Consider the following 72089-nt stretch of genomic DNA (forward strand, 5'->3'; position numbering starts at 1 on the left):
ATTTAAATAGTTGAAACCCTCGTTATCCTTCTGGGTCTTATTTAAATGGTTTAAACCCTCTTTATCCTTCTGGGTCATATTTAAATGGTTTATAGCCTCGTTATCCTTCTGGGTCATATTTAAATGGTTTAAACCCTCGTTATCCTTCTGGGTCATATTTAAATGGTTTAAACCCTCGTTATCCTTCTGGGTCATATTTTAAACCCTCGTTATCCTTCTGGGTCATATTTAAATGGTTTATAGCCTCGTTATCCTTCTGGGTCATATTTAAACGGTTTAAACCCTCGTTATCCTTCTCGGTCATATTTAAATGGTTTATACCCTCGTTATCCTTCTGGGTCATATTTAAATGGTTTATAGCCTCGTTATCCTTCTGGGTTATGTTTATACCCTCATTATCCTTCTGGGTCATATTTAAATGGTTTATTCCCCCGTTATCCTTCTGGGTCATATTTAAATGGTTTATAGCCTCGTTATCCTTCTGGGTCATATTTAAATGGTTTAAACCCTCGTTATCCTTCTGGGTCATATTTAAATGGTTTATTCCCCCGTTATCCTTCTGGGTCATATTTAAATGGTTTATAGCCTCGTTATCCTTCTGGGTCATATTTAAATGGTTTATAGCCTCGTTATCCTTCTGGGTCATATTTAAACGGTTTATAGCCTCGTTATCCTTCTGGGTCATATTTAAATGGTTTATAGCCTCGTTATCCTTCTGGGTCATATTTAAATGGTTTAAACCCTCGTTATCCTCCTGGGTCATATTTAAATGGTTTATAGCCTCGTTATCCTCCTGGGTCATATTTAAATGGTTCTGTCAGAGAGGATGTCGGAGAGACTGTAAAACCCATCTATCTATATCCCATCTAATTGGTTGTGTTGATTCTGAAACGGTGTTTCTTTACGGTGTGTCAATGCTTTGTTGTCCAATACTTCATGTTCTAGTACATTTCATTATGGGATGGGCTCCCTGAGGTCAGACGTCTGTTTGATCACAATACAGGAGACTCACCTGCTCTGAGGAGGGGAGAGAGATACAGGTAACTAACACAATACAGGAGACTCACCTGCTCTGAGGAGGGGAGAGAGATACAGGTAACTAACACAATACAGGAGACTCACCTGCTCTGAGGAGGGGAGAGAGATACAGGTAACTGACACAATACAGGAGACTCACCTGCTCTGAGGAGTGGAGAGAGATACAGGTAACTGACACACAATACAGGAGACTCACCTGCTCTGAGGAGGGGAGAGAGATACAGGTAACTAACACAATACAGGAGACTCACCTGCTCTGAGGAGGGGAGAGAGATACAGGTAACTAACACAATACAGGAGACTCACCTGCTCTGAGGAGGGGAGAGAGATACAGGTAACTAACACAATACAGGAGACTCACCTGCTCTGAGGAGGGGAGAGAGATACAGGTAACTAACACAATACAGGAGACTCACCTGCTCTGAGGGGAGAGAGATACCAGTAACTGACACAATACAGGAGACTCACCTGCTCTGAGGAGGGGAGAGAGATACAGGTAACTGACACAATACAGGAGACTCACCTGCTCTGAGGAGGGGAGAGAGATACAGGTAACTGACACACAATACAGGAGACTCACCTGCTCTGAGGAGGGGAGAGAGATACAGGTAACTGACACACAATACAGGAGACTCACCTGCTCTGAGGAGGGGAGAGAGATACAGGTAACTAACACAATACAGGAGACTCACCTGCTCTGAGGAGGGGAGAGAGATACAGGTAACTAACACAATACAGGAGACTCACCTGCTCTGAGGAGGGGAGAGAGATACAGGTAACTGACACAATACAGGAGACTCACCTGCTCTGAGGGGAGAGAGATACAGGTAACTAACACAATACAGGAGACTCACCTGCTCTGAGGGGAGAGAGATACCAGTAACTGACACAATACAGGAGACTCACCTGCTCTGAGGAGGGGAGAGAGATACAGGTAACTGACACAATACAGGAGACTCACCTGCTCTGAGGAGGGGAGAGAGATACAGGTAACTGACACAATACAGGAGACTCACCTGCTCTGAGGAGGGGAGAGAGATACAGGTAACTAACACAATACAGGAGACTCACCTGCTCTGAGTAGAGAGCGATACAGGTAACTGACACAATACAGGAGACTCACCTGCTCTGAGGAGGGGAGAGAGATACAGGTAACTAACACAATACAGGAGACTCACCTGCTCTGAGGAGGGAAGAGAGATACAGGTAACTAACACAATACAGGAGACTCACCTGCTCTGAGGAGGGGAGAGAGATACCAGTAACTGACACACAATACTGGAGACTCACCTGCTCTGAGGAGGGGAGAGAGAGATACAGGTAACTGACACAATACAGGAGACTCACCTGCTCTGAGGAGGGGAGAGAGATACAGGTAACTGACACACAATACAGGAGACTCACCTGCTCTGAGGAGGGGAGAGAGATACAGGTAACTGACACACAATACAGGAGACTCACCTGCTCTGAGGAGGGGAGAGAGATACAGGTAACTGACACAATACAGGAGACTCACCTGCTCTGAGGAGGGGAGAGAGATACAGGTAACTGACACAATACAGGAGACTCACCTGCTCTGAGGAGGGGAGAGAGATACAGGTAACTGACACAATACAGGAGACTCACCTGCTCTGAGGGGAGAGAGATACAGGTAACTAACACAATACAGGAGACTCACCTGCTCTGAGGAGTGGAGAGAGACACAGGTAACTGACACAATACAGGAGACTCACCTGCTCTGAGGAGTGAGGAGATACCAGTAACTAAAACACAATACAGGAGACTCACCTGCTCTGAGGAGGGGAGAGAGATACAGGTAACTGACACAATACAGGAGACTCACCTGCTCTGAGGAGGGGAGAGACATACAGGTAACTGACACAATACAGGAGACTCACCTGCTCTGAGGAGGGGAGAGAGATACCGGTAACTAACACAATACAGGAGACTCACCTGCTCTGAGGAGGGGAGAGAGATACAGGTAACTGACACAATACAGGAGACTCACCTGCTCTGAGTAGAGAGCGATACAAGTAACTAAAACACAATATAGGAGACGCCGCTCCAGAATTTACCATAAAAGTTCATATGGCTTAAGATCTGGTGGCTGAGATACCAACCCCCTTTAAACCCCTGTGGGTTGAGATCTGGTGGCTGAGATACCAACCCCTTTAAACCCCTCTGGGTTGAGATCTGGTGACTGAGACACAAACCCCTTTAAACCCCCTCTGGGTTGAGATCTGGTGACTGAGACACAAACCCCCTTTAAACCCCCTCTGGGTTGAGATCTGGTGACTGAGACACAAACCCCCTTTAAACCCCCTCTGGGTTGAGATCTGGTGACTGAGACACAAACCCCTTTAAACCCCCTCTGGGTTGAGATCTGGTGGCTGAGACACAAACCCCTTTAAACCCCCTCTGGGTTGAGATCTGGTGACTGAGACACCAACCCCTTTAAACCCCCTCTGGGTTGAGATCTGGTGGCTGAGACACAAACCCCTTTAAACCCCTCTGGGTTGAGATCTGGTGACTGAGACACCAACCCCTTTAAACCCCCTCTGGGTTGAGATCTGGTGGCTGAGACACAAACCCCCTTTAAACCCCTCTGGGTTGAGATCTGGTGACTGAGACACAAACCCCCTTTAAACCCCCTCTGGGTTGAGATCTGGTGGCTGAGACACAAACCCCTTTAAACCCCCTCTGGGTTGAGATCTGGTGGCTGAGACACAAACCCCTTTAAACCCCCTCTGGGTTGAGATCTGGTGACTGAGACACAAACCCCCTTTAAACCCCCTCTGGGATGAGATCTGGTGGCTGAGACAAACCCCCTTTAAGCCCCCTCTGGGTTGAGATCTGGTGGCTGAGACACAAACCCCCTCTGGGTTGAGATCTGGTGGCTGAGACACCAACCCCCTTTAAACCCCCTCTGGGTTGAGATCTGGTGACTGAGACACAAACCCCCTTTAAACCCCCTCTGGGTTGAGATCTGGTGACTGAGACACAAACCCCCTCTGGGTTGAGATCTGGTGACTGAGACACAAACCCCTTTGGGTTGAGATCTGGTGACTGAGACACAAACCCCCTTTAAACCCCCTCTAGGTTGAGATCTGGTGGCTGAGACACAAACCCCCTCTGGGTTGAGATCTGGTTACTGAGACACAAACCCCCTTTAAACCCCCTCTGGGTTGAGATCTGGTGACTGAGACACAAACCCCCTTTAAGCCCCCTCTGGGTTGAGATCTGGTGGCTGAGACAAACCCCTTTAAGCCCCCTCTGGGTTGTAATCTGGCGGCTGAGACACAAACCCCTTTAAACCCCTCTGGGTTGAGACCTGGTGGCTGAGACACAAACAGGTGGCTGAGTCAATCACCACCTTCCGGAGACACCTGAAACCCCACCTCTTTAAGGAATACCTAGGATAGGATAAAGTAATCCTCTCACCCCCCCCCCTTAAAAGATTTAGATGCACTACTGTTCCACCGGATGTCATAAGGTGAATGCACCAATTTGTAAGTCGCTCTGGATAAGAGCGTCTGCTAAATGACTTAAATGTAATGTAAATGAGACACATGCAGATCTCCTCTAGAGCAGTGATGTTTTGGGGCTGTTGCTGGGCAACACAGACTTTCAACTCCCTCCAAAGATTTTCTATGGGTTTGAGATCTGGAGACTGGCTAGGCCACTCCAGGACCTTGAAATGATTCTTACAAAGCCACTCCTTCATTGCCCGGGCGGTATGTTTGGGATCATTGTCATGCTGAAAGACCCAGCCATGTTTCATCTTCAATGCCCTTGCTGATTGAAGGAGGTTTTCACTCAAAATCTCACGATACATGGCCCCATTCATTCTTTCCTTTACATGCATCAGTCATCCTGGTCCCTTTGCAGAAAAACAGCCCCAAAGCATGATGTTTCCACCCCCATGCTTCACAGTAGGTATGGTGTTCTTTGGATGCAACTCAGCATTCTTTGTCCTCCAAACACGACGAGTTGAGTTTTTACCAAAAAGTTATATTTTGGTTTCATCTGACCATATGACATTCTCCCAGTCTTCTTCTGGATCATCCAAATGCTCTCTAGCAAATTTCAGACGGGCCTGGACATGTACTGGCTTAAGCAGGGGGACACGTCTGGCACTGCAGGATTTGAGGCCCTGGCGGCGTAGTGTGTTACTGATGGTAGGCTTTGTTACTTTGGTCCCAGCTCTCTGCAGGTCATTCACTAGGTCCCCCCGTGTGGTTCTGGGATTTTTGCTCACCGTTCTTTGTGATCATTTTGACCCCACTGGGTGAGATCTTGCGTGGAGCCCCAGATCGAGGGAGATTATCAGTAGTCTTGTATGTCTTCCATTTCCTAATAATTGCTCCCACAGTTGATTTCTTCAAACCAAGCTGCTTACCTATTGCAGATTCAGTCTTACCAGCCTGGTGCAGGTCTACAATTTTGTTTCTGGTGTCCTTTGACAGCTCTTTGGTCTTGGCCATAGTGGAGTTTGGAGTGTGACTGTTGGAGGTTGTGGAGAGGTGTCTTTTATACTGATAACAAGTTCAAACAGGTGCCATTAATACAGGTAACGAGTGGAGGACAGAGGAGCCTCTTGAAGAAGTTACAGGTCTGTGAGAGCCAGAAATCTTGCCTGTTTGTAGGTGACCACATACTTATTTTCCATCATAATTTGCAAATAAATTCATTAAAAATCCTACAATGTGATTTTCTGGATTTTTCTTCTCATTTTGTCTGTCATAGTTGAAGTGTACCTATGATGAAAATTACAGGCCTCATCTTTTTAAGTGGGAGAACTTGCACAATTGGTGGCTGACTAAATACTTTTTTGCCCCACTGTATTACGGTAACATTTCACCTGTCGAGTCCCAACACCTTACCACTGTTACACCTGGTTAACAGCAGAGTCCCAACACCTCAACACCTTAACACCACTGTTACACCTGGTTATCAGCAGAGTCCCAACACCTTACCACTGTTACACCTGGCTATCAGCAGAGTCCCAACACCTTACCACTGTTACACCTGGCTATCAGCAGAGTCCCAACACCTTACCACTGTTACACCTGGTTATCAGCAGAGTCCCAACACCTTACCACTGTTACACCTGGTTAACAGCAGAGTCCCAACACCTCAACACCTTAACACCACTGTTACACCTGGTTATCAGCAGAGTCCCAACACCTTACCACTGTTACACCTGGCTATCAGCAGAGTCCCAACACCTTACCACTGTTACACCTGGCTATCAGCAGAGTCCCAACACCTTACCACTGTTACACCTGGTTATCAGCAGAGTCCCAACACCTTACCACTGTTACACCTGGTTAACAGCAGAGTCCCAACACCTCAACACCTTAACACCACTGTTACACCTGGTTATCAGCAGAGTCCCAACACCTTACCACTGTTACACCTGGCTATCAGCAGAGTCCCAACACCTTACCACTGTTACACCTGGCTATCAGCAGAGTCCCAACACCTTACCACTGTTACACCTGGTTATCAGCAGAGTCCCAACAGCAGAGTCCCAACACCTTACCACTGTTACACCTGGTTATCAGCAGAGTCCCAACACCTTACCACTGTTACACCTGGTTATCAGCAGAGTCCCAAGACCTTACCACTGTTACACCTGGCTATCAGCAGAGTCCCAACACCTTACCACTGTTACACCTGGTTATCAGCAGAGTCCCAACACCTTACCACTGTTACACCTGGTTATCAGCAGAGTCCCAACACCTTACCACTGTTACACCTGGTTATCAGCAGAGTCCCAACACCTTACCACTGTTACACCTGGCTATCAGCAGAGTCCCAACACCTTACCACTGTTACACCTGGCTATCAGCAGAGTCCCAACACCTTACCACTGTTACACCTGGTTATCAGCAGAGTCCCAACACCTTACCACTGTTACACCTGGTTATCAGCAGAGTCCCAACACCTACCACTGCCAAACTATGGCATTGTGTTGAGGGCTCCGGCTCGATGTGGACAGCAGCCATCAACCATTATTACGGGAAGCTCCGTGGTTAGATTGGTGGAAGTCATAAATACCCGTACCTTTGTTTTCCTGGAGGTATTACACCCTAACCCGAAGTTATCAGAATTCATGCCCACCATCAAGAAACAGATTCCTGCTCTGAAAACAGTTGTGTTGCATATTGGGTCTAATGATATTATGTGTGTGAACTCTGTAAAGCTAAGAGACTCTTGGAGAATGCACAGAAGTTAGCAGGACGTTTCATTGTCTCTGGCCCCAATTCCATCTCCTCGTCGTTGTGGGGACTGAGTGTTTTAGCCGTCTTTTGGTCTCTTCCCCAGTGGTTAATGCGTCTGTCCTTCGTCGACAAGTCTGACTCCTTCTGGAATAGGCTACGTTCTGGAAGACGGAATTCACCTGGGTGAAAATGGCTCCCGGCTGTTGTCATCAAACACTGGAAAGGTTCTTGGTCAACTGAACTGATGCGAGGACAATATTATCAGGACATGGATGTCATGTTTACCATCTCCTCATTGGTCACTGTGAGAGTTCTACATGTTGTATCTGAAGGTGGTGATATAATGGTGCTAACCAGAGAAACGTTCTTTAGTCTCTATGAGAGTTCTACATGTTGTATCTGAAGGTGGTGCTAACCAGAGAAACGTTCTTTAGTCTCTATGAGAGTTCTACATGTTGTATCTGAAGGTGGTGTTAACCAGAGAAACGTTCTTTAGTCTCTATGAGAGTTCTACATGTTGTATCTGAAGGTGGTGCTAACCAGAGAAACGTTCTTTAGTCTCTATGAGAGTTCTACATGTATCTGAAGGTGGTGATATAATGGTGCTAACCAGAGAAACGTTCTTTAGTCTCTATGAGAGTTCTACATGTTGTATCTGAAGGTGGTGCTAACCAGAGAAACGTTCTTTAGTCTCTATGAGAGTTGTACATGTTGTATCTGAAGGTGGTGATATAATGGTGCTAACCAGAGAAACGTTCTTTAGTCTCTATGAGAGTTCTACATGTTGTATCTGAAGGTGGTGATATAATGGTGCTAACCAGAGAAACGTTCTTTAGTCTCTATGAGAGTTCTACATGTTGTATCTGAAGGTGGTGATATAATGGTGCTAACCAGAGAAATGTTCTTTAGTCTCTATGAGAGTTCTACATGTTGTATCTGAAGGTGGTGCTAACCAGAGAAACGTTCTTTAGTCTCTATGAGAGTTGTACATGTTGTATCTGAAGGTGGTGATATAATGGTGCTAACCAGAGAAACGTTCTTTAGTCTCTATGAGAGTTGTACATGTTGTATCTGAAGGTGGTGCTAACCAGAGAAACGTTCTTTAGTCTCTATGAGAGTTCTACATGTTGTATCTGAAGGTGGTGCTAACCAGAGAAATGTTCTTTAGTCTCTATGAGAGTTCTACATGTATCTGAAGGTGGTGACATAATGGTGCTAACCAGAGAAACGTTCTTTAGTCTCTATGAGAGTTCTACATGTATCTGAAGGTGGTGATATAATGGTGCTAACCAGAGAAACGTTCTTTAGTCTCTATGAGAGTTGTACATGTTGTATCTGAAGGTGGTGACATAATGGTGCTAACCAGAGAAACGTTCTTTAGTCTCTATGAGAGTTGTACATGTTGTATCTGAAGGTGGTGACATAATGGTGCTAACCAGAGAAACGTTCTTTAGTCTCTATGAGAGTTCTACATGTTGTATCTGAAGGTGGTGCTAACCAGAGAAACGTTGTTTAGTCTCTATGAGAGTTCTACATGTATCTGAAGGTGGTGACATAATGGTGCTAACCAGAGAAACGTTCTTTAGTCTCTATGAGAGTTGTACATGTTGTATCTGAAGGTGGTGCTAACCAGAGAAACGTTCTTTAGTCTCTATGAGAGTTCTACATGTTGTATCTGAAGGTGGTGCTAACCAGAGAAACGTTCTTTAGTCTCTATGAGAGTTCTACATGTATCTGAAGGTGGTGATATAATGGTGCTAACCAGAGAAACGTTCTTTAGTCTCTATGAGAGTTCTACATGTTGTATCTGAAGGTGGTGATATAATGGTGCTAACCAGAGAAACGTTCTTTAGTCTCTATGAGAGTTGTACATGTTGTATCTGAAGGTGGTGACATAATGGTGCTAACAGGAGAAACGTTCTTTAGTCTCTATGAGAGTTCTACATGTTGTATCTGAAGGTGGTGATATAATGGTGCTAACAGGAGAAACGTTCTTTAGTCTCTATGAGAGTTCTACATGTATCTGAAGGTGGTGATATAATGGTGCTAACCAGAGAAACGTTCTTTAGTCTCTATGAGAGTTGTACATGTTGTATCTGAAGGTGGTGATATAATGGTGCTAACCAGAGAAACGTTCTTTAGTCTCTATGAGAGTTGTACATGTATCTGAAGGTGGTGATATAATGGTGCTAACCAGAGAAACGTTCTTTAGTCTCTATGAGAGTTGTACATGTTGTATCTGAAGGTGGTGATATAATGGTGCTAACCAGAGAAACGTTCTTTAGTCTCTATGAGAGTTGTACATGTATCTGAAGGTGGTGATATAATGGTGCTAACCAGAGAAACGTTCTTTAGTCTCTATGAGAGTTGTACATGTATCTGAAGGTGGTGCTAACCAGAGAAACGTTCTTTAGTCTCTATGAGAGTTGTACATGTTGTATCTGAAGGTGGTGATATAATGGTGCTAACCAGAGAAACGTTCTTTAGTCTCTATGAGAGTTCTACATGTTGTATCTGAAGGTGGTGCTAACCAGAGAAATGTTCTTTAGTCTCTATGAGAGTTCTACATGTTGTATCTGAAGGTGGTGACATAATGGTGCTAACCAGAGAAATGTTCTTTAGTCTCTATGAGAGTTGTACATGTTGTATCTGAAGGTGGTGACATAATGGTGCTAACCAGAGAAACGTTCTTTAGTCTCTATGAGAGTTGTACATGTATCTGAAGGTGGTGATATAATGGTGCTAACCAGAGAAACGTTCTTTAGTCTCTATGAGAGTTGTACATGTATCTGAAGGTGGTGATATAATGGTGCTAACCAGAGAAACGTTCTTTAGTCTCTATGAGAGTTGTACATGTTGTATCTGAAGGTGGTGACATAATGGTGCTAACCAGAGAAACGTTCTTTAGTCTCTATGAGAGTTCTACATGTATCTGAAGGTGGTGACATAATGGTGCTAACCAGAGAAACGTTCTTTAGTCTCTATGAGAGTTCTACATGTATCTGAAGGTGGTGACATAATGGTGCTAACCAGAGAAACGTTCTTTAGTCTCTATGAGAGTTGTACATGTATCTGAAGGTGGTGACATAATGGTGCTAACCAGAGAAACGTTCTTTAGTCTCTATGAGAGTTGTACATGTATCTGAAGGTGGTGACATAATGGTGCTAACCAGAGAAACGTTCTTTAGTCTCTATGAGAGTTGTACATGTATCTGAAGGTGGTGACATAATGGTGCTAACCAGAGAAACGTTCTTTAGTCTCTATGAGAGTTCTACATGTATCTGAAGGTGGTGACATAATGGTGCTAACCAGAGAAACGTTCTTTAGTCTCTATGAGAGTTGTACATGTATCTGAAGGTGGTGACATAATGGTGCTAACCAGAGAAACGTTCTTTAGTCTCTATGAGAGTTCTACATGTTGTATCTGAAGGTGGTGCTAACCAGAGAAATGTTCTTTAGTCTCTATGAGAGTTCTACATGTTGTATCTGAAGGTGGTGACATAATGGTGCTAACCAGAGAAATGTTCTTTAGTCTCTATGAGAGTTGTACATGTTGTATCTGAAGGTGGTGACATAATGGTGCTAACCAGAGAAACGTTCTTTAGTCTCTATGAGAGTTGTACATGTATCTGAAGGTGGTGATATAATGGTGCTAACCAGAGAAACGTTCTTTAGTCTCTATGAGAGTTGTACATGTATCTGAAGGTGGTGATATAATGGTGCTAACCAGAGAAACGTTCTTTAGTCTCTATGAGAGTTGTACATGTTGTATCTGAAGGTGGTGACATAATGGTGCTAACCAGAGAAACGTTCTTTAGTCTCTATGAGAGTTGTACATGTATCTGAAGGTGGTGATATAATGGTGCTAACCAGAGAAACGTTCTTTAGTCTCTATGAGAGTTGTACATGTATCTGAAGGTGGTGATATAATGGTGCTAACCAGAGAAACGTTCTTTAGTCTCTATGAGAGTTGTACATGTTGTATCTGAAGGTGGTGACATAATGGTGCTAACCAGAGAAACGTTCTTTAGTCTCTATGAGAGTTCTACATGTATCTGAAGGTGGTGACATAATGGTGCTAACCAGAGAAACGTTCTTTAGTCTCTATGAGAGTTCTACATGTATCTGAAGGTGGTGATATAATGGTGCTAACCAGAGAAACGTTCTTTAGTCTCTATGAGAGTTCTACATGTATCTGAAGGTGGTGACATAATGGTGCTAACAGGAGAAACGTTCTTTAGTCTCTATGAGAGTTGTACATGTATCTGAAGGTGGTGACATAATGGTGCTAACAGGAGAAACGTTTTTGCTATTTCTACTTTGTTTTATTTTCCTAACAGATATGATCTGTTGTTCTGAAATCTCAAAGTATTGAAACTCTATGATTTTAAATGCAGAAATGGTTTGACATTTTTACATCTTAATATTTGTAGTTTACCTAAAAAATGTCAAGATCTGGGCCTCTGATATTTTGTATTGTATCTGAGACCGAGTGAACTGATAAAACCCTGGACTCTGATGTTGCTATGGATGGTTAGAATGTGTTTAGGGCTGGTAGGAAAGGCAACAGTGGTGGTGTTTCTATGGATGGTTACAATGTGTTTAGGGCTGGTAGGAAAGGTAACGGTGGTGGTGTTTCTATGGATGGTTACAATGTGTTTAGGGCTGGTAGGAAAGGGAACGGTGGTGGTGTTTCTATGGATGGTTACAATGTGTTTAGGGCTGGTAGGAAAGGCAACATTGGTGGTGTTTCTATGGATGGTTACAATGTGTTTAGGGCTGGTAGGAAAGGCAACGGTGGTGCTGTTTCTATGGATGATTATAATGTGTTTAGGGCTGGTAGGAAAGGTAACGGTGGTGGTGTTACTATGGATGGTTACAATGTGTTTAGGGCTGGTAGGAAAGGCAAAGGTGGTGGTGTTACTAAATCAAATCAAATCAAATTTTATTTGTCACATACACATGGTTAGCAGATGTTAATGCGAGTGTAGCGAAATGCTTGTGCTTCTAGTTCCGACAATGCAGTGATAACCAACAAGTAATCTAACTAACAATTCCAAAACTACTGTCTTATACACAGTGTAAGGGGATAAGGAATATGTACATAAGGATATATGAATGAGTGATGGTACAGAGCAGCATACAGTAGATGGTATCGAGTACAGTATATACATATGAGATGAGTATGTAGACAAAGTAAACAAAGTGGCATAGTTAAAGTGGCTAGTGATACATGTATTACATAAGGATGCAGTCGATGATGTAGAGTACAGTATATACATATGCATATGAGATGAATAATGTAGGGTAAGTAACATTATATAAGGTAGCATTGTTTAAAGTGGCTAGTGATATATTTACATCATTTCCCATCAATTCCCATTATTAAAGTGGCTGGAGTTGGGTCAGTGTCAATGACAGTGTGTTGGCAGCAGCCACTCAATGTTAGTGGTGGCTGTTTAACAGTCTGATGGCCTTGAGATAGAAGCTGTTTTTCAGTCTCTCGGTCCCAGCTTTGATGCACCTGTACTGACCTCGCCTTCTGGATGATAGCGGGGTGAACAGGCAGTGGTTCGGGTGGTTGATGTCCTTGATGATCTTTATGGCCTTCCTGTAACATCGGGTGGTGTAGGTGTCCTGGAGGGCAGGTAGTTTGCCCCCGGTGATGCGTTGTGCAGACCTCACTACCCTCTGGAGAGCCTTACGGTTGAGGGCGGAGCAGTTGCCGTACCAGGCGGTGATACAGCCCGCCAGGATGCTCTCGATTGTGCATCTGTAGAAGTTTGTGAGTGCTTTTGGTGACAAGCCGAATTTCTTCAGCCTCCTGAGGTTGAAGAGGCGCTGCTGCGCCTTCTTCACGACGCTGTCAGAGTGAGTGGACCAATTCAGTTTGTCTGTGATGTGTATGCCGAGGAACTTAAAACACTACTGATCCATCGATGTGGATAGGGGGGTGTTCCCTCTGCTGTTTCCTGAAGTCCACAATCATCTCCTTAGTTTTGTTGACGTTGAGTGTGAGGTTATTTTCCTGACACCACACTCCGAGGGCCCTCACCTCCTCCCTGTAGGCCGTCTCGTCGTTGTTGGTAATCAAGCCTACCACTGTTGTGTCGTCCGCAAACTTGATGATTGAGTTGGAGGCGTGCGTGGCCACGCAGTCGTGGGTGAACAGGGAGTACAGGAGAGGGCTCAGAACGCACCCTTGTGGGGCCCCCGTGTTGAGGATCAGCGGGGAGGAGATGTTGTTGCCTACCCTCACCACCTGGGGGCTATGGATGGTTACAATGTGTTTAGGGCTGGTAGGAAAGGCAATGGTGGTGGTGTTTCTATGGATGGTTACAATGTGTTTAGGGCTGGTAGGAAAGGCAACGGTGGTGGTGTTACTATGGATGGTTACAATGTGTTTAGGGCTGGTAGGAAAGGCAATGGTGGTGGTGTTTCTATGGATGGTTACAATGTGTTTAGAGCTGGTAGCAACGGTGGTGGTGTTTCTATGGATGGTTATAATGTGTTTAGGGCTGATAGGAAAGGCAACGGTGGTGGTGTTGCTATTTACACAAGGAATCTTCTTTCTGTGTCTCTGTTAAAGGCCACCTCCAGTCCTAAACTATTATAATTGTTGGCTTTAAGTCTTCAGTTGTGTTCAAAGTCGAGAATAACAGTTATAGGAATCTTACCGTCCACCTTCCGCCAAGAAGTGTGTACTAAACAAACTCCCTGATTTAATTGCCATTTTTATTACCCCAGAGGTGTTGATCGCTGGAGATTTTAATCTTGCATGGATGCTGGAAGCTGACTGTCTACATGACTGTCGTACTAATCTACATTTGACCCAGCTGTTTACAAAGCCCACTTGTCCAAACTTAAAGGACTCTATGAAATCGACTTTGATTGACCTCATATTTACAAATACTCCAGAGAAATATTCTGGGGTATTTGCTTTGGATATTAGTGACCGCTGTCCCATTGTGTGTGTCAGGGATATCCAGATGCCTCGATCCAAGCCTCATTTTATCAACGAGAGACATTTTAAACATTTAAATGAACTGGCCTTTTATTTGTGACCTTTATTTTGGTGACTTTGATTGTATTGCTTCTGTACCTGACCCACAGTGGGCTCTGAACCACGTCTCATGTTTTACATTGTATTGTAGATAAACATGTTCCCTTAGAATTAATAGAATTAAAAGTAGGTCTTGCCCTTGGTTCAGTCCAGAGCTACCTGAAGTCATGCACAATAGAGATGCTGCCTGGGCCAAAGCTAGATTCCCAGACTGGCAGTCTTTCAGGCAGTTGAGAAATCCGTGTAAAAAACATTATATTATTATGCTAATACACTATCTGAATGGATGTATCTCTTCTCTCCCTCAATAAATTAATTAATTTAGATTCCCTGGCCCTATTACTGACAACATGGATATCATTAATGGGTTTAAATCACCATTATCTCTGCAGCCTTTATCTCAGAATGTATTTCAAAGGCAGCTTGGTGGAAATCTATTGAATGATAGTGAAAATGCTGCTCAGGAGTTTTCCTTTTTCTGAAATTCACTGATAAAGAAGTCCTGGATGCTTTGTTAACGTTAGACATGATAAAATCCCCAGGGGCGACCCAAAAAAACGACTCCGAAAAAGAGGGAAACGAGGCGGTCTTCTGGTCAGACTCCGGAGACGGGCACACCGTGCACCACTCCCTAGCATTCTTCTTGCCAATGTCCAGTCTCTTGACAACAAGGTTGAGGAAATCCGAGCAAGGGTAGCATTCCAGAGGGACATCAGAGACTGTAACGTTCTTTGCTTCACGGAAACATGGCTCACTGGAGAGACGCTATCCGAGGCGGTGCAGCCAACGGGTTTCTCCACGCATCGCGCCGACAGAAACAAACACCTTTCTGGTAAGAAGAGGGGCGGGGGCGTATGCCTTATGGCTAACGAGACATGGTGTGATGAAAGAAACATACAGGAACTCAAATCCTTCTGTTCACCTGATTGAGAATTCCTCACAATCAAATGTAGACCGCATTATCTACCAAGAGAATTCTCTTCGATTATAATCACAGCCGTATATATCCCCCCCCAAGCAGACACATGGATGGCTCTGAACAAACTTTATTTAACTCTTTGCAAACTGGAAACCATTTATCCGGAGGCTGCATTCATTGTAGCTGGGGATTTTAACAAGGCTAATCTGAAAACAAGACTCCCTAAATTTTATCAGCATATCGATTGCGCAACCAGGGGTGGAAAAACCTTGGATCATTGTTACTCTAACTTCTGCGACGCATATAAGGCCCTGCCCCGCCCCCCCTTTCGGAAAAGCTGACCACGACTCCATTTTGTTGATCCCTGCCTACAGACAGAAACTAAAACAAGAGGCTCCCACGCTGAGGTCTGTCCAACGCTGGTCCGACCAAGCTGACTCCACACTCCAAGACTGCTTCCATCACGTGGACTGGGATATGTTTCGTATTGCGTCAGATAACAATATTGACGAATACGCTGATTCGGTGTGCGAGTTCATTAGAACGTGCGTTGAAGATGTCGTTCCCATAGCAACGATTAAAACATTCCCTAACCAGAAACCGTGGATTGATGGCAGCATTCGCGTGAAACTGAAAGCGCGAACCACTGCTTTTAATCAGGGCAAGGTGTCTGGTAACATGACCGAATACAAACAGTGCAGCTATTCCCTCCGCAAGGCTATCAAACAAGCTAAGCGTCAGTACAGAGACAAAGTAGAATCTCAATTCAACGGCTCAGACACAAGAGGCATGTGGCAGGGTCTACAGTCAATCACGGACTACAAGAAGAAATCCAGCCCAGTCACGGACCAGGATGTCTTGCTCCCAGGCAGACTAAATAACTTTTTTGCCCGCTTTGAGGACAATACAGTGCCACTTACACGGCCTGCAACGAAAACATGCGGTCTCTCCTTCACTGCAGCTGAGGTGAGTGAGACATTTAAACGTGTTAACCCTCGCAAGGCTGCAGGCCCAGACGGCATCCCCAGCCGCGCCCTCAGAGCATGCGCAGACCAGCTGGCCGGTGTGTTTACGGACATATTCAATCAATCCCTATACCAGTCTGCTGTTCCCACATGCTTCAAGAGGGCCACCATTGTTCCTGTTCCCAAGAAAGCTAAGGTAACTGAGCTAAACGACTACCGCCCCGTAGCACTCACTTCCGTCATCATGAAGTGCTTTGAGAGACTAGTCAAGGACCATATCACCTCCACCCTACCTGACACCCTAGACCCACTCCAATTTGCTTACCGCCCATATAGGTCCACAGACGATGCAATCTCAACCACACTGCACACTGCCCTAACCCATCTGGACAAGAGGAATACCTATGTGAGAATGCTGTTCATTGACTACAGCTCGGCATTCAACACCATAGTACCCTCCAAACTCATCATCAAGCTCGAGACCCTGGGTCTCGACCCCGCCCTGTGCAACTGGGTACTGGACTTCCTGACGGGCCGCTCCCAGGTGGTGAGGGTAGGCAACAACATCTCCTCCCCGCTGATCCCCAACACTGGGACCCCACAAGGGTGCGTTCTGAGCCCTCTCCTGTACTCCCTGTTCACCCACGACTGCGTGGCCACGCACGCTTTCAACTCAATCATCAAGTTTGCGGACGACACAACAGTGGTAGGCTTGATTACCAACAACGACGAGACGGCCTAATATAATATCAGCCCCCACTATAACCACTATGTTGAATATAATATCAGCCCCCACTATAATCACTATGTTGAATATAATATCAGCCCCCACTATAACCACTATGTTGAATATAATATCAGCCCCCACTATAACCACTATGTTGAATATAATATCAGCCCCCACTATAACCACTATGTTGAATATAATATCAGCCCCCACTATAATCACTATGTTGAATATAATATCAGCCCCCACTATAATCACTATGTTGAATATAATATCAGCCCCCACTATAATCACTATGTTGAATATAATATCAGCCCCCACTATAACCACTATGTTGAATATAATATCAGCCCCCACTATAACCACTATGTTGAATATAATATCAGCCCCCACTATGTTGAATATAATATCAGCCCCCACTATGTTGAATATAATATCAGCCCCCACTATAATCACTATGTTGAATATAATATCAGCCCCCACTATAACCACTATGTTGAATATAATATCAGCCCCCACTATAATCACTATGTTGAATATAATATCAGCCCCCACTATAACCACTATGTTGAATATAATATCAGCCCCCACTATAACCACTATGTTGAATATAATATCAGCCCCCACTATGTTGAATATAATATCAGCCCCCACTATAACCACTATGTTGAATATAATATCAGCCCCCACTATAACCACTATGTTGAATATAATATCAGCCCCCACTATGTTGAATATAATATCAGCCCCCACTATAATCACTATGTTGAATATAATATCAGCCCCACTATAACCACTATGTTGAATATAATATCAGCCCCCACTATGTTGAATATAATATCAGCCCCCACTATGTTGAATATAATATCAGCCCCACTATAATCACTATGTTGAATATAATATCAGCCCCCACTATAACCACTATGTTGAATATAATATCAGCCCCCACTATGTTGAATATAATATCAGCCCCCACTATGTTGAATATAATATCAGCCCCCACTATAATCACTATGTTGAATATAATATCAGCCCCCACTATAACCACTATGTTGAATATAATATCAGCCCCCACTATAACCACTATGTTGAATATAATATCAGCCCCCACTATGTTGAATATAATATCAGCCCCCACTATAACCACTATGTTGAATATAATATCAGCCCCCACTATAATCACTATGTTGAATATAATATCAGCCCCCACTATGTTGAATATAATATCAGCCCCCACTATGTTGAATATAATATCAGCCCCCACTATGTTGAATATAATATCAGCCCCCACTATAACCACTATGTTGAATATAATATCAGCCCCACTATGTTGAATATAATATCAGCCCCCACTATAACCACTATGTTGAATATAATATCAGCCCCCACTATGTTGAATATAATATCAGCCCCCACTATAACCACTATGTTGAATATAATATCAGCCCCCACTATAACCACTATGTTGAATATAATATCAGCCCCCACTATAATCACTATGTTGAATATAATATCAGCCCCCACTATAACCACTATGTTGAATATAATATCAGCCCCCACTATGTTGAATATAATATCAGCCCCCACTATAATCACTATGTTGAATATAATATCAGCCCCCACTATAACCACTATGTTGAATATAATATCAGCCCCACTATAATCACTATGTTGAATATAATATCAGCCCCCACTATAATCACTATGTTGAATATAATATCAGCCCCCACTATGTTGAATATAATATCAGCCCCCACTATGTTGAATATAATATCAGCCCCCACTATGTTGAATATAATATCAGCCCCCACTATAACCACTATGTTGAATATAATATCAGCCCCCACTATGTTGAATATAATATCAGCCCCCACTATAACCACTATGTTGAATATAATATCAGCCCCCACTATAATCACTATGTTGAATATAATATCAGCCCCCACTATAATCACTATGTTGATAGTATAATATAGAGATGTTCTGTTACCTACTGTACAGACACTAGACTACAGTAGCAGAGATGTTCTGTTACCTACTGTACAGACACTAGGCTACAGTAGCAGAGATGTTACCTACTGTACAGACACTAGACTACAGTAGCAGAGATGTTCTGTTACCTACTGTACAGTAGGAGAGATGTTCTGTTTGACTCCTCATAGCAGAACACCTTGATGGAACCAGGAAGTCAGCATGGTCTGTAACGTTTGACCCCTCCTATCAGTACACCTTGATGGAACCAGGAAGTCAGCATGGTCTGTAACCTTGACCCTCCTATCAGTACAACTTGATGGAACCAGGAAGTCAGCATGGTCTGTAACGTTTGACCCCTCCTATCAGTACAACTTGATGGAACCAGGAAGTCAGCATGGTCTGTAACGTTTGACCCCTCCTATCAGTACACCTTGATGGAACCAGGAAGTCAGCATGGTCTGTAATGTTCGACCCCTCCTATCAGTACACCTTGATGGAACCAGGAAGTCAGCATGGTCTGTAACGTTTGACCCCTCCTATCAGTACACCTTGATGGAACCAGGAAGTCAGCATGGTCTGTAACGTTTGACCCCTCCTATCAGTACACCTTGATGGAACCAGGAAGTCAGCATGGTCTGTAACGTTTGACCCCTCCTATCAGTACACCTTGATGGAACCAGGAAGTCAGCATGGACTGTAATGTTTGACCCCTCCTATCAGAACACCTTGATGGAACCAGGAAGTCAGCATGGTCTGTAACGTTTAACCCCTCCTATCGGTACACCTTGATGGAACCAGGTTAGCAACGTTTGACACCTCATCAGTACACCTTGATGGAACCAGGAAGTCAGCATGATCTGTAACGTTTGACCCCTCCTATCAGTACACCTTGATGGAACCAGGAAGTCAGCATGGTCTGTAACGTTTGACCCCTCCTATCAGAACACCTTGATGGAACCAGGAAGTCAGCATGGTCTGTAACGTTTGACCCCTCCTATCAGGACACCTTGATGGAAGTCAGCATGGTCTATAACGTTTGACCCCTCCTATCAGTACACCTTGATGGAACCAGGAAGTCAGCATGGTCTGTAACGTTTGACCCCTCCTATCAGTACACCTTGATGGAACCAGGAAGTCAGCATGGTCTGTAACGTTTCACCCCTCCTATCAGTACACCTTGATGGAACCAGGAAGTCAGCATGGTCTGTAACGTTTGACCCCTCCTATCGGTACACCTTGATGGAACCAGGTTAGCAACGTTTGACCCCTCCTATCAGTACACCTTGATGGAACCAGGAAGTCAGCATGGTCTGTAACGTTTGACCCCTCCTATCAGAACACCTTGATGGAAGTCAGCATGGTCTGTAACGTTTGACCCCTCCTATCAGTACACCTTGATGGAACCAGGTTAGCAACGTTTGACCCCTCCTATCAGTACACCTTGATGGAACCAGGAAGTCAGCATGGTCTGTAACGTTTGACCCCTCCTATCAGTACACCTTGATGGAACCAGGAAGTCAGCATGGTCTGTAACGTTTGACCCCTCCTATCAGTACACCTTGATGGAAGTCAGCATGGTCTGTAACGTTTGACCCCTCCTATCAGTACACCTTGATGGAACCAGGAAGTCAGCATGGTCTGTAACGTTTGACCCCTCCTATCAGGACACCTTGATGGAAGTCAGCATGGTCTATAACGTTTGACCCCTCCTATCAGAACACCTTGATGGAACCAGGAAGTCAGCATGGTCTGTAACGTTTGACCTCTCCTATCAGTACACCTTGATGGAACCAGGAAGTCGGCATGGTCTGTAACGTTTGACCCCTCCTATCAGGACACCTTGATGGAAGTCAGCATGGTCTATAACGTTTGACCCCTCCTATCAGTACACCTTGATGGAACCAGGAAGTCAGCAACGTTTGACCCCTCCTATCAGTACACCTTGATGGAACCAGGAAGTCAGCATGGTCTGTAACGTTTGACCCCTCCTATCAGTACACCTTGATGGAACCAGGAAGTCAGCATGGTCTGTAACGTTTGACCCCTCCTATCAGTACACCTTGATGAAACCAGGAAGTCAGCATGGTCTGTAATGTTCGACCCCTCCTATCAGTACACCTTGATGGAACCAGGAAGTCAGCATGATCTGTAAACGTTTGACCCCTCCTATCAGTACACCTTGATGCAACCAGGAAGTCAGCATGGTCTGTAACGTTTGACCCCTCCTATCAGTACACCTTGATGGAACCAGGAAGTCAGCATGGTCTGTAACGTTTGACCCCTCCTATCAGTACACCTTGATGGAACCAGGAAGTCAGCATGGTCTGTAACGTTTGACCCCTCCTATCAGGACACCTTGATGGAAGTCAGCATGGTCTGTAACGTTTGACCCCTCCTATCAGAACACCTTGATGGAACCAGGAAGTCAGCATGGTCTGTAACGTTTGACCCCTCCTATCAGTACACCTTGATGCAACCAGGAAGTCAGCATGGTCTGTAACGTTTGACCCCTCCTATCAGTACACCTTGATGGAACCAGGAAGTCAGCATGGTCTGTAACGTTTGACCCCTCCTATCAGTACACCTTGATGGAACCAGGAAGTCAGCATGGTCTGTAACGTTTGACCCCTCCTATCAGGACACCTTGATGGAAGTCAGCATGGTCTGTAACGTTTGACCCCTCCTATCAGAACACCTTGATGGAACCAGGAAGTCAGCATGGTCTGTAACGTTTGACCCCTCCTATCAGTACACCTTGATGGAACCAGGAAGTCAGCATGGTCTGTAACGTTTCACCCCGCCTATCAGTACACCTTGATGGAACCAGGAAGTCAGCAACGTTTGACCCCTCCTATCAGTACACCTTGATGGAACCAGGAAGTCAGCATGGTCTGTAACGTTTGACCCCTCCTATCAGTACACCTTGATGGAACCAGGAAGTCAGCAACGTTTGACCCCTCCTATCAGTACACCTTGATGGAACCAGGAAGTCAGCATGGTCTGTAACGTTTGACCCCTCCTATCAGTACACCTTGATGGAACCAGGAAGTCAGCATGGTCTGTAACGTTTGACCCCTCCTATCAGTACACCTTGATGAAACCAGGAAGTCAGCATGGTCTGTAATGTTCGACCCCTCCTATCAGTACACCTTGATGGAACCAGGTTAGCAACGTTTGACCCCTCCTATCAGTACACCTTGATGGAACCAGGAAGTCAGCATGGTCTGTAACGTTTGACCCCTCCTATCAGTACACCTTGATGGAACCAGGAAGTCAGCATGGTCTGTAACGTTTGACCCCTCCTATCAGTACACCTTGATGGAACCAGGAAGTCAGCATGGTCTGTAACGTTTGACCCCTCCTATCAGTACACCTTGATGAAACCAGGAAGTCAGCATGGTCTGTAATGTTCGACCCCTCCTATCAGTACACCTTGATGGAACCAGGAAGTCAGCATGATCTGTAAACGTTTGACCCCTCCTATCAGTACACCTTGATGCAACCAGGAAGTCAGCATGGTCTGTAACGTTTGACCCCTCCTATCAGTACACCTTGATGGAACCAGGAAGTCAGCATGGTCTGTAACGTTTGACCCCTCCTATCAGTACACCTTGATGGAACCAGGAAGTCAGCATGGTCTGTAACGTTTGACCCCTCCTATCAGGACACCTTGATGGAAGTCAGCATGGTCTGTAACGTTTGACCCCTCCTATCAGAACACCTTGATGGAACCAGGAAGTCAGCATGGTCTGTAACGTTTGACCCCTCCTATCAGTACACCTTGATGCAACCAGGAAGTCAGCATGGTCTGTAACGTTTGACCCCTCCTATCAGTACACCTTGATGGAACCAGGAAGTCAGCATGGTCTGTAACGTTTGACCCCTCCTATCAGTACACCTTGATGGAACCAGGAAGTCAGCATGGTCTGTAACGTTTGACCCCTCCTATCAGGACACCTTGATGGAAGTCAGCATGGTCTGTAACGTTTGACCCCTCCTATCAGAACACCTTGATGGAACCAGGAAGTCAGCATGGTCTGTAACGTTTGACCCCTCCTATCAGTACACCTTGATGGAACCAGGAAGTCAGCATGGTCTGTAACGTTTCACCCCTCACCTATCAGTACACCTTGATGGAACCAGGAAGTCAGCAACGTTTGACCCCTCCTATCAGTACACCTTGATGGAACCAGGAAGTCAGCATGGTCTGTAACGTTTGACCCCTCCTATCAGTACACCTTGATGGAACCAGGAAGTCAGCATGGTCTGTCGTTTGACCCCTCCTATCAGTACACCTTGATGGAACCAGGAAGTCAGCATGGTCTGTAACGTTTGACCCCTCCTATCAGTACACCTTGATGGAACCAGGAAGTCAGCATGGTCTGTAACGTTTGACCCCTCCTATCAGTACACCTTGATGAAACCAGGAAGTCAGCATGGTCTGTAACGTTTGACCCCTCCTATCAGTACACCTTGATGGAACCAGGAAGTCAGCATGATCTGTAACGTTTGACCCCTCCTATCAGTACACCTTGATGCAACCAGGAAGTCAGCATGGTCTGTAACGTTTGACCCCTCCTATCAGTACACCTTGATGGAACCAGGAAGTCAGCATGGTCTGTAACGTTTGACCCCTCCTATCAGTACACCTTGATGGAACCAGGAAGTCAGCATGGTCTGTAACGTTTGACCCCTCCTATCAGGACACCTTGATGGAAGTCAGCATGGTCTGTAACGTTTGACCCCTCCTATCAGAACACCTTGATGGAACCAGGAAGTCAGCATGGTCTGTAACGTTTGACCCCTCCTATCAGTACACCTTGATGGAACCAGGAAGTCAGCATGGTCTGTAACGTTTGACCCCTCCTATCAGTACACCTTGATGGAACCAGGAAGTCAGCATGGTCTGTAACGTTTGACCCCTCCTATCAGTACACCTTGATGGAACCAGGAAGTCAGCATGGTCTGTAACGTTTGACCCCCCTATCAGTACACCTTGATGGAACCAGGAAGTCAGCATGGTCTGTAACGTTTGACCCCTCCTATCAGGACACCTTGATGGAAGTCAGCATGGTCTGTAACGTTTGACCCCTCCTATCAGAACACCTTGATGGAACCAGGAAGTCAGCATGGTCTGTAACGTTTGACCCCTCCTATCAGTACACCTTGATGGAACCAGGAAGTCAGCATGGTCTGTAACGTTTCACCCCGCCTATTAGTACACCTTGATGGAACCAGGAAGTCAGCATGGTCTGTAACGTTTGACCCCTCCTATCGGTACACCTTGATGGAACCAGGTTAGCAACGTTTGACCCCTCCTATCAGTACACCTTGATGGAACCAGGAAGTCAGCATGGTCTGTAACGTTTGACCCCTCCTATCAGTACACCTTGATGGAACCAGGAAGTCAGCATGGTCTGTAACGTTTGACCCCTCCTATCAGTACACCTTGATGGAACCAGGAAGTCAGCATGGTCTGTAACGTTTGACCCCTCCTATCAGTACACCTTGATGGAACCAGGAAGTCAGCATGGTCTGTAACGTTTGACCCCCCCTATCAGTACACCTTGATGGAAGTCAGCATGGTCTGTAACGTTTGACCCCTCCTATCAGTACACCTTGATGGAACCAGGAAGTCAGCATGGTCTGTAACGTTTGACCCCTCCTATCAGTACACCTTGATGAAACCAGGAAGTCAGCATGGTCTGTAATGTTCGACCCCTCCTATCAGTACACCTTGATGGAACCAGGAAGTCAGCATGGTCTGTAACGTTTGACCCCTCCTATCAGTACACCTTGATGAAACCAGGAAGTCAGCATGGTCTGTAATGTTCGACCCCTCCTATCAGTACACCTTGATGGAACCAGGAAGTCAGCATGGTCTGTAACGTTTGACCCCTCCTATCAGTACACCTTGATGGAAGTCAGCATGGTCTGTAACGTTTGACCCCTCCTATCAGTACACCTTGATGGAACCAGGAAGTCAGCATGGTCTGTAACGTTTGACCCCTCCTATCAGTACACCTTGATGGAACCAGGAAGTCAGCATGGTCTGTAACGTTTGACCCCTCCTATCAGGACACCTTGATGGAAGTCAGCATGGTCTGTAACGTTTGACCCCTCCTATCAGTACACCTTGATGGAACCAGGAAGTCAGCATGGTCTGTAACGTTTACACCCCTCCGTTTACCCCTCAGTACACCTTGATGGAACCAGGAAGTCAGCATGGTCTGTAACGTTTCACCCCTCCTATCGGTACACCTTGATGAAACCAGGTTAGCAACGTTTGACACCTCATCAGTACACCTTGATGGAACCAGGTTAGCAACGTTTGACCCCTCCTATCAGTACACCTTGAAGGAACCAGGTTAGCAACGTTTGACTAGTTGATGAACAGAGTTTCTGTAAAACTGCATGTTTTGGTTGGTCACCTCATGTTAGTTATAGTGACAAACTTGATGGACTGATCTGACCAGGTTCTCTCCCGATGGACTGATCTGACCAGGTTCTCTCCCGATGGACTGATCTGACCAGGTTCTCTCCCGATGGACTGATCTGACCAGGTTCTCTCCCGATGGACTGATCTGACCAGGTTCTCTCCCCAGACTGTTGACCAGGTTCTCTCCCGCTGGACTGATCTGACCAGGTTCTCTCCCGCTGGACTGATCTGACCAGGTTCTCTCCCGATGGACTGATCTGACCAGGTTCTCTCCCGATGGACTGATCAGACCAGGTTCTCTCCCGATGGACTGATCAGACCAGGTTCTCTCCCGATGGACTGATCTGACCAGGTTCTCTCCCGCTGGACTGATCTGACCAGGTTCTCTCCCGCTGGACTGATCTGACCAGGTTCTCTCCCGATGGACTGATCTGACCAGGTTCTCTCCCGATGGACTGATCTGACCAGGTTCTCTCCCGATGGACTGATCTGACCAGGTTCTCTCCCGATGGACTGATCTGACCAGGTTCTCTCCCGATGGACTGATCTGACCAGGTTCTCTCCCGATGGACTGATCTGACCAGGTCCCGATGGACTGATCTGACCAGGTTCTCTCCCGATGGACTGATCTGACCAGGTTCTCTCCCGATGGACTGATCTGACCAGGTTCTCTCCCGATGGACTGATCTGACCAGGTTCTCTCCGATGGACTGATCTGACCAGGTTCTCTCCCGATGGACTGATCTGACCAGGTTCTCCCGATGGACTGATCTGACCAGGTTCTCTCCCGATGGACTGATCTGAGGTTCTCTCCCATGGACTGATCTGACCAGGTTCTCTCCCATGGACTGATCTGACCAGGTTCTCTCCCGATGGACTGATCTGACCAGGTTCTCTCCCGATGGACTGATCTGACCAGGTTCTCTCCCGATGGACTGATCTGACCAGGTTCTCTCCCGATGGACTGATCTGACCAGGTTCTCTCCCGCTGGACTGATCTGACCAGGTTCTCTCCCGATGGACTGATCTGACCAGGTTCTCTCCCGATGGACTGATCTGACCAGGTTCTCTCCCGATGGACTGATCTGACCAGGTTCTCTCCCGATGGACTGATCTGACCAGGTTCTCTCCCGATGGACTGATCTGACCACCTTGATGGACTGATCTGACCAGGTTCTCTCCCGATGGACTGATCTGACCAGGTTCTCTCCCGATGGACTGATCTGACCAGGTTCTCTCCCGATGGACTGATCTGACCAGGTTCTCTCCCGATGGACTGATCTGACCAGGTTCTCTCCCGATGGACTGATCTGACCAGGTTCTCTCCCGATGGAAGCCTAGTATTTATAACACATGTTGTACAGGGGTTTGGGTGTATATGGATTTAATAAACATCGATGAATCATGTTCTATCTGTTACTAGATGTGCTGATACATGCATTCAGGGCCAGTTCCCCAGACACATATTAAGTCCTGGATTCTACATTGAACTTGTTTTTCAGTCCAGGGATGAATCTGTGTCTGGGAAACAGGCCCTGAATGTTTTAAACATTTCTTCATGTACACGTATTTTTCAAAATGCTTAAATACCAGTAAAAAAAATGTCTTCATATAACAACATTAAGCATGTTACAAGACAGATTGCTGGACCCCTGCAGTCCATGATGGTACGGTCCTGTTCATATTCTTCTAGCCTTGCGAGGGCGACAACCATTGTGTGGTACGGGGGTGTTGTCTGTGATGGACACAACCTCCAATCCTCCCATGGTCAGACCCTTGATGGCAGACTGCACACAAGAGAGAAATGCATCAGAACCGAGTCAAACGTCTTTTCCTCATCTCTACAAGATTCTGACAGATTCAAAACCAGATGTTTAATTAACCAGATGGTAAATTGACTGAGAACACATTCAAGTTTAAAGCAATGACCTGGGGTATTGGGAAATTGTTTTAGACCAGAGGAAAAAGTGACTCCTACTGGCCCTCCAACACCACTTCCAGCAGCATCTGGTCTCCCATCCAGGGAATGACCAGGACCAACCCTGCTTAGCTTCAGAAACAAGCCAGCAGTAGGATACAGGGTGGTCTGCTGCTGGTTAACATAGTGGGATACAGGGTGGTCTGCTGCTGGTTAACATAGTGGGATACAGGGTGGTCTGCTGCTGGTTAACATAGTGGGATACAGGGTGGTCTGCTGCTGGTTAACATAGTGGGATACAGGGTGGTCTGCTGCTGGTTAACACAGTGGGATACAGGGTGGTCTGCTGCTGGTTAACACAGTGGGATGCAGGGTGGTCTGCTGCTGGTTAACACAGTGGGATACAGGGTGGTCTGCTGCTGGTTAACATAGTGGGATGCAGGGTGGTCTGCTGCTGGTTAACACAGTGGGATACAGGGTGGTCTGCTGCTGGTTAACATAGTGGGATACAGGGTGGTCTGCTGCTGGTTAACACAGTGGGATGCAGGGTGGTCTGCTGCTGGTTAACACAGTGGGATACAGGGTGGTCTGCTGCTGGTTAACATAGTGGGATACAGGGTGGTCTGCTGCTGGTTAAAGCCAACAGTGGGATACAGGGTGGTCTGCTGCTGGTTAACACAGTGGGATACAGGGTGGTCTGCTGCTGGTTAACACAGTGGGATACAGGGTGGTCTGCTGCTGGTTAAAGCCAACAGTGGGATACAGGGTGGTCTGCTGCTGGTTAACATAGTGGGATACAGGGTGGTCTGCTGCTGGTTAACACAGTGGGATACAGGGTGGTCTGCTGCTGGTTAAAGCCAACAGTGGGATACAGGGTGGTCTGCTGCTGGTTAACATAGTGGGATACAGGGTGGTCTGCTGCTGGTTAACACAGTGGGATACAGGGTGGTCTGCTGCTGGTTAAAGCCAACAGTGGGATACAGGGTGGTCTGCTGCTGGTTAACACAGTGGGATACAGGGTGGTCTGCTGCTGGTTAACACAGTGGGATACAGGGTGGTTTGCTGCTGGTTAACACAGTGGGATACAGGGTGGTCTGCTGCTGGTTAACACAGTGGGATACAGGGTGGTCTGCTGCTGGTTAACACAGTGGGATACAGGGTGGTCTGCTGCTGGTTAACACAGTGGGATACAGGGTGGTCTGCTGCTGGTTAACACAGTGGGATACAGGGTGGTCTGCTGCTGGTTAACACAGTGGGATACAGGGTGGTCTGCTGCTGGTTAACATAGTGGGATACAGGGTGGTCTGCTGCTGGTTAACACAGTGGGATACAGGGTGGTCTGCTGCTGGTTAACACAGTGGGATACAGGGTGGTCTGCTGCTGGTTAACACAGTGGGATACAGGGTGGTCTGCTGCTGGTTAACACAGTGGGATACAGTGTGGTCTGCTGCTGGTTAACATAGTGGGATACAGGGTGGTCTGCTGCTACCTAACAGTGGGATGCAGGGTGGTCTGCTGCTGGTTAACACAGTGGGATACAGGGTGGTCTGCTGCTGGTTAACACAGTGGGATACAGGGTGGTCTGCTGCTGGTTAACACAGTGGGATACAGGGTGGTCTGCTGCTGGTTAACATAGTGGGATACAGGGTGGTCTGCTGCTGGTTAACACAGTGGGATACAGGGTGGTCTGCTGCTGGTTAACATAGTGGGATACAGGGTGGTCTGCTGCTGGTTAACACAGTGGGATACAGGGTGGTCTGCTGCTGGTTAACACAGTGGGATACAGGGTGGTCTGCTGCTGGTTAACACAGTGGGATACAGGGTGGTCTGCTGCTGGTTAACACAGTGGGATACAGGGTGGTCTGCTGCTGGTTAACACAGTGGGATACAGGGTGGTCTGCTGCTGGTTAACATAGTGGGATACAGGGTGGTCTGCTGCTGGTTAACACAGTGGGATACAGGGTGGTCTGCTGCTGGTTAACACAGTGGGATACAGGGTGGTCTGCTGCTGGTTAACACAGTGGGATACAGGGTGGTCTGCTGCTGGTTAACACAGTGGGATACAGGGTGGTCTGCTGCTGGTTAACACAGTGGGATACAGGGTGGTCTGCTGCTGGTTAACACAGTGGGATACAGGGTGGTCTGCTGCTGGTTAACACAGTGGGATACAGGGTGGTCTGCTGCTGGTTAACACAGTGGGATACAGGGTGGTCTGCTGCTGGTTAACAGTGGGATACAGGGTGGTCTGCTGCTGGTTAACACAGTGGGATACAGGGTGGTCTGCTGCTGGACACAGTGGGATACAGGGTGGTCTGCTGCTGGTTAACACAGTGGGATACAGGGTGGTCTGCTGCTGGTTAACACAGTGGGATACAGGGTTCTGCTGCTGGTTAACAGGAGTGGGATACAGGGTGGTCTGCTGCTGGTAAACACAGTGGGATACAGGGTTCTGCTGCTGGTTAACACAGGATACAGGGTGGTCTGCTGCTGGTTAACATAGTGGGATACAGGGTGGTCTGCTGCTGGTTAACATAGTGGGATACAGGGTGGTCTGCTGCTGGTTAACACAGTGGGATACAGGGTGGTCTGCTGCTGGTTAACACAGTGGGATACAGGGTGGTCTGCTGCTGGTTAACACAGTGGGATACAGGGTGGTCTGCTGCTGGTTAACACAGTGGGATACAGGGTGGTCTGCTGCTGGTTAACATAGTGGGATACAGGGTGGTCTGCTGCTACCTAACAGTGGGATGCAGGGTGGTCTGCTGCTGGTTAACACAGTGGGATACAGGGTGGTCTGCTGCTGGTTAACACAGTGGGATACAGGGTGGTCTGCTGCTGGTTAACACAGTGGGATACAGGGTGGTCTGCTGCTGGTTAACACAGTGGGATACAGGGTGGTCTGCTGCTGGTTAAAGCCAGCAGTAGGATACAGGGTGGTCTGCTGCTGGTTAAAGCCAGCAGTAGGATACAGGGTGGTCTGCTGCTGGTTAACACAGTGGGATACAGGGTGGTCTGCTGCTGGTTAACATAGTGGGATACAGGGTGGTCTGCTGCTGGTTAACACAGTGGGATACAGGGTGGTCTGCTGCTGGTTAACACAGTGGGATACAGGGTGGTATGCTGCTGGTTAACATAGTGGGATACAGGGTGGTCTGCTGCTGGTTAACATAGTGGGATACAGGGTGGTCTGCTGCTGGTTAACATAGTGGGATACAGGGTGGTCTGCTGGTTAACACAGTGGGATACAGGGTGGTCTGCTGCTGGTTAACATAGTGGGATACAGGGTATCTGCTGCTGGACATAGTGGGATACAGGGTGGTCTGCTGCTGGTTAACACAGTGGGATGCAGGGTGGTCTGCTGCTGGTTAACATAGTGGGATGCAGGGTGGTCTGCTGCTGGTTAACACAGTGGGATACTGTCTGCTGCTGGTTAACACAGTAGGATACAGGGTGGTCTGCTGCTGGTTATCACAGTGGGATACAGGGTGGTCTGCTGCTGGTTAAAGCCAGCATGGGATACAGGGTGGTCTGCTGCTGGTTAACACAGTGGGATCAGGGTGGTCTGCTGCTGGTTAACACAGTGGGATACAGGGTGGTCTGCTGCTGGTTAACACAGTGGGATACAGGGTGGTCTGCTGCTGGTTAACACAGTGGGATACAGGGTGGTCTGCTGCTGGTTAACACAGGGTGTCTGGATACAGTGGGATACAGGGTGGTCTGCTGCTGGTTAACACAGTGGGATACAGGGTGGTCTGCTGCTGGTTAACACAGTGGACATGGTACTGACTGCTGGGCCACAGTGGGATACAGGGTGGTCTGCTGCTGGTTAACACAGTGGGATACAGGGTGGTCTGCTGCTGGTTAACACAGTGGGATACAGGGTGGTCTGCTGCTGGTTAACACAGTGGATACAGGGTGGTCTGCTGCTGGAAAGCCAGCAGTTACAGGGTGGTCTCTGCTGGTTCACAGTGGGATACAGGGTGGTCTGCTGCTGGTTAACACAGTGGGATACAGGGTGGTCTGCTGCTGGTTAACACAGTGGGATACAGGGTGGTCTGCTGCTGGTTAACACAGTGGGATACAGGGTGGTCTGCTGCTGGTTAACACAGTGGGATACAGGGTGGTCTGCTGCTGGTTAACACAGGGATACAGGGTGGTCTGCTGCTGGTTAACACAGGATACAGGGTGGTCTGCTGCTGGTTAACACAGTGGGATACAGGGTGGTCTGCTGCTGGTTAACACAGTGGGATACAGGGTGGTCTGCTGCTGGTTAACACAGTGGGATACAGGGTGGTCTGCTGCTGGTTAACACAGTGGGATACAGGGTGGTCTGCTGCTGGTTAACACAGTGGGATACAGGGTGGTCTGCTGCTGGTTAACACAGTGGGATACAGTTAACACAGTGGATACTGGCTGCTGGTTAACACAGTGGGATACAGGGTGGTCTGCTGCTGGTTAACACAGTGGGATACAGGGTGGTCTGCTGCCGGTTAACACAGTGGGATACAGGGTGGTCTGCTGCCGGTTAACACAGTGGGATACAGGGTGGTCTGCTGCCGGTTAACACAGTGGGATACAGGGTGGTCTGCTGCTGGTTAACACAGTGGGATACAGGGTGGTCTGCTGCTGGTTAACACAGTGGGATACAGGGTGGTCTGCTGCTGGTTAAAGCCAGCAGTGGGATACAGGGTGGTCTGCTGCTGGTTAACACAGTGGGATACAGGGTGGTCTGCTGCTGGTTAACACAGTGGGATACAGGGTGGTCTGCTGCTGGTTAAAGCCAGCAGTGGGATACAGGGTGGTCTGCTGCTGGTTAAAGCCAGCAGTGGGATACAGGGTGGTCTGCTGCTGGTTAACACAGTGGGATACAGGGTGGTCTGCTGGTTAACACAGTGGGATACAGGGTGGTCTGCTGCTGGTTAACACAGTGGGATACAGGGTGGTCTGCTGCTGGTTAACACAGTGGGATACAGGGTGGTATGCTGCTGGTTAACATAGTGGGATACAGGGTGGTCTGCTGCTGGTTAACATAGTGGGATACAGGGTGGTCTGCTGCTGGTTAACATAGTGGGATACAGGGTGGTCTGCTGGTTAACACAGTGGGATACAGGGTGGTCTGCTGGTTAACACAGTGGGATACAGGGTGGTCTGCTGCTGGTTAACACAGTGGGATACAGGGTGGTCTGCTGCTGGTTAACACAGTGGGATACAGGGTGGTCTGCTGCTGGTTAACACAGTGGGATACAGGGTGGTCTGCTGCTGGTTAACACAGTGGGATGCAGGGTGGTCTGCTGCTGGTTAACACAGTGGGATGCAGGGTGGTCTGCTGCTGGTTAACACAGTGGGATACAGGGTGGTCTGCTGCTGGTTAACACAGTGGGATACAGGGTGGTCTGCTGCTGGTTAACACAGTGGGATACAGGGTGGTCTGCTGCTGGTTAACACAGTGGGATGCAGGGTGGTCTGCTGCTTGTTAACATAGTGGGATACAGGGTGGTCTGCTGCTGGTTAACACAGTGGGATACAGGGTGGTCTGCTGCTGGTTAACACAGTGGGATACAGGGTGGTCTGCTGCTGGTTAAAGCCAGCAGTAGGATGCAGGGTGGTCTGCTGCTGGTTAACACAGTGGGATACAGGGTGGTCTGCTGCTGGTTAACACAGTGGGATACAGGGTGGTCTGCTGCTGGTTAACACAGTGGGATACAGGGTGGTCTGCTGCTGGTTAAAGCCAGCAGTGGGATGCAGGGTGGTCTGCTGCTGGTTAACACAGTGGGATACAGGGTGGTCTGCTGCTGGTTAACACAGTGGGATACAGGGTGGTCTGCTGCTGGTTAACACAGTGGGATACAGGGTGGTCTGCTGCTGGTTAAAGCCAGCAGTAGGATACAGGGTGGTCTGCTGCTGGTTAACACAGCGGGATACAGGGTGGTCTGCTGCTGGTTAACACAGTGGGATACAGGGTGGTCTGCTGCTGGTTAACACAGTGGGATACAGGGTGGTCTGCTGCTGGTTAACACAGTGGGATACAGGGTGGTCTGCTGCTGGTTAACACAGTGGGATACAGGGTGGTCTGCTGCTGGTTAACACAGTGGGATACAGGGTGGTCTGCTGCTGGTTAACACAGTGGGATACAGGGTGGTCTGCTGCTGGTTAACATAGTGGGATACAGGGTGGTCTGCTGCTGGTTAACACAGTGGGATACAGGGTGGTCTGCTGCTGGTTAACATAGTGGGATACAGGGTGGTCTGCTGCTGGTTAACACAGTGGGATACAGGGTGGTCTGCTGCTGGTTAACATAGTGGGATACAGGGTGGTCTGCTGCTGGTTAACACAGTGGGATACAGGGTGGTCTGCTGCTGGTTGACACAGTGGGATACAGGGTGGTCTGCTGCTGGTTGACACAGTGGGATACAGGGTGGTCTGCTGCTGGTTAACACAGTGGGATACAGGGTGGTCTGCTGCTGGTTAACATAGTGGGATACAGGGTGGTCTGCTGCTGGTTAAAGCCAGCAGTGGGGTGCAGGGTGGTCTGCTACTGACAAACTGCTGGGATACAGGGTGGTCTGCTGCTGGCAAGCTGCTGGGATACAGGGTGGTCTGCTGCTGGTTAAAGCCAGCAGTGGGGTGCAGGGTGGTCTGCTGCTGGCAAACTGCTGGGATACAGGGTGGTCTGCTGCTGGCAAACTGCTGGGATACAGGGTGGTCTGCTGCTGGTTAACTGCTGGGATACAGGGTGGTCTGCTGCTGGCAAACTGCTGGGATAACTTCAGAGTGGGGGAGATGCATCATGTGAACACTTTATCTCTACGGTATGAATTCTCTATTTCATCAAAAAGGTTCTCACCAAGCGTCCAGGACCCAGACCTTTCACCAACACGCGGACGAACGTCACCCCCACCGCTGAGGCCTTCTGCCCAGGAGAAGAAGAATACAGGACCATTCATCAGGAAACACAAATTCATCTTTTTGCCAGTTAGTTTTTAGGCTCTAGTGCCATCTAGTGGAGAACAGATGTCTCGGTGTTCTTGTCTGTAGCAGCCAGATTATAACTATACGTCTACATGATCTATATTTTCCACGTGGTCTCATCTTACCGCCGCGGCTGAGATGCCTGCTGTCTGAGCAGCGATGGGAGTGGACTTCTTGACGTTCTTGAACCCCTCGGTTCCACACGATGTTCTGACCATGAACTGGCCCTCACAGTCTGTCACCTGGACATGTGTACTGGAGGGAGACATTAATATATATATATATCACCTGGATATGTGTACTGGAGGGAGACATTAATATATATATATATATATATATCACCTGGACATGTGTACTGGAGGGAGACATTAATATATCAGTTATTCACATCACTGTCTGTCAGCTTACTTGTTATATGTGGCTTTGATATGTGCTATTGGCAACTCCTCGTACTTCTTCCCAGCCCATCTCAGCACACTGTCCTGGCCAGGCATCGGGGGGAGGTGACTTAGAGAGGAGGAAGAAGCATGGGCAAACTGTGGGAAACGTGACAATATTGAGCAAAGACTGTTGTAGACACACGTCTCGGTGAAACATAAGATATTACTAGTTAATGTCCCGTTGGTAGGAGAGTCTTAAATCGTAGATGGGCCAGTTTGTTTAATGTCCCGTTGGTAGGAGTCTTAAATCGTAGATGGCCCAGTTTGTTTAATGTCCCGTTGGTAGGAGAGTCTTAAATCGTAGATGGCCCAGTTTGTTTAATGTCCCGTTGGTAGGAGAGTCTTAAATCGTAGATGGCCCAGTTTGTTTAATGTCCCGTTGGTAGGAGAGTCTTAAATCGTAGATGGGCCAGTTTGTTTAATGTCCCGTTGGTAGGAGAGTCTTAAATCGTAGATGGGCCAGTTTGTTTAATGTCCCGTTGGTAGGAGTCTTAAATCGTAGATGGGCCAGTTTGTTTAATGTCCCGTTGGTAGGAGAGTCTTAAATCGTAGATGGCCCAGTTTGTTTAATGTCCCGTTGGTAGGAGTCTTAAATCGTAGATGGCCCAGTTTGTTTAATGTCCCGTTGGTAGGAGAGTCTTAAATCGTAGATGGCCCAGTTTGTTTAATGTCCCGTTGGTAGGAGAGTCTTAAATCGTAGATGGCCCAGTTTGTTTAATGTCCCGTTGGTAGGAGAGTCTTAAATCGTAGATGGCCCAGTTTGTTTAATGTCCCGTTGGTAGGAGAGTCTTAAATCGTAGATGGCCCAGTTTGTTTAATGTCCCGTTGGTAGGAGAGTCTTAAATCGTAGATGGCCCAGTTTGTTTAATGTCCCGTTGGTAGGAGAGTCTTAAATCGTAGATGGCCCAGTTTGTTTAATGTCCCGTTGGTAGGAGTCTGTAGATGGCCCAGTTTGTTTAATGTCCCGGGTAGGAGAGTCTTAAATCGTAGATGGCCCAGTTTGCTTAATGTCCCGTTGGTAGAGAGTCTTAAATCGTACATGGCCCAGTTTGTTTAATGTCCCGTGAGTCTTAAATCGTAGATGGGCCAGTTTGTTTAATGTCCCGTTGGTAGGAGAGTCTTAAATCGTAGATGGCCCAGTTTGTTTTCCAATGAGCACGTTGGCCAATAATACGGAGGGGAGTGGTGGTTTACCTACTCGTCTACCAATCCTTAGAATTTGCACCCCGCCCTCCTCCCCCTTTTCTTCACGCTGATGACGGGGATTTGGGCCTCGTCTTGACAAAGCACTATATACTTTGCTTCAGACTCATTAAATTAAAAAAAAAAACTCTGCGTCCAGTTCGAGGTGAGTAATCGTTGTTCAGATGTCCAGGAGCTCTTTTCGGTCATAAGAGACGGTAGAGCAGCAACATTATGTACACAATAAGTTACAAACAACGTGGATATAATAGTCCAGTTCGAGGTGAGTAATCGCTGTTCAGATGTCCAGGAGCTCTTTTCGGTCATAAGAGACGGTAGAGCAGCAACATTATGTAATAATGATAATAATATGATAATATGATAATAATATATATATAATAATAATAATAACAATGAGTTACAAACAGCGTGAATATAATAAATAGCCCAGTTGGTTAGGAGCCTGTAAAACAGCAGCCGTCACCTCCAGCACCAGAACTATACCTCAACTGGTAAACACGTTGAGGAAACTAAATGACTTGGTGTTAATAAATAGCCCAGTTGGTTAGGAGCCTGTAAAACAGCAGCTCACCTCCAGGCAGAACTATACCTCAACTGGTAAACACGTTGAGGAAACTAAATGACTTGGTGTTGTTGTCTTAAGAGTGTAAACTGTCCTGGTCAAAACATATATAGATTCAATAGTTGTAAAGATGGGGAGAGGTCTGTCTGCTTTTCTGACACCACCCTCCAAAAAAGCAAGTCCTGCAGGCTCTAGTTCGATCTTAGCTTGATTATTGTCCAGTCTTGTGGTTCAGTTCTGAAGGACACACCTAGTTAAGCTGCAGTTAAGCTGCAGCTGGCCCAGAACAGAGCGGCACGTCTTGTCATCAGAAGGCTAAGATCAATACAGTCTCTCTGGGCTGGAAGTAGAGGAGAGAGAGACTGAGCTGTAGGCAGAATGGCTGAGAGCTGTAGGCAGAGAGCTGTAGGGAGAATGCCACCTAGAGTCTGAGCTGTAGGTAGAATGCCACCTAGAGTCTGAGAGCTGTAGGCAGAATGCCACCTAGAGTCTGAGAGCTGTAGGCAGAATGCCACCTAGAGTCTGAGAGCTGTAGGCAGAATGCCACCTAGAGTCTGAGAGCTGTAGGCAGAATGCCACCTAGAGTCTGAGAGCTGTAGGCAGAATGCCACCTAGAGTCTGAGAGCTGTAGGCAGAATGCCACCTAGAGTCTGAGAGCTGTAGGGAGAATGCCACCTAGAGTCTGAGAGCTGTAGGGAGAATGCCACCTAGAGTCTGAGAGCTGTAGGGAGAATGCCACCTAGTCAGAGCTGTAGGGAGAATGCCACCTAGTCAGAGCTGTAGGGAGAATGCCACCTAGTCAGAGCTGTAGGGAGAATGCCACCTAGTCAGAGCTGTAGGGAGAATGCCACCTAGTCAGAGCTGTAGGGAGAATGCCACCTAGTCAGATGCCACCTGTCAGGCTGTAGGGAGAAGGCAGAATGCCACCTAGTCAGAGCTGTAGGGAGAAGGCAGAATGCCACCTAGTCAGAGCTGTAGGGAGAAGGCAGAATGGGAGAAGGCAGAATGCCACCTCTGAGTCAGAGCTGTCAGAGCTGGAGAAGGCAGAATGCCACCTAGTCAGAGCTGTAGGGAGAAGGCAGAATGCCACCTAGAGTCTGAGAGCTGTAGGCAGAATGCCACCTAGTCAGAGCTAGTGTTACCTGAAGTCTTTGGATATTTTCCCAGGTGTGGCTGAGACACTGGCATCCTCTTGCATCCTGACAGCACTGGAGGACACTGCTCTCTGCAGACCGCTGGTTCCACAACTATAACAGAGAATAAACCAATCAGCACACTGCTCTCTGCAGACCGCTGGTTCCACAACTGGCTAACAAGTGTTGATAAATCAACTGGTTCATGTTGAGACAGTCCAGTAACTGCCCAGATCATCTAGTGAACAGGAATATAAACACCACATGTGAAGGTGTTGGTTTCATGAGCTGAAATAAACAATCCCAGAAAATGCTTATTTCTCTCAAATTATTTACACAAATGTGTTTAAATCCCTTTTAGTGAGCATTTCTCCTTTGCCAAGATAATCCATCTACCTGACAGGTGTGGCATATCAAGAAGCTTTTTGAGTTGGAGGTGTGCGTGGCCACACAGTCATGGGTGAACAAGGAGTACAGCAGGGGGCTGAGCTCTCGTGGGGCCCCTGTGTTGAGGATCAGCGGAGTGGAGGTGTTGTTTCCAATCTTCACCACCTGAGGGCGGACCATCAGAAAGTCCAGGACCCAGTTGCACAGGGAGGGGTTGAGACCCAGGGCCTTGAGCTTAATGATGATGAGTTTGGAAGGCACTGAGCTGTAGTCAAAGAACAGCATTCTTACATGGATGGGATAGGAGGGTGATTGCACTGCACAACCGGCCATGATTGGGATTCCCATAGGGCGACGCACAATTGGCCCAGCCTTGTCCGGGTTTGGCCAGTGTAGGCCATCATTGTAAATAAGATTTTGTTCCGACTTGCCTAGTTAAATAAAAGTTTATAAAAATAATAATAATAAGGCCCCACCCAGACCTACAGTCTTGACCATGTTCTGCCTGGCTTCCCACAGCCCCCTTTTAAAGAGACTCATGAGAAGCCAGAGCAGAAACCTGTCCCTATCAGTCCCTCTCGCTCTCCCTACACCTCTCTCACGTCAAAACAAAATCCCCTCTTACCTTTCCTAACAACACCCGTGCCCTAGCCCGTACTGCTCCGGCAAAGTCCCAAAAGGCATGGCGCACAGTCTCCTCCCTGCCACAAGCAGATCTTGGACAGGTGGGGGATCGCACCAAACTATGCCGGTACATGATGGAACGTACCGGCAAGCACTTATGGAGGCTCAACCAATTCAGGTCCTTGAGCCTGTTGTCCAGGCCCCGCGCCTGCACTCCCTCCCAAACCACTTCCGAAATACCCACTACAGGTGCCGGACTCCCTGCCTGTCTTACCTCCTCGTACAGGTGCCTGTTGTCTAAACCTACTCGGGCAACTTCAACCTCAGGGTGTGCACTTGGCCGCATGGCAGTATAATTAAATCGGCAAAGGTCTTTGTCGAGTTTAAAGTACCACACTACCAGTTCTCAAACTAGCATCGTAAAATAACGTTAAACTAGCTGTCAATTGCATGCACGGGATTTCGAATAAAAAAACGAGATACTTACATTGAGCCTCCTGCATTGAAGGAACCAGCAACCTGTCGGCAGGCACTCCTGACAGAATTAGATAATATACAATTTAATTTATGCATGATTAGATAATATAATTTAGCTACTAGAAACCAACAAGTCAACTAGCGTTACACAACAACATGCGTGACATTGAGGAGGTTTCCAATAGATAGCACAGTCAACAAAGTCAAAATTAGCCGTTTAGTATGACGCGTTTCCTGGAATAGTACATTATTAAAAATGTGGGGGAGCGACGCAAATTATTAGAAAATATTTAGTTCTAAAATCTTATGCATAAACGTTTTTATTTCTACACTAAATGTATCTAAGATCAATTAAAAAAAGATATGTTTCAATGAATGATCTTAATGTTAAATATTTTATATTTTCAAACTACATTTATCTTTAATTTCCTCTACCCCTTTTTTCCTTAGCATAATCTCTCCCTTCTTCGCAGAGGATTGTGGGTGGAAACAGGAGAATCAAGATGGCAGCGCCCTGCTCGAGAATGGCGAATCGCCCTTTATGGCAATTTATTACAAATGTCAGACGGACAGGGCTAAAACATACAGGAGTTCGTCAAATTTCTCTCGGTTCTGCTTGTCGAGCTGCAACTCAGACCAGAGGTAAAACGGAAAGCGTCGCGTCGCCATGGAAGCTGTACGGGGCGGTGTGTCTCCAGAGGCTGCCTGTCATATCACAGGAGCGGAACCCGATCGAAGACCAATTCGCTGAGCTCATGCATCATGTAAATGTGTTTCCATTCACTTGTCAATGGCTGTAGTCACTAGTGAATAGTCTGTGATGGTTTGCTGACCGCGGTGGATGTGCAGGCCAATGCAGGCCTTTGCTTCAAGCCTTTGCTTCAAGCCTTGCACTAACACATATTCAACCAATCAACTTCCAAGACTAGTTCGGGAGTAACATTTAATTAAAAAACTGTCCTCATGGGCACATGAACCTAAAATAATGTAGGCCTATGCAAATGCTTCTAACCAGAAGAGTCAACTATAGGCCTACTGGCATTAATTTACTTGTTGGATGGATTTGGATTCGCATTGGTGTCTAGTGATATTGGTGTCTAGCTGTAGGCTAGGTGTCTAGTGATGTTGGTGTCTAGTGATGTTGGTGTCTAGTGATGTTGGTGTCTAGTGATGTTGGTGTCTAGTGATGTTGGTGTCTACCTGTAGGCTAGGTGTCTAGTGATGTTGGTGTCTAGTGATGTTGGTGTCTAGTGATGTTGGTGCTAGTGGTGTCTAGTGATGTTGGTGTCTAGTGATATTGGTGTCTAGCTGTAGGCTAGGTGTCTAGTGATGTTGGTGTCTAGTGATGTTGGTGTCTAGCTGTAGGCTAGGTGTCTAGTGATGTTGGTGTCTAGTGACGTTGGTGTCTAGTGATGTTGGTGTCTAGTGATGTTGGTGTCTAGTGATGTTGGTGTCTAGCTGTAGGCTAGGTGTCTAGTGATGTTGGTGTCTAGTGATGTTGGTGTCTAGTGATGTTGGTGTCTAGTGATGTTGGTGTCTAGCTGTAGGCTAGGTGTCTAGTGATGTTGGTGTCTAGCTGTAGGCTAGGTGTCTAGTGATGTTGGTGTCTAGTGTTGGTGTCTAGTGATGTTGGTGTCTAGTGATGTTGGTGTCTAGTGAGGTTGGTGTCTAGTGATGTTGGTGTCTAGCTGATGTTGGTGTCTAGTGATGTTGGTGTCTAGTGATGTTGGTGTCTAGCTGTAGGCTAGGTGTCTAGTGAGGCTAGGTGTCTAGTGATGTTGGTGTCTAGTGATGTTGGTGTCTAGTGATGTTGGTGTCTAGCTAGGCTAGGTGTCTGATGTTGGTGTCTAGTGTAGGCTAGGTGTTGTGACGTTGGTGTCTAGTGATGTTGGTGTCTAGCTGTAGGCTAGGTGTCTAGTGATGTTGGTGTCTAGTGATGTTGGTGTCTAGCTGTAGGCTAGGTGTCTAGTGATGTTGGTGTCTAGTGATGTTGTTGTCTAGGGTTGAGAGGGTGACGTCTCTGTGATATCCTAGGGGTTGAGAGGGTGACGTCTCTGTGATATCCCAGGGGTTGAGAGGGTGACGTCTCTGTGGTATCCCAGGGGTTGAGAGGGTGACGTCTCTGTGGTATCCCAGGGGTTGAGAGGGTGACGTCTCTGTGGTATCCTAGGGGTTGAGAGGGTGATATCCTAGGGGTTGAGAGGGTGACGTCTCTGTGGTATCCTAGGGGTTGAGAGGGTGATATCCTAGTGGTTGAGAGGGTGACGTCTCTGTGATATCCTAGGGGTTGAGAGGGTGACGTCTCTGTGATATCCCAGGGGTTGAGAGGGTGACGTCTCTGTGGTATCCCAGGGGTTGAGAGGGTGACGTTCTGTGATATCCCAGGGGTTGAGAGGGTGACGTCTCTGTGATATCCTAGGGGTTGAGAGGGTGATATCCTAGGGGTTGAGAGGGTGACGTCTCTGTGATATCCTAGGGGTTGAGAGGGTGACGTCTCTGTGATATCCTAGGGGTTGAGAGGGTGATATCTCTGTGATATCCCAGGGGTTGAGAGGGTGACGTCTCTGTGATATCCCAGGGGTTGAGAGGGTGCGTCTCTGTGATATCCCAGGGGTTGAGAGGGTGACGTCTCTGTGATATCCCAGGGGTTGAGAGGGTGACGGTGGCTCTGTGATATCCCAGGGGTTGAGAGGGAACAGACGCTCAAACTCTGTGATATCCTATGAATGAGGGTGTCGTCTCTGTGATATCCTAGGGCTTGAGAGGGTGACGTCTGTGATATCCCAGGGGTTGAGAGGGTGATATCCTAGGGGTTGAGAGGGTGATATCCTAGGGGTTGAGAGGGTGATATCCTAGGGGTTGAGAGGGTGACGTCTCTGTGATATCCTAGGGGTTGAGAGGGTGACGTCTGTGATATCCTAGGGGTTGAGAGGGTGATATCCTAGGGGTTGAGAGGGTGATATCCTAGGGGTTGAGAGGGTGACGTCTCTGTGATATCCTAGGGGTTGAGAGGGTGATATCCTAGGGGTTGAGAGGGTGATATCCTAGGGGTTGAGAGGGTGATATCCCAGGGGTACAGAGGGTGACCTCTCTGTGATATCCTAGGGGTTGAGAGGGTGACGTCTCTGTGATATCCTAGGGGTTGAGAGGGTGATATCCTAGGGGTTGAGAGGGTGATATCCTAGGGGTTGAGAGGGTGACGTCTCTGTGATATCCTAGGGGTTGAGAGGGTGATATCCTAGGGGTTGAGAGGGTGATATCCTAGGGGTTGAGAGGGTGACGTCTCTGTGATATCCTAGGGGTTGAGAGGGTGATATCCTAGGGGTTGAGAGGGTGATATCCTAGGGGTTGAGAGGGTGACGTCTCTGTGATATCCTAGGGGTTGAGAGGGTGATATCCTAGGGGTTTAGAGGGTGATATCCTAGGGGTTGAGAGGGTGACCTCTCTGTGATATCCTAATCCCAGATGGAGCTGGAGAGAAGCTTGCTGTCGGATCATGAACAGAGACTCCTAGAGGACTCAGAACGTGCGACTCGCAAACAGGCAGACGACTATGATTCAGATGAGGAGGAGGCAGACTACGGTGGCCAGGAGACCATCACCGCTCAGGACCAGGAGGACACCTGGGAACAGAAGCTCAAACACTTCCAACCTGCTCTCAGAGACAGAGGTAGGAGGCAGAGAGGTTGTCCTTCATGGCACCCTATTCCCTGTGCACTGACTCGACAAAACATTAGGAACAGATCAAATAATAAATCACGTGTTATTGGTCCACGTGCTTCATGACCAATAGGTGGAGACTAACAGTGAAATGCTTCATGACCAATAGGTGGAGACTAACATTGACATGCTTCATAAACAACAGGTGGAGACTAACCAGTGAAATGCTTCATGACCAATAGGTGGAGACTAACAGTGAAATGCTTCACGACCAATAGGTGGAGACTAACATTGACATGCTTCATAAACAACAGGTGGAGACTAACCAGTGAAATGCTTCATGAGCAATAGGTGGAGACTAACAGTGAAATGCTTCACGACCAATAGGTGGAGACTAACATTGACATGCTTCATAAACAACAGGTGGAGACTAACCAGTGAAATGCTTCATGAGCAATAGGTGGAGACTAACAGTGAAATGCTTCCTAGACAACAGGTGGAGACTAACAGTGAAATGCTTCATGACCAATAGGTGGAGACTAACAGTGAAATGCTTCATGACCAACAGGTGGAGACTAACCAGTGAAATGCTTCATGACCAATAGGTGGAGACTAACAGTGAAATGCTTCATGACCAACAGGTGGAGACTAACAGTGAAATGCTTCATGACCAATAGGTGGAGACTAACAGTGAAATGCTTCCTAGACAACAGGTGGAGACTAACAGTGAAATGCTTCATGACCAACAGGTGGAGACTAACAGTGAAATGCTTCCTAGACAACAGGTGGAGACTAACAGTGAAATGCTTCATGACCAACAGGTGGAGACTAACAGTGAAATGCTTCACGACCAATAGGTGGAGACTAACAGTGAAATGCTTCACGACCAATAGGTGGAGACTAACAGTGAAATGCTTCATGACCAACAGGTGGAGACTAACAGTGAAATGCTTCATGACCGATAGGTGGAGACTAACAGTGAAATGCTTCACGACCAATAGGTGGAGACTAACAGTGAAATGCTTCACGACCAATAGGTGGAGACTAACAGTGAAATGCTTCCTAGACAACAGGTGGAGACTAACAGTGAAATGCTTCATGACCAACAGGTGAAGACTAACAGTGAAATGCTTCCTAGACAACAGGTGGAGACTAACAGTGAAATGCTTCATGACCAACAGGTGGAGACTAACAGTGAAATGCTTCATGACCAACAGGTGGAGACTAACAGTGAAATGCTTCATGACCAACAGGTGGAGACTAACAGTGAAATGCTTCACGACCAATAGGTGGAGACTAACAGTGAAATGCTTCACGACCAATAGGTGGAGACTAACAGTGAAATGCTTCATGACCAACAGGTGGAGACTAACAGTGAAATGCTTAATGACCAACAGGTGGAGACTAACAGTGAAATGCTTCATGACCAACAGGTGGAGACTAACAGTGAAATGCTTCATGACCAACAGGTGGAGACTAACAGTGAAATGCTTCATGACCAACAGGTGGAGACTAACAGTGAAATGCTTCACAACCAATAGGTGGAGACTAACAGTGAAATGCTTCACGGCCAACAGGTGGAGACCAACAGTGAAATGCTTCACGGCCAACAGGTGGAGACTAACCAGTGAAATGCTTCATGAGCAACAGATGGAGACTAACATTGACATGCTTCATGAGCAATAGGTGGAGACTAACCAGTGAAATGCTTCATGAGCAACAGGTGGAGACCAACAGTGAAATGCTTCACGGCCAACAGGTGGAGACTAACCAGTGAAATGCTTCATGAACAACAGGTGGAGACTAACAGTGAAATGCTTCACGACCAATAGGTGGAGACTAACCAGTGAAATGCTTCCTAGACAACAGGTGGAGACTAACAGTGAAATGCTTCACGACCAATAGGTGGAGACTAACCAGTGAAATGCTTCACGACCAATAGGTGGAGACTAACAGTGAAATGCTTCATAAACATCATTGACATGTTAGTCATTCAGCAGACGCTCTTATCCATAGACATAGTCATCTCCAGATAGCTGGGTGGGACAACAGCTCAGTCATAGTAACAACATTTTCCCTCAAGGTAGTTATCAGTCAACACAGTCGGTGATAGTAGGAAACTACATTGACTGTCAAACTGACCTGTAACTCTGTGTTTCAGATGTAGGTGGGACACCGCTGGGCTCAGTGGAGAGGTGTCTAGGAGACAGCCTGGTCCAGCAGACTGTCAAACTGACCTGTAACTCTGTGTTTCAGATGTAGGTGGGACACCGCTGGGCTCAGTGGAGAGGTGTCTAGGAGACAGCCTGGTCCAGCAGACTGTCAAACTGACCTGTAACTCTGTGTTTCAGATGTAGGTGGGACACCGCTGGGCATAAACAGTGGACAGGTGTCTCAGGAGACAGCCTGGTCCAGCAGACTGTCAAACTGACCTGTAACTCTGTGTTTCAGATGTAGGTGGGACACCGCTGGGCTCAGTGGAGAGGTGTCTAGGAGACAGCCTGGTCCAGCAGACTGTCAAACTGACCTGTCACTCTGTTTCAGATGTAGGTGGGACACCGCTGGGCTCAGTGAAGAGGTGTCTAGGAGACAGCCTGGTCCAGCAGACTGTCAAACTGACCTGTAACTCTGTGTTTCAGATGTAGGTGGGACACTGCTGGGCTCAGTGGAGAGGTGTCTAGGAGACAGCCTGGTCCAGCAGACTGTCAAACTGACCTGTAACTCTGTGTTTCAGATGTAGGTGGGACACTGCTGGGCTCAGTGGAGAGGTGTCTAGGAGACAGCCTGGTCCAGCAGACTGTCAAACTGACCTGTAACTCTGTTTCAGATGTAGGTGGGACACCGCTGGGCTCAGTGGAGAGGTGTCTAGGAGACAGCCTGGTCCAGCAGACTGTCAAACTGACCTGTAACTCTGTGTTTCAGATGTAGGTGGGGCACCGCTGGGCTCAGTGAAGAGGTGTCTAGGAGACAGCCTGGTCCAGCAGACTGTCAAACTGACCTGTAACTCTGTGTTTCAGATGTAGGTGGGACACTGCTGGGCTCAGTGGAGAGGTGTCTAGGAGACAGCCTGGTCCAGCAGACTGTCAAACTGACCTGTAACTCTGTGTTTCAGATGTAGGTGGGACACTGCTGGGCTCAGTGGAGAGGTGTCTAGGAGACAGCCTGGTCCAGCAGACTGTCAAACTGACCTGTAACTCTGTGTTTCAGATGTAGGTGGGACACCGCTGGGCTCAGTGGAGAGGTGTCTAGGAGACAGCCTGGTGCTGCTGGTCCAGCAGACTGTCGGTAAAGAGACCATCTGGCTGCTCCCTCAGGCCCAGTGGGAGGCAGGGGAGACTCTCCGACAGACAGCAGAGAGAGGCCTCAGCAGCCTGCCAGGTCAGCTGTGTGGTGGTACTGGAGCCCTATCTAGTGCACTACTTCATAGGCCCTGGTCAAAAGTAGTGCTCTGAATTAGGGGGCCAATTTTGGGGGGGGGGGGTGCAGTGTTTCCTCTGTCAGACATTTCCATCAGGTTTCCAACACCTTCTCTAGTGCTGGACGCCGGAAGGTTCCAGAAATATCTAGACGGCACATGCTTGAGCAGGAGATCTATGCAATGTTATTGATCAGGGCTCTATATCTAACTATTCTAGTTCTGTATCATGATAATAGTCCTTCACCTGAACACTGTACTGGTACATCAGTAAAGACTCTGTGTTCTCCAACTCCGTTCTAACGCCAAGTTTGTTCTTGGTTCCAGAGGCTGATTTCAAGGCTACGTTCCTTGGCAACACCCCCTGTGGAGTGTACAGGTACACATTCCCCAAAGAGGTCCGGACAGAGCGCTGCGTGGGAGCCAAGGTCTTCTTTTTCAAAGCTTTCCTGTCTGCTGGTTCAGCCAGTCAGGAAGAACCTTTCCTGTGGGTGAAGAAGACTGAACTGCAGGGATACCTGAAGCCACCTTACTTGGAGAAGGTTGACCGCTTCATACTCAACCTGTGATGAATCGAGAGCTGATGAGAGCTGAGGGAGAAGGTTGACTGCTTCATACTCAACCTGTGATGAATCTGATGAGAGCTGATGGAGAAGATGTGATGAGAGGTTACGGATGTCTTTTTTAGAAATGTCCTCGTTGAGTCCTGGAAGTCATATTTCTGTCACAGCAACGGTTGTTTTCTCCTGCCCGTCCACTTGGTGTATAAATTAAAGTTTATCATTTGTTCCAACATATAAACCAATTCAGTGTTGTCTGTGGGCCTCTATCCCAGAGGATAGAAAGCCAGTCTCTTTGCCTGTGTGTTGTTCTATGCAAAAAGTGTATTGTCCTGTCCACTAGATGGCAGTAGTGAGATAGGAGAGGCTGGTCAGAACAGTGTATTTTCCTGTCCTCCACTAGATGGCAGTAGTGAGACAGACTGGTCAGAACAGTGTATTGTCCTGTCCACTAGATGGCAGTAGTGAGATAGGAGAGGCTGGTCAGAACAGTGTATTTTCCTGTCCTCCACTAGATGGCAGTAGTGAGACAGACTGGTCAGAACAGTGTATTGTCCTGTCCACTAGATGGCAGTAGTGAGATAGGAGAGGCTGGTCAGAACAGTGTATTTTCCTGTCCTCCACTAGATGGCAGTAGTGAGACAGACTGGTCAGAACAGTGTATTGTCCTGTCCACTAGATGGCAGTAGTGAGATAGAGGCTGGTCAGAAGTGTATTGTCATGTCCACTAGATGGCAGTAATGAGACAGACTGGTCAGAGCGTGTCTCCAGTTGTGGCCAAAAGTTGAGAATGACACAAATATTAATTTTCACAAAGTCTGCTGCCTCAGTTTGTATGATGGCAATTTGCATACACTCCAGAATGTTATGAAGAGTGATCAGATGAATTGCATTTTATTGCAAAGTCTCTCGATTGTTTGGGGCATCCGGAATAAAGCTTGTCCGGAGAAGACACGGTGAGCGCTACCATCAGACCTGTGTCATGCCAACAGTAAAGCATCCTGAGACCATTCATGTGTGGGGTTGCTTCTCAGCCAAGGGAGTGGGCTCACTCACAATTTTGCCTAAGAACAAGTTGGCAAGCTGAAGTTGGTTCCTCTCCTTGTTCGGTCGGTGTCACCCGTCTTCTAGCCATCATCGATCCATTTTCCATTTGTTTTGTCTTGTCTTCCCACACACCTGGTTTCAATTCCATCATTACGTGTTGTGTATTTAACCCCCCATGTCCTTATCCGTTTATTTTGTAAGTGATTGTGCAATCAATAATAATAAAGAATGGTACCTACACATCCCCGAGAGCAACTTCTCCCAACTTCTTCTTCCAGGAACAGTTTGGTGACAAACAATGCCGTTTCCAGCATGATGGAGGACCTTGCCATAAGGCAAAAGTGATAACTAAGTGGCTCGGGGAACATAACATCGATATTTTGGGTCCATGGCCAGGAAACTCCCCAGACCTTAATCCCATTGAGAACGTGTGGTCAAACCTCAAGAGGCGGGTGGACAAACAAAAACCCACAAATTCTGACAAACTCCAAACATTGATTATGCAAGAATGGGCTGCCATCAGTCAGGATGTGGCCCAGAAGTTAATTGACATCATGCCATCAGTCAGGATGTGGCCCAGAAGTTAACTGACAGCATGCCATCAGTCAGGATGTGGCCCAGAAGTTAATTGACAGCATGCCATCAGTCAGGATGTGGCCCAGAAGTTAATTGACAGCATGCCAGGGCAGATGGCAGAGGTCTTGAAAAAGAAGGGTCAACACTGCAAATATTAACTCTTTGCATCAACTTCATGTAAATGTCAATAAAAGCCTTTGACACTTATGAAATGCTTGTAATTATACTTCAGTATTCCATAGTAACAATAGTAGACAATATTATCTAAAGACACTGAAGCAGGAAACTTTGTGAAGATTCATATTTTCGTCACTCTCACATCTGTTAGACGCAACTGTATATTAGGCCCAGAGAACATAGTGATGCACATTGACCCTCTCAGATTCAACTGACCTTTCACTAGAAATATCCCCTTTTCCACTGGTGTAAAGTACTTCAGTAAAAATGCTTTAAAGTTTTACTTAAGTAGTTTTTAAAGGGTATCTGTACTTTAATATTTATATTTTTGACTTTTACTTCACTATATTGCTAAAGAAAATAATATACATTTTCCCTGACACCTAAAAGTACTTGTTACATTTTGAATGTTTAGCAGGACAGGAACATGGTCCAATTCACACGCTTATCAAGATAACATGTGGTCATCACTACTGAAGGACTCACTAAACAGAGAACATCCCTGATCATCCCTACTGCCTCTGATCTGGTGGACTCACTAAACAGAGAACATCCCTGATCATCCCTACTGCCTCTGATCTGGAGGACTCACTAAACAGAGAACATCCCTGGTCATCCCTACTGCCTCTGATCTGGTGGACTCACTAAACAGAGAACATCCCTGATCATCCCTACTGCCTCTGATCTGGTGGACTCACTAAACAGAGAACATCCCTGATCATCCCTACTGCCTCTGATCTGGTGGACTCACTAAACAGAGAACATCCCTGATCATCCCTACTGCCTCTGATCTGGAGGACTCACTAAACAGAGAACATCCCTGGTCATCCCTACTGCCTCTGATCTGGTGGACTCACTAAACAGAGAACATCCCTGATCATCCCTACTGCCTCTGATCTGGTGGACTCACTAAACAGAGAACATCCCTGATCATCCCTACTGCCTCTGATCTGGTGGACTCACTAAACAGAGAACATCCCTGATCATCCCTACTGCCTCTGATCTGGAGGACTCACTAAACAGAGAACATCCCTGGTCATCTCTACTGCCTCTGATCTGGAGGACTCACTAAACAGAGAACATCCCTGGTCATACCTACTGCCTCTGATCTGGAGGACTCACTAAACAGAGAACATCCCTGGTCATCCCTACTGCCTCTGATCTGGAGGACTCACTAAACAGAGAACATCCCTGGTCATCACTACTGCCTCTGATCTGGAGGACTCACTAAACAGAGAACATCCCTGGTCATCCCTTCTGCCTCTGATCTGGAGGACTCACTAAACAGAAAACATCCCTGGTCATCCCTACTGTCTCTGATCTAGAGGACTCACTAAACAGAGAACATCCCTGGTCATCCCTACTGCCTCTGATCTGGAGGACTCACTAAACAGAGAACATCCCTGGTCATCCCTACTGCCTCTGATCTGGAGGACTCACTAAACAGAAAACATCCCTGGTCATCCCTACTGCCTCTGATCTGGAGGACTCACTAAACAGAGAACATCCCTGGTCATCCCTACTGTCTCTGATCTGGAGGACTCACTAAACAGAGAACATCCCTGGTCATCCCTACTGCCTCTGATCTGGAGGACTCACTAAACAGAGAACATCCCTGGTCATACCTACTGCCTCTGATCTGGAGGACTCACTAAACAGAGAACATCCCTGGTCATCCCTACTGCCTCTGATCTAGAGGACTCACTAAACAGAGAACATCCCTGGTCATCCCTACTGCCTCTGATCTGGCAGACTCACTAAACAGAGAACATCCCTGGTCAGCTCTACTGCCTCTGATCTGGAGGACTCACTAAACAGAGAACATCCCTACTGCCTCTGATCTGAAGGACTCACTAAACAGAGAACATCCCTACTGCCTCTGATCTAGAGGACTCACTAAACAGAGAACATCCCTGGTCATCCCTACTGCCTCTGATCTGGCAGACTCACTAAACAGAGAACATCCCTGGTCAGCTCTACTGCCTCTGATCTGGAGGACTCACTAAACAGAGAACATCCCTACTGCCTCTGATCTGGAGGACTCACTAAACAGAGAACATCCCTGGTCCTCCCTACTGCCTCTGATCTGAAGGACTCACTAAACAGAGAACATCCCTACTGCCTCTGATCTGGAGGACTCACTAAACAGAGAACATCCCTGGTCAGCTCTACTGCCTCTGATCTGGAGGACTCACTAAACAGAGAACATCCCTACTGCCTCTGATCTGGAGGACTCACTAAACAGAGCACATCCCTGGTCATCCCTACTGCCTCTGATCTGGAGGACTCACTAAACAGAGAACATCCCTGGTCATCCCTACTGCCTCTGATCTGGCGGCCTCACTAAACAGAGAACATCCCTGGTCATCCCTACTGCCTCTGATCTGGAGGACTCACTAAACAGAGAACATCCCTGGTCAGCCCTACTGCCTCTGATCTGGAGGACTCACTAAACAGAGAACATCCCTACTGCCTCTGATCTGGAGGACTCACTAAACAGAGCACATCCCTGGTCATCCCTACTGCCTCTGATCTGGAGGACTCACTAAACAGAGAACATCCCTGGTCATCCCTACTGCCTCTGATCTGGCGGCCTCACTAAACAGAGAACATCCCTGGTCATCCCTACTGCCTCTGATCTGGAGGACTCACTAAACAGAGAACATCCCTAGTCATCCCTACTGCCTCTGATCTGGAGGACTCACTAAACAGAGAACATCCCTGGTCATCCCTACTGCCTCTGATCTGGCGGACTCACTAAACAGAGAACATCCCTGGTCATCCCTACTGCCTCTGATCTGGAGGACTCAATAAACAGAGAACATCCCTAGTCATCCCTACTGCCTCTGATCTGGAGGACTCACTAAACAGAGAACATCCCTGGTCGTCCCTACTGCCTCTGATCTGGAGGACTCACTAAACAGAGAACATCCCTGGTCGTCCCTACTGCCTCTGATCTGGAGGACTCACTAAACAGAGAACATCCCTGGTCATCCCTACTGCCTCTGATCTGGCAGACTCACTAAACAGAGAACATCCCTGGTCATCCCTACTGCCTCTGATCTGGAGGACTCACTAAACAGAGAACATCCCTGGTCATCCCTACTGCCTCTGATCTGGTAGACTCACTAAACAGAGAACATCCCTGGTCATCCCTACTGCCTCTGATCTGGAGGACTCACTAAACAGAGAACATCCCTGGTCATCCCTACTGCCTCTGATCTGGAGGACTCACTAAACAGAGAACATCCCTGGTCATCCCTACGGCCTCTGATCTGGAGGACTCACTAAACAGAGAACATCCCTGGTCATCCTTACTGCCTCTGATCTGGAGGACTCACTAAACAGAGAACATCCCTGGTCATCCCTACTGCCTCTGATCTGGAGGACTCACTAAACAGAGAACATCCCTGGTCATCCCTACTGCCTCTGATCTGGAGGACTCACTAAACAGAGAACATCCCTGGTCATCCCTACTGTCTCTGATCTGGTGGACTCACTAAACAGAGAACATCCCTGGTCATCCCTACTGCCTCTGATCTAGAGGACTCACTAAACAGAGAACATCCCTACTGCCTCTGATCTGAAGGACTCACTAAACAGAGAACATCCCTACTGCCTCTGATCTGAAGGACTCACTAAACAGAGAACATCCCTACTGCCTCTGATCTGGAGGACTCACTAAACAGAGAACATCCCTGGTCATCCCTACTGCCTCTGATCTGGAGGACTCACTAAACAGAGAACATCCCTACTGCCTCTGATCTGAAGGACTCACTAAACAGAGAACATCCCTACTGCCTCTGATCTAGAGGACTCACTAAACAGAGAACATCCCTGGTCATCCCTACTGCCTCTGATCTGGCAGACTCACTAAACAGAGAACATCCCTGGTCATCCCTACTGCCTCTGATCTGGAGGACTCACTAAACAGAGAACATCCCTGGTCATCCCTACTGCCTCTGATCTGAAGGACTCACTAAACAGAGAACATCCCTGGTCATCCCTACTGCCTCTGATCTGGAGGACTCACTAAACAGAGAACATCCCTGGTCATCCCTACTGCCTCTGATCTGGAGGACTCACTAAACAGAGAACATCCCTGGTCGTCCCTACTGCCTCTGATCTGGAGGACTCACTAAACAGAGAACATCCCTGGTCGTCCCTACTGCCTCTGGTCTGGAGGACTCACTAAACAGAGAACATCCCTACTGCCTCTGATCTGAAGGACTCACTAAACAGAGAACATCCCTACTGCCTCTGATCTGGAGGACTCACTAAACAGAGAACATCCCTGGTCATCCCTACTGCCTCTGATCTGGAGGACTCACTAAACAGAGAACATCCCTGGTCATCCCTACTGCCTCTGATCTGGAGGACTCACTAAACAGAGAACATCCCTACTGCCTCTGATCTGAAGGACTCACTAAACAGAGAACATCCCTACTGCCTCTGATCTAGAGGACTCACTAAACAGAGAACATCCCTGGTCATCCCTACTGCCTCTGATCTGGAGGACTCACTAAACAGAGAACATCCCTGGTCATCCCTACTGCCTCTGATCTGGAGGACTCACTAAACAGAGAACATCCCTGGTCATCCCTACTGCCTCTGATCTGAAGGACTCACTAAACAGAGAACATCCCTGGTCATCCCTACTGCCTCTGATCTGGAGGACTCACTAAACAGAGAACATCCCTGGTCGTCCCTACTGCCTCTGATCTGGAGGACTCACTAAACAGAGAACATCCCTGGTCATCCCTACTGCCTCTGATCTGGAGGACTCACTAAACAGAGAACATCCCTGGTCATCCCTACTGCCTCTGATCTGGAGGACTCACTAAACAGAGAACATCCCTGGTCATCCCTACTGTCTCTGATCTGGTGGACTCACTAAACAGAGAACATCCCTGGTCATCCCTACTGCCTCTGATCTAGAGGACTCACTAAACAGAGAACATCCCTACTGCCTCTGATCTGAAGGACTCACTAAACAGAGAACATCCCTACTGCCTCTGATCTGAAGGACTCACTAAACAGAGAACATCCCTACTGCCTCTGATCTGGAGGACTCACTAAACAGAGAACATCCCTGGTCATCCCTACTGCCTCTGATCTGGAGGACTCACTAAACAGAGAACATCCCTGGTCATCCCTACTGCCTCTGATCTGGAGGACTCACTAAACAGAGAACATCCCTACTGCCTCTGATCTGAAGGACTCACTAAACAGAGAACATCCCTACTGCCTCTGATCTAGAGGACTCACTAAACAGAGAACATCCCTGGTCATCCCTACTGCCTCTGATCTGGCAGACTCACTAAACAGAGAACATCCCTGGTCATCCCTACTGCCTCTGATCTGGAGGACTCACTAAACAGAGAACATCCCTGGTCATCCCTACTGCCTCTGATCTGAAGGACTCACTAAACAGAGAACATCCCTGGTCATCCCTATTGCCTCTGATCTGGAGGACTCACTAAACAGAGAACATCCCTGGTCGTCCCTACTGCCTCTGATCTGGAGGACTCACTAAACAGAGAACATCCCTGGTCATCCCTACTGCCTCTGATCTGGAGGACTCACTAAACAGAGAACATCCCTGGTCATCCCTACTGCCTCTGATCTGGAGGACTCACTAAACAGAGAACATCCCTGGTCGTCCCTACTGCCTCTGATCTGGAGGACTCACTAAACAGAGAACATCCCTGGTCATCCCTACTGCCTCTGATCTGGAGGACTCACTAAACAGAGAACATCCCTGGTCGTCCCTACTGCCTCTGATCTGGAGGACTCACTAAACAGAGAGCGTCCCTCGTCATCCCTACTGCCTCTGATCTGGAGGACTCACTAAACAGAGAACATCCCTGGTCATCCCTACTGCCTCTGATCTGGAGGACTCACTAAACAGAGAACATCCCTGGTCATCCCTACTGCCTCTGATCTGGAGGACTCACTAAACAGAGAGCGTCCCTCGTCATCCCTACTGCCTCTGATCTGGAGGACTCACTAAACAGAGAACATCCCTGGTCATCCCTTCTGCCTCTGATCTGGCAGACTCACTAAACAGAGAACATCCCTGGTCATCCCTACTGCCTCTGATCTGGAGGACTCACTAAACAGAGAACATCCCTGGTCATCCCTACTGCCTCTGATCTGGAGGACTCACTAAACAGAGAACATCCCTGGTCATCCCTACTGCCTCTGATCTGGAGGACTCACTAAACAGAGAACATCCCTGGTCATCCCTACTGCCTCTGATCTGGAGGACTCACTAAACAGAGAACATCCCTGGTCGTCCCTACTGCCTCTGATCTGGAGGACTCACTAAACAGAGAACATCCCTGGTCATCCCTACTGCCTCTGATCTGGAGGACTCACTAAACAGAGAACATCCCTGGTCGTCCCTACTGCCTCTGATCTGGAGGACTCACTAAACAGAGAGCGTCCCTCGTCATCCCTACTGCCTCTGATCTGGAGGACTCACTAAACAGAGAACATCCCTGGTCATCCCTACTGCCTCTGATCTGGAGGACTCACTAAACAGAGAACATCCCTGGTCATCCCTACTGCCTCTGATCTGGAGGACTCACTAAACAGAGAGCGTCCCTCGTCATCCCTACTGCCTCTGATCTGGAGGACTCACTAAACAGAGAACATCCCTGGTCATCCCTACTGCCTCTGATCTGGAGGACTCACTAAACAGAGAACATCTCTGGTCATCCCTACGGCCTCTGATCTGGAGGACTCACTAAACAGAGAACATCCCTGGTCATCCCTACTGCCTCTGATCTGGAGGACTCACTAAACAGAGAACATCCCTGGTCGTCCCTACTGCCTCTGATCTGGAGGACTCACTACACAGAGAACATCCCTGGTCATCCCTACTGCCTCTGATCTGGAGGACTCACTAAACAGAGAACATCCCTACTGCCTCTGATCTGGAGGACTCACTAAACACATGTTTTGTTTGTAAAGGAAGTCTGAATGTTTCCCTGAATATCTGTAAATGTTTTTAAAAAATGGTGCTGTCTGTTTTTATATATAAGGAATTTAGTTAATTTCAAATGATTTATACTTTTGCTTTTGACATTTGTGTAAAAGTATTTGGTTTTAAATAAACTTATATTGTATGTTACTGGGTGACTTTCTATTGGGTCATTTTAAGGTGTCTACTGTTACTGGGTGACTTTCTATTGGGTCATTTTAAGGTGTCTACTGTTACTGGGTGACTTTCTATTGGGTCATTTGAAGGTGTCTACTGTTACTGGGTGACTTTCTATTGGGTCATTTTAAGGTGTCTACTGTTACTGAGTGACTTTCTATTGGGTCATTTGAAGGTGTCTACTGTTACTGGGTGACTTTCTATTGGGTCATTTTAAGGTGTCTACTGTTACTGGGTGACTTTCTATTGGGTCATTTTAAGGTGTCTACTGTTACTGGGTGACTTTCTATTGGGTCATTTTAAGGTGTCTACTGTTACTGGGTGACTTTCTATTGGGTCATTTTAAGGTGTCTACTGTTACTGGGTGACTTTCTATTGGGTCATTTTAAGGTGTCTACTGTTACTGGGTGACTTTCTATTGGGTCATTTTAAGGTGTCTACTGTTACTGGGTGACTTTCTATTGGGTCATTTTAAGGTGTCTACTGTTACTGGGTGACTTTCTATTGGGTCATTTTAAGGTGTCTACTGTTACTGGGTGACTTTCTATTGGGTCATTTTAAGGTGTCTACTGTTACTGGGTGACTTTCTATTGGCTCATTTTCTCTACTGTTCCTCAGAATGTCCAAAGCGGCAGGAAGATGTTTTGATTTGGGGGGCTTTTATAAACGCATTTCATGCAATTCTACGTAATTTAGCCTAAATGATCGACGACATTAGCAGCATATTTCTTAATACCACACACATGTCCAAATGCAGGCTGCTGAAACTATTCAGGTCGGATGACATTTTTTAAATTTTATTATTATTATTATTATTGTATTTATAATTTGTTTTATCATTTACTATTATTGTATATCATTGTAATTATTGTAGACCTATTTATGAATCTAAACCAGTTATTTTAAATAATATGTTTTGTTTCATTATGTTGAGATGTTTTTCCTTTGCTAAATTAAGTTGGGATCTGTTTTATTACTTGTGCGCTGCATCCTGCTGCAGCAACCCCTACTTCCTGCTGCAGCAGCCCCTACTTCCTGCTGCAGCAACCTCTACTTCCTGCTGCAGCAACCCTGACTTCCTGCTGCAACAACCTCTACTTCCTGCTGCAGCAGCCCCTACTTCCTGCTGCAGCAACCTCTACTTCCTGCTGCAACAACCCCTACCTCCTGCTGCAGCAACCTCTACTTCCTGCTGCAGCAGCCCCTACTTCCTGTTGCAGCAACCCCTACTTTCTGCTGCAGCAACCTCTACTTCCTGCTGCAGCAACCCCTACTTCCTGCTGCAGCAACCCCTACTTCCTGCTGCAGCAACCCCTACTTCCTGCTCTAGGAGTATAACAGGTGCTTTTCCCACCACTGCCCTTTGCACTGCCGAAACACTCTGAAATGAGTCAACTTCCAGGTAAGTGGATTTCCATGTCAACTTTCCCCTCCAGTCTCCTGGAATCAGCTTGTCATCTCTATTTGTGTCTTCGGGGACAAGTGGATGAAGAGGACATTGTCATAAATTTTGAAGTTATATGTTTTGTCCCAAATGGCACGGTATTCCCTATGTAGTGCACTACTTTTGAGCTGGACCCAAAGTCTCTGGTCTACACCATAACCACCCTAACCCAACTAAATTATTATACACCATAACTACCCTAACTAAATTATTATACACCATAACTACCATAACTACCCTAACTAAATTATTATACACCATAACTACCATAACTACCCTAACTAAATGATTATACACCATAAATACCCTAACTAAATTATTATACACCATAACTACCCTAAATACCCTAACCTAAATTATTATACACCATAACTACCCTAACTAAATTATTATACACCATAACTACCCTAACTAAATTATTATACACCATAACTACCCTAACTACCCTAACCTAAATTATTATACACCATAACTACCCTAACTAAATTATTATACACCATAACTACCCTAACTAAATGATTATACACCATAACTACCCTAACCTAAATGATTATACACCATAACTACCCTAACCCAACTAAATGATTATACACCATAACTACCCTAACTACTAACCTAAATGGGTGTACAACTACCCTTGTACACCGAACTAAATGATTATACACCCTAACTTTTTATTTATTTTATTTCACCTTTATTTAACCAGGTAGGCCAGTTGAGAACAAGTTCTCATTTACAACTGCGACTTGGCCAAGATAAAGCATAGCAGTTCGACACATACAACAACACAGAGTTACACATGGAGTAAAACAAACATACAGTCAATAATACATTAGAAACAAGTGTCTATATACGATGTGAGCAAATGAGGTGAGAAGGGAGGTAAAGGCAAAAAAGGCCATGGTGGCAAAGTAAATACAATATAGCTAGTAAAACACTGGAATGGTAGATTTGCAGTGGAAGAATGTGCAAAGTAGAAATAAAAATAATGGGGTGCAAAGGAGCAAAATTAATTCATAAATAAATTAAAAACAGTAGGGAAAGAGGTAGTTGTTTGGGCTAAATTATAGGTGGGCTATGTACAGGTGCAGTAATCTGTGAGCTGCTCTGACAGTTGGTGCTTAAAGCTAGTGAGGGAGATAAGTGTTTCCAGTTTCAGAGATTTTTGTAGTTCGTTCCAGTCATTGGCAGCAGAGAACTGGAAGGAGAGGCGGCCAAAGAAAGAATTGGTTTTGGGGGTGACCAGAGAGATATACCTGCTGGAGCGTGTGCTACAGGTGGGAGATGCTATGGTGACCAGCGAGCTGAGATAAGGGGGGACTTTACCTAGCAGGGTCTTGTAGATGACATGGAGCCAGTGGGTTTGGCGACGAGTATGAAGCGAGGGCCAGCCAACGAGAGAGTACAGGTCGCAATGGTGGGTAGTATATGGGGCTTTGGTGACAAAATGGATGGCACTGTGATATACTGCATCCAATTTGTTGAGTAGGGTATTGGAGGCTATTTTGTAAATGACATCGCCAAAGTCGAGGATTGGTAGGATGGTCAGTTTTACAAGGGTATGTTTGGCAGCATGAGTGAAGGATGCTTTGTTGCGAAATAGGAAGCCAATTCTAGATTTAACTTTGGTTTGGAGATGTTTGATGTGGGTCTGGAAGGAGAGTTTACAGTCTAACCAGACACCTAGTTATTTGTAGTTGTCCACGTATTCTAAGTCAGAGCCGTCCAGAGTAGTGATGCTGGACGAGCGGGTAGGTGCAGACAGCGATCGGTTGAAGCGCATGCATTTAGTTTTACTTGTATTTAAGAGCAATTGGAGGCCACGGAAGGAGAGTTGAATATCATTTGGGAGAAGGAGAAATGGGGAAGGCTTGGGCGAGTTGCTGTGGGGGGTGCAGTGCTGTTGACCGGGGTAGGGGTAGCCAGGTGGAAAGCATGGCCAGCTGTAGAAAAATGCTTATTGAAATTCTCAATTATAGTGGATTTATCAGTGGTGACAGTGTTTCCTATCTTCAGTGCAGTGGGCAGCTGGGAGGAGGTGTTCTTATTCTCCATGGACTTTACAGTGTCACAGAACTTTTTTCAGTTAGTGTTGCAGGAAGCAAATTTCTGCTTGAAAAAGCTAGCCTTGGCTTTTCTAACTGCCTGTGTATAATGGTTTCTAGCTTCCCTGAACAGCTGCATATCACGGGGGCTGTTCGATGCTAATGCAGAACGCCATAGGATGTTTTTGTGTTGGTTAAGGGCAGTCAGGTCTGGGGAGAACCAAGGGCTATATCTGTTCCTGGTTCTACATTTCTTGAATGGAGCATGCTTATTTAAGATGGTGAGGAAGGCACTTAAAAAAAATATCCAGGCATCCTCTACTGACGGGATGAGATCAACATCCTTCCAGGATACCCAGGTCGATTAGAAAGGCCTGCTCGCTGAAGTGTTTCAGGGAGCGTTTTACAGTGATGAGTGGAGGTCGTTTGACCGCTGACCCATTACGGATGCAGGCAATGAGGCAGTGATCGCTGAGATCTTGGTTGAAGACAGCAGAGGTGTATTTAGAGGGGAAGTTGGTTAGGATGATATCTATGAGGGTGCCCGTGTATACGGCTTTGGGGTGGTACCTGGTAGGTTCATTGATAATTTGTGTGCGATTGAGGGCATCAAGCTTAGATTGTAGGATGGCTGGGGTGTTAAACATGTTCCAGTTTAGGTGGCCTAGCAGCACGAGCTCTGAAGATAGATGGGGGGCAATCAGTTCACATATGGTGTCCAGAGCACAGCTGGGGACAGAGGGTGGTCTATAGCAGGCGGCAACGGTGAGAGACTTGTTTTTAGAGAGGTGGATTTTTAAAAGTAGAAGTTCAAATTGTTTGGGTACAGACCTGGATAGTAGGACAGAACTCAGAACTACCCTAACTAAATTATTATATATCCTAACCTAAATGATTATACATCCTAACTAAATGATTATATATCCTAACTACCCTAACCTAAATTATTATACATCCTAACTAAATGATTATATACCATAACTACCCTAACCTAAATGATTATACATCCTAACTAAATGATTATATATCCTAACTACCCTAACCTAAATTATTATACATCCTAACTAAATGATTATATACCACAACTACCCTAACCTAAATTATTATACACCATAACTACCATAACTACCCTAACCTAAATTATTATATACCCTAACTACCCTTGTACGCCCAACTCCACGTTCCCAACGCTGCAGAACCACAGCTTATGCAAGATGTAAACAGTCTGTTTCTAAAAACTCCACTGTAAGCACTTCTTCCAAGGGCTTTCCTTAGTTAATGCTTCCCAATATTATCTCTCTCTCTGTCAACGATGGTACTGAGTAGACCTCTTAACATCTCATAGGTGTGCATCCAAAATGGCACTCTATTCCCTATGTAGTGCACTACTACCCAATGGACCCTGGTCTAAAGTTGTGCACTATACAGGGAATAGGGTGCCATTTGGGATTCATTCTTAGTGCTATTACCAGAAGGAGGTAGAGTGCATGGATCCATCTTTATTTACTTGTATATTATAGTGTTTACATATGACCCGAAGGAGATATTAGTTGTTGTGAGGTTGCTGAGCAAGACACTCCTAACACAATCCCTTTCCAAATTAAATTTAAATGACCTCTCACCTCATAAACAGGGGCTGTTAATTCATAATTCAGTGCTGAGCCAGGGGAAGAGAGAGAGAGAGATGTGAGAGAGAGAGATCCACTGATTCTGTCCATCCTGGGCCCTCATCTATATATGCCCAGCTATGTAAACTTTAACATTGATTTACAATGCAGTAGATGTTGTTCAATTGGTAACATTTGTCTTCTTCTAATGTCTTAACAACTTCTTACGGCTGAAATCCCGTTAACTGGATCGATTTGACAACAACCAGTGAAAGTGCAGGACGCCAAATTCAAACAACAGAAATCTCATAATTAAAATTCCTCAAACATACATGTATTAAACACCATTTTAAAGATAAACTTGTTGTTAATCCAGCCACAGTTTCCGACTTCAAAAAGGCTTTACAACGAAAGCAAACCATGCGATTATGTTAGGTCAGCACCTAGTCACAGAAAAACACAGCCATTTTTCCAGCCAAAGAGAGGAGTCAGAAAAAAGCAGAAATAGAGATAAAATAAATCACTAACCTTTGATGATCTTCATCAGATGGCACTCATAGGACTTCATGTTACACAATACATGTACAGTGGGGCAAAAAAAAGTATTTAGTCAGCCACCAATTGTGCAAGTTCTCCCACTTAAAAAGACGAGAGGCCTGTAATTTTCATCATAGGTACACTTCAACTATGACAGACAAAATGAAAAAATGAAAATCACATTGTAGGATTTTTAATGAATTTATTTGCAAATTATGGTGGAAAATAAGTATTTGGTCACCTACAAACAAGCAAGATTTCTGGCTCTCACAGACCTGTAACTTCTTCTTTAAGAGGCTCCTCTGTCCTCCACTCGTTACCTGTATTAATGGCACATGTTTGAACTTGTTATCAGTATAAAAGACACCTGTCCACAACCTCAAAGAGTCACACTCCAAACTCCACTATGGCCAAGACCAAAGAGCTGTCAAAGGACACCAGAAACAAAATGTTAGACCTGCACCAGGCTGGTAAGACTGAATCTGCAATAGGTAAGCAGCTTGGTTTGAAGAAATCAACTGTGGGAGTAATTATTAGGAAATGGAAGACATACAAGACCACTGATAATCTCCCTCGATCTGGGGCTCAACGCAAGATCTATTGTTTAACATTATGGGGTGTTTAACATTATGGGGTGTTTAACATTATGGGGTGTTGTTTAACATTATGGGGTGTTTAACATTATGGGGTGGTGTTTAACATTATGGGGTGTTAAACATTATGGGGTGGTGTTTAGCATTATGGGGTGTTGTTTAACATTATGGGGTGTTTAACATTATGGGGTGTTGTTTAACATTATGGGGTGTTGTTTAACATTATGGGGTGTTTAACATTATGGGGTGTTTAGCATTATGGGGTGTTTAACATTATGGGGTATTGTTTAACATTATGGGGTGGTGTTTAACATTATGGGGTGTTTAGCATTATGGGGTGTTTAACATTATGGGGTATTGTTTAACATTATGGGGTGTTTAACATTATGGGGTATTGTTTAGCATTATGGGGTGTTTAACATTATGGGGTATTGTTTAACATTATGGGGTGTTTAACATTATGGGGTATTGTTTAGCATTATGGGGTGGTGTTTAACATTATGGGGTGTTTAGCATTATGGGGTGTTTAGCATTATGGGGTATTGTTTAGCATTATGGGTTAGTGTTTAACATTATCGGGTATTGTTTAGCGTTATGGGGTATTGTTTAGCATTATGGGGTGTATAACATTATGGGGTATAGTTTAGCATTATGGGGGGTGTTTAACATTATGGGGTGTTTAACATTATGGGGTGTTTAACATTATGGGGTATAGTTTAGCATTATGGGGTGTTTAACATTATGGGGTATAGTTTAGCATTATGGGGTGGTGTTTAGCATTATGGGGTGTTGTTTAACATTATGGGGTGTTTAACATTATGGGGTATTGTTTAGCATTATGGGGTGTTTAACATTATGGGGTATAGTTTAACATTATGGGGTATAGTTTAGCATTATGGGGTGTTGTTTAACATTATGGGGTGTTTAACATTATGGGGTATAGTTTAGCATTATGGGGTATTGTTTAACATTATGGGGTGTTTAACATTATGGGGTGGTGTTTAACATTATGGGGTGGTGTTTAACATTATGGGGTGTTTAACATTATGGGGTGTTTAACATTATGGGGTGGTGTTTAGCATTAAGGGGTGTTTAACATTATGGGGTGTTTAACATTATGGGGTGGTGTTTAGCATTATGGGGTGGTGTTTAGCATTATGGTGTATTGTTTAGCATTATGGGGTGGTGTTTAACATTATGGGGTGTTTAGCATTATGGGGTGGCTTTTAACATTATGGGGTGTTTAGCATTATGGGGTGGTGTTTAGCATTATGGGGTGGTGTTTAGCATTATGGTGTATTGTTTAGCATTATGGGGTGGTGTTTAACATTATGGGGTATAGTTTAACATTATGGGGTGTTTAACATTATGGGGTGTTTAACATTATGGGGTGGTGTTTAGCATTATGGTGTATTGTTTAGCATTATGGGGTGGTGTTTAACATTATGGGGTATAGTTTAACATTATGGGGTGTTTAACATTATGGGGTATAGTTTAGCATTATGGGGTATTGTTTAGCATTATGGGGTGTATAACATTATGGGGTATTGTTTAGCATTATGGGGTATTGTTTAGCATTATGGGGTGTATAACATTATGGGGTATTGTTTAGCATTATGGGGTATTGTTTAGCATTATGGGGTGTTTAACATTATGGGGTATTGTTTAGCATTATGGGGTGGTGTTTAACATTATGGGGTGTTTAGCATTATGGGGTGGTGTTTAGCATTATGGGGTATTGTTTAGCATTATGGGGTGGTGTTTAACATTATGGGGTGTTTAGCATTATGGGGTGTTTAACATTATGGGGTGTTTAGCATTATGGGGTATTGTTTAGCATTATGGGGTGGTGTTTAGCATTATGGGGTGTTGTTTAACATTATGGGGTGTTTAACATTATGGGGTATTGTTTAGCATTATGGGGTGTTTAACATTATGGGGTATAGTTTAACATTATGGGGTATAGTTTAGCATTATGGGGTGGTGTTTAACATTATGGGGTGTTTAACATTATGGGGTGGTGTTTAACATTATGGGGTGTTTAACATTATGGGGTGGTGTTTAACATTATGGGGTATTGTTTAGCATTAAGGGGTGTTTAACATTATGGGGTATTGTTTAGCATTATGGGGTGGCTTTTAACATTATGGGGTGTTTAGCATTATGGGGTGGTGTTTAGCATTATGGGGTGGTGTTTAGCATTATGGTGTATTGTTTAGCATTATGGGGTGGTGTTTAACATTATGGGATATAGTTTAACATTATGGGGTGTTTAACATTATGGGGTGGTGTTTAGCATTATGGGGTGTTTAGCATTATGGGGTATTGTTTAACATTATGGGGTGTTTAACATTATGGGGTATTGTTTAACATTATGGGGTATTGTTTAGCATTATGGGGTGTTTAACATTATGGGGTGTTTAACATTATGGGGTGTTTAACATTATGGGGTATTGTTTAACATTATGGGGGGTTTAACATTATGGGGTGTTTAACATTATGGGGTATTGTTTAACATTATGGGGTATTGTTTAACATTATGGGGTGTTGTTTAGCATTATGGGGTGTTTAACATTATGGGGTGTTTAACATTATGGGGTGTTTAACATTATGGGGTGGTGTTTAACATTATGGGGTGTTTAACATTATGGGGTAATGTTTAACATTATGGGGTATTGTTTAGCATTATGGGGTGTTTAACATTATGGGGTATTGTTTAGCATTATGGGGTGGTGTTTAACATTATGGGGTGTTTAGCATTATGGGGTATTGTTTAGCATTATGGGGTGGTGTTTAGCATTATGGGGTGTTGTTTAGCATTATGGGGGTGTTTAACATTATGGGGTATTGTTTAGCATTATGGGGTGGTGTTTAACATTATGGGGTGTTTAACATTATGGGGTGGTGTTTAGCATTATGGGGAGGTGTTTAGCATTATGGGGTGGTGTTTAACATTATGGGGTGTTTAACATTATGGGGTATAGTTTAGCATTATGGGGTGTTTAACATTATGGGGTATAGTTTAACATTATGGGGTATTGTTTAACATTATGGGGTATAGTTTAACATTATGGGGTATAGTTTAACATTATGGGGTGTTGTTTAACATTATGGGGTGTTTAACATTATGGGGTGGTGTTTAGCATTATGGGGTGGTGTTTAGCATTATGGGGTGGTGTTTAGCATTATGGGGTGGTGTTTAGCATTATGGGGTGGTGTTTAACATTATGGGGTGTTTAACATTATGGGGTGTTTAACATTATGGGGTGTTGTTTAACATTATGGGGTGTTTAACATTATGGGGTGGTGTTTAGCATTATGGGGTGTTTAACATTATGGGGTATTGTTTAACATTATGGGGTATTGTTTAGCATTATGGGGTGTTTAACATTATGGGGTATTGTTTAACATTATGGGGTGTTTAACATTATGGGGTGGTGTTTAGCATTATGGGGTGTTTAACATTATGGGGTGTTTAACATTATGGGGTGTTTAACATTATGGGGTATTGTTTATCATTATGGGGTGGTGTTTAACATTATGGGGTGTTTAGCATTATGGGGTGTTTAGCATTATGGGGTATTGTTTAGCATTATGGGGTGGTGTTTAACATTATGGGGTGTTTAGCATTATGGGGTATTGTTTAGCATTATGGGTTAGTGTTTAACATTATCGGGTATTGTTTAGCGTTATGGGGTATTGTTTAGCATTATGGGGTGTATAACATTATGGGGTATTGTTTAGCATTATGGGGTATTGTTTAGCATTATGGGGTGGTGTTTAACATTATGGGGTGGTGTTTAACATTATGGGGTGGTGTTTAACATTATGGGGTGTTTAACATTATGGGGTATAGTTTAGCATTATGGGGTGTTTAACATTATGGGGTGTTTAGCATTATGGGGTGGTGTTTAGCATTATGGGGTGGTGTTTAACATTATGGGGTGTTTAACATTATGGGGTATAGTTTAGCATTATGGGGTGTTTAACATTATGGGGTATAGTTTAGCATTATGGGGTGTTTAACATTATGGGGTGTTTAGCATTATGGGGTGGTGTTTAGCATTATGGGGTGTTGTTTAACATTATGGGGTATAGTTTAAAATTATGGGGTATAGTTTAGCATTATGGGGTGTTTAACATTATGGGGTATAGTTTAAAATTATGGGGTATAGTTTAGCATTATGGGGTGTTTAACATTATGGGGTGTTTAGCATTATGGGGTGGTGTTTAGCATTATGGGGTGTTGTTTAGCATTATGGGGTGTTTAACATTATGGGGTGTTTAGCATTATGGGGTGGTGTTTAGCATTATGGGGTATTGTTTAACATTATGGGGTGTTTAACATTATTGGGTATTGTTTAGCATTATGGGGTGTTTAACATTATGGGGTGTTTAACATTATGGGGTGTTTAACATTATGGGGTGGTGTTTAACATTATGGGGTATTGTTTAGCATTATGGGGTGGCTTTTAACATTATGGGGTGTTTAACATTATGGGGTGGTGTTTAGCATTATGGGGTGGTGTTTAACATTATGGGGTATTGTTTAACATTATGGGGTGGTGTTTAACATTATGGGGTGTTTAACATTATGGGGTGTTTAACATTATGGGGTATGTTTAGCATTATGGGGTATTGTTTAGCATTATGGGGTGTTTAACATTATGGGGTATTGTTTAACATTATGGGTATTGTTTAGCATTATGGGGTTTAACATTATGGGGTATTGTTTAGCATTATGGGGTATTGTTTAGCATTATGGGGTGTTTAACATTATGGGGTGGTGTTTAGCATTATGGGGTGGTGTTTAACATTATGGGGTGTTTAACATTATGGGGTGGTGTTTAGCATTATGGGGTATTGTTTAACATTATGGGGTGTTTAACATTATGGGGTGTTTAACATTATGGGGTGTTTAACATTATGGGGTGGTGTTTAACATTATGGGGTGGTGTTTAGCATTATGGGGTGTTTAACATTATGGGGTGTTTAACATTATGGGGTGGTGTTTAACATTATGGGGTATTGTTTAACATTATGGGGTGTTTAACATTATGGGGTGTTTAACATTATGGGGTATTGTTTAGCATTATGGGGTGTATAACATTATGGGGTGTTGTTTAGCATTATGGGGTGTTTAACATTATGGGGTGTTTAACATTATGGGGTGTTGTTTAACATTATGGGGTGTTTAACATTATGGGGTATTGTTTAACATTATGGGGTATTGTTTAGCATTATGGGGTGTTTAACATTATGGGGTATTGTTTAGCATTATGGGGTGTTTAACATTATGGGGTGTTTAACATTATGGGGTGGTGTTTAGCATTATGGGGTGGTGTTTAACATTATGGGGTGTGTTTAACATTATGGGGGTGTTTAACATTATGGGGTATTGTTTAACATTATGGGGTGGTGTTTAACATTATGGGGTGTTTAACATTATGGGGTGGTGTTTACATTATGGGTGGTGTTTAACATTATGGGGTGGTGTTTAACATTATGGGGTGTTTAACATTATGGGGTGTTTAACATTATGGGGTATGTTTAACATTATGGGGTATTGTTTAACATTATGGGGTATAGTTTAACATTATGGGGTGGTGTTTAACATTATGGGGTGTTTACATTATGGGGTATTGTTTAACATTATGGGGTGTTTAACATTATGGGGTATTGTTTAGCATTATGGGGTGGTGTTTAACATTATGGGGTATTGTTTAACATTATGGGGTATTGTTTAACATTATGGGGTGGTGTTTAACATTATGGGGTGGTGTTTAACATTATGGGGTGGTGTTTAACATTATGGGGTGTTTAACATTATGGGGTGTTTAACATTATGGGGTGTTTAACATTATGGGGTGTTTAACATTATGGGGTGGTGTTTAACATTATGGGGTGGTGTTTAACATTATGGGGTGTTTAACATTATGGGGTATGTTTAACATTATGGGGTGTTTAACATTATGGGGTGTTTAACATTATGGGGTGTTTAACATTATGGGGTGTTTAACATTATGGGGTGGTGTTTAACATTATGGGGTGTTGTTTAACATTATGGGGTGTTTAACATTATGGGGTATAGTTTAGCATTATGGGGTGTTTAACATTATGGGGTGTTTAACATTATGGGGTGTTTAACATTATGGGGTGTTTAACATTATGGGGTGGTGTTTAGCATTATGGGGTATTGTTTAACATTATGGGGTGTTTAACATTATGGGGTGTTTAACATTATGGGGTGTTTAACATTATGGGGTGGTGTTTAACATTATGGGGTGGTGTTTAACATTATGGGGTGTTTAACATTATGGGGTATAGTTTAAAATTATGGGGTATAGTTTAGCATTATGGGGTGTTTAACATTATGGGGTATAGTTTAGCATTATGGGGTGTTTAACATTATGGGGTGTTTAGCATTATGGGGTGGTGTTTAACATTATGGGGTGGTGTTTAACATTATGGGGTGTTTAACATTATGGGGTGTTTAACATTATGGGGTGTTTAACATTATGGGGTGTTTAGCATTATGGGGTGGTGTTTAACATTATGGGGTGGTGTTTAACATTATGGGGTGTTTAACATTATGGGGTGTTTAACATTATGGGGTGTTTAACATTATGGGGTGTTTAACATTATGGGGTGTTTAACATTATGGGGTGGTGTTTAACATTAACATTATGGGGTGGTGTTTAGCATTATGGTTAACATTATGGGGTGGTGTTTAACATTATGGGGTGGTGTTTAACATTATGGGGTGTTTAACATTATGGGGTGTTTAACATTATGGGGTAATGTTTAGCATTATGGGGGGTTTAACATTATGGGGTATTGTTTAACATTACATTGTTTAGCATTATGGGGTGTTTAACATTATGGGGTATTGTTTAACATTATGGGGTATTGTTTAACATTATGGGGTGTTTAACATTATGGGGTGGTGTTTAACATTATGGGGTGGTGTTTAACATTATGGGGTGTTTAACATTATGGGGTGGTGTTTAACATTATGGGGTGTTTAGCATTATGGGGTGTTTAACATTATGGGGTGTTTAACATTATGGGGTGTTTAACATTATGGGGTGTTTAACATTATGGGGTGGTGTTTAACATTATGGGGTGTTTAACATTATGGGGTGGTGTTTAACATTATGGGGTGGTGTTTAACATTATGGGGTGTTTAACATTATGGGGTGTTTAACATTATGGGGTATTGTTTAACATTATGGGGTTTAACATTATGGGGTGTTTAACATTATGGGGTGTTTAACATTATGGGGTGTTTAACATTATGGGGTGTTGTTTAACATTATGGGGTGTTTAACATTATGGGGTGTTTAACATTATGGGGTATTGTTTAACATTATGGGGTGTTTTAACATTATGGGGTGTTTAACATTATGGGGTGTTTAACATTATGGGGTATTGTTTAACATTATGGGGTGGTGTTTAACATTATGGGGTGTTGTTTAACATTATGGGGGTGTTTAACATTATGGGGTGTTTAACATTATGGGGTGGTGTTTAACATTATGGGGTGTTTAACATTATGGGGTGTTTAACATTATGGGGTGTTTAACATTATGGGGTGGTGTTTAACATTATGGGGGGTGTTTAACATTATGGGGAGGTGTTTAACATTATGGGGTGGTGTTTAACATTATGGGGTAGTTTAACATTATGGGGTGTTGTTTAGCATTATTGTTTAACATTATGGGGTGTTTAACATTATGGGGTGGTGTTTAACATTATGGGGGGTGTTTAACATTATGGGGGGTGTTTAACATTATGGGGTGTTTAACATTATGGGGTGTTTAACATTATGGGGTGGTGTTTAACATTATGGGGTGTTTAACATTATGGGGTATGTTTAACATTATGGGGTGTTTAACATTATGGGGTGTTTAACATTATGGGGTGTTTAACATTATGGGGTGTTTAACATTATGGGGTGGTGTTTAACATTATGGGGTGTGTTTAACATTATGGGGTGTTTAACATTATGGGGTGTTTAACATTATGGGGTGGTGTTTAACATTATGGGGTGGTGTTTAACATTATGGGGTATTGTTTAACATTATGGGGTGGTGTTTAACATTATGGGGTGGTGTTTAACATTATGGGGTGTTTAACATTATGGGGTATTGTTTAACATTATGGGGTGTTTAACATTATGGTGTATTGTTTAACATTATGGGGTATTGTTTAACATTATGGGGTGTTTAACATTATGGGGTATTGTTTAACATTATGGGGTGTTTAACATTATGGGGTGTTTAACATTATGGGGTATTGTTTAACATTATGGGGTGGTGTTTAACATTATGGGGTGTTTAACATTATGGGGTGGTGTTTAACATTATGGGGTGTTTAACATTATGGGGTGTTTAACATTATGGGGTGTTTAACATTATGGGGTGTTTAACATTATGGGGTGGTGTTTAACATTATGGGGTGGTGTTTAACATTATGGGGTGTTTAACATTATGGGGTGTTTAACATTATGGGGTGGTGTTTAACATTATGGGGGGTGTTTAACATTATGGGGTGTTTAACATTATGGGGTGTTTAACATTATGGGGTGGTGTTTAACATTATGGGGTGTTTAACATTATGGGGTGTTGGCATTATGGGGTGTTTAACATTATGGGGTGTTTAACATTATGGGGTGGTGTTTAACATTATGGGGTGTTTAACATTATGGGGTGTTTAACATTATGGGGTGTTTAACATTATGGGGTGTTTAACATTATGGGGTGGAGTGTAACATTATGGGGTGTTTAACATTATGGGGTGGTGTTTAACATTATGGGGTGGTGTTTAACATTATGGGGTGGTGTTTAACATTATGGGGTATTGTTTAACATTATGGGGTATTGTTTAACATTATGGGGTGGTGTTTAACATTATGGGGTGTTTAACATTATGGGGTGGTGTTTAACATTATGGGGTGTTTAACATTATGGGGTGGTGTTTAACATTATGGGGTGTTTAACATTATGGGGTGTTTAACATTATGGGGTGGTGTTTAACATTATGGGGTATTGTTTAACATTATGGGGTGTTTAACATTATGGGGTGTGTTTAACATTATGGGGGTGTTTAACATTATGGGGTGTTTAACATTATGGGGTGGTGTTTAACATTATGGGGTGGTGTTTAACATTATGGGGTGGTGTTTAACATTATGGGGTGGTGTTTAACATTATGGGGTGGTGTTTAACATTATGGGGGTGTTTAACATTATGGGGTGGTGTTTAACATTATGGGGTGTTTAACATTATGGGGTGTTTAACATTATGGGGTGGTGTTTAACATTATGGGGTGTTTAACATTATGGGGTGTTTAACATTATGGGGTATTGTTTAACATTATGGGGTGTTTAACATTATGGGGTATAGTTTAACATTATGGGACATTATGGGGTGTTTAACATTATGGGGTGTTTAGCATTATGGGGTGGTGTTTAGCATTATGGGGTGTTTAACATTATGGGGTGTTTAACATTATGGGGTGGTGTTTAGCATTATGGGGTGGTGTTTAACATTATGGGATGTTTAACATTATGGGGTGGTGTTTAACATTATGGGGGGTGTTTAACATTATGGGGTGTTTAACATTATGGGGTGTTTAACATTATGGGGTGGTGTTTAACATTATGGGGTGTTTAACATTATGGGGTGGTGTTTAACATTATGGGGTGGTGTTTAACATTATGGGGTGGTGTTTAACATTATGGGGTGTTTAACATTATGGGGTGTTTAACATTATGGGGTGTTTAACATTATGGGGTGGTGTTTAACATTATGGGGTGTTTAACATTATGGGGTGTTTAACATTATGGGGTGTTTAACATTATGGGGTGTTTAACATTATGGGGTGTTTAACATTATGGGGTGGTGTTTAACATTATGGGGTGTTTAACATTATGGGGTGTTTAACATTATGGGGTGTTTAACATTATGGGGTGTTTAACATTATGGGGTGTTTAACATTATGGGGGGTGTTTAACATTATGGGGTGTTTAACATTATGGGGTGGTGTTTAACATTATGGGGTGTTTAACATTATGGGGGGTGTTTAACATTATGGGGTGTTTAACATTATGGGGTGGTGTTTAACATTATGGGGTGGTGTTTAACATTATGGGGTGTTTAACATTATGGGGTGTTGTTTAACATTATGGGGTGT

At 45.3% G+C, this 72089-nt stretch overlaps 2 protein-coding genes across 2 annotated transcripts; one reads left to right on the forward strand and one right to left on the reverse strand.

Moving 5' to 3' along the window:
- Positions 1–26720: 26720 nt before the first annotated feature.
- LOC135565455 (small ribosomal subunit protein uS11m-like) lies at positions 26721–39283 on the reverse strand. Its single transcript, XM_065012516.1, has 6 exons — positions 39077–39283; positions 37588–37692; positions 34649–34747; positions 34366–34495; positions 34116–34181; positions 26721–27140 (listed from the first exon to the last, which is right to left on the reverse strand). The coding sequence occupies exons 1-6, from the start codon at positions 39160–39162 to the stop codon at positions 27033–27035; spliced, it is 594 nt and encodes a 197-aa protein (XP_064868588.1). The 5' UTR covers positions 39163–39283; the 3' UTR covers positions 26721–27032.
- Positions 39284–39526: 243 nt separating this feature from the next.
- LOC135565456 (large ribosomal subunit protein mL46-like) lies at positions 39527–46710 on the forward strand. The gene is made up of 4 exons (XM_065012517.1): positions 39527–39830; positions 42532–42754; positions 45940–46104; positions 46469–46710. Exons 1-4 carry the CDS (start codon positions 39570–39572, stop codon positions 46708–46710), a joined length of 891 nt encoding a protein of 296 aa, XP_064868589.1. The 5' UTR covers positions 39527–39569.
- The last annotated feature ends 25379 nt before the right edge of the window (positions 46711–72089 follow it).

The sequence above is a fragment of the Oncorhynchus nerka genome, linkage group LG27, assembly GCF_034236695.1.
Source record: "Oncorhynchus nerka isolate Pitt River linkage group LG27, Oner_Uvic_2.0, whole genome shotgun sequence".
Classification (NCBI taxonomy): Eukaryota; Metazoa; Chordata; class Actinopteri; order Salmoniformes; family Salmonidae; genus Oncorhynchus; species Oncorhynchus nerka.

Excerpts from the sequence above, each read along its gene's own strand:
- LOC135565455 (XM_065012516.1), bottom strand. The coding sequence starts at position 39,162 with ATGCATAAATTAAATTGTATATTATCTAATTCTGTCAGGAGTGCCTGC. Across the intron at positions 37,693-39,076 it reads TTCAATGCAGGAGGCTCAAT|TTGTGGAACCAGCGGTCTGC; the intron begins GTAAGTATCTCG and ends TCTCTGTTATAG. Across the intron at positions 34,748-37,587 it reads AAAATATCCAAAGACTTCAG|TCACCTCCCCCCGATGCCTG; the intron begins GTAACACTAGCT and ends CTCCTCTCTAAG.
- LOC135565456 (XM_065012517.1), top strand. The coding sequence starts at position 39,570 with ATGGCAGCGCCCTGCTCGAGAATGGCGAATCGCCCTTTATGGCAATTT. Across the intron at positions 39,831-42,531 it reads TCGCTGAGCTCATGCATCAT|ATGGAGCTGGAGAGAAGCTT; the intron begins GTAAATGTGTTT and ends TCCTAATCCCAG. Across the intron at positions 46,105-46,468 it reads AGGCCTCAGCAGCCTGCCAG|AGGCTGATTTCAAGGCTACG; the intron begins GTCAGCTGTGTG and ends TCTTGGTTCCAG.